The sequence below is a fragment of the Aotus nancymaae genome, unplaced genomic scaffold (genome assembly GCF_030222135.1).
Source record: "Aotus nancymaae isolate 86718 unplaced genomic scaffold, 86718_ANA_hifiasm-v0.15.2.pri h1tg000077l, whole genome shotgun sequence".
Lineage (NCBI taxonomy): Eukaryota > Metazoa > Chordata > Mammalia > Primates > Aotidae > Aotus > Aotus nancymaae.
Window position 1 is genome coordinate 4254400 of NW_026988492.1, and position 54643 is coordinate 4309042.

General features: G+C 47.0%; 1 long non-coding RNA gene across 1 annotated transcript; it reads left to right on the plus strand.

Moving 5' to 3' along the window:
* The first annotated feature begins 19354 nt into the window (after positions 1-19354).
* Positions 19355-35532, plus strand: LOC105712565 (uncharacterized). Its single transcript, XR_001106349.2, has 3 exons — positions 19355-19459; positions 24106-24294; positions 34883-35532. It is a non-coding gene; the product is annotated as an uncharacterized LOC105712565 (long non-coding RNA).
* The last annotated feature ends 19111 nt before the right edge of the window (positions 35533-54643 follow it).

A 54643-nucleotide genomic window follows, 5' to 3' on the forward strand; every position in this document is an offset into this window, starting at 1 on the left:
GCTAGGACTACAGGTGCATGCCACCACGCCTGGCTAACGGCCTCAGGCCAATGGCTTCATGTTGCCCAGATGCTATATGAGTCTGTTTCTATTTGTGACTCTCCCCTCCTGACATGAAAACCCAAACTCTGCCCTCTGGCATGTGAGGAGGACACGTCATGAAGTCTTGTGAGGTTCTTTTAGAGATCATTGCTTAAGTTGACTTAAACTGTCAGAATGTCTGCCCTGGGACAAAGCTGGAGGCTGGGAAATGTGCCTGGACTTTCTTTTCCCCTCTCTGGCAGCTGGTGCCCATCCAGTTTCCAGACAGCCTACAGCCCACCTGGGCTGCTCTCAGGGAGCTGAGGCCTGACTCAGCCTCTCCCTCATTGCTCCCCTAGCCGGACACACTCATCTCTGCTGGCGCATTCACGCCGAGGGCCAGATGTGTTCTCTCGCCCTTCTGGGATGATGTGTGTACCCTGACTTTGTCCATTTTGTGTTGCTTAGAGCAACACAATGCCTGAGACTGGGTAAGTTATGAAGAAAAATGGTGTATTTGGCCCACAGTGTAGATATCTGGAAAAGTTCAAGATTGGGCATCTGGTGAGGGCCTCGGGCTACTCCACTGTCTCGGAAAGTGAAGGGGAGCTGGTGCGTGCAGAGATTGCATAGTGGGAGAAACCAAGGAAGCCAGGCTCTTTTAAAAATCCACTCCCTAGGAACGTGGGTGAGAACTCACTCATCCCCAAGGGAGTGCGTTCATCTATTTGGAGATCCACCAGTCCCCACCTCCAACCCTGAGGATTTCATTTCAACCTGAGGTTTGGAGGGGACGAACATTAAAACCTTAGCAACCCCAAACCCACTTACCTCAAAGGGGTGCTAAGTTAAGCACAGGTGATGGTGGGCATGAAGTATTGTTAGACAAACATTTTGATTTGCCTCCTGTCGTTTATATGAATAAACGTCACGTGCGTGTGCATGTGTGTGTGCCCTACACTTTTTAGATAAAATAGTGTCTCCTACATATCCTGGTTTTGAACTTGACTTTTTCCATTTAATATGTTGTAAATGTTTGTCCATGTATTTATAAATAGTCTTCAATAACGTAATTTTAAATGACTCTAAAGTATTCCCTTGTGATCCTCAAAGTGAGGCACATGCCAGACAATCCATTGGGTGACAGAAGAAAATATTACAACGTCCCTTCATCTTTATTTTTATCTAAAAACAAGACAGGAAGACCTGGCCCGTCCTGATCAGCCTGCACATGTGGCGCCTGTGGGGGCCGGCAGGGGGCAGAGGGTTGACAATGGCACCTGCACATTTTTGTTTGCTTTCTGCAGATTGCAATTTACTGCAGCTTCTAAGTGTTTGGTTAAAGAGATATCCAGATTATATTCTTTTCACTATAAACCTTCACAAAATAGACAGGTGGCTTAAAAGTTTCCAGCTAAGAAAATGCAGATCGTAGACTGCAAAAGGTGGGAGGTTGGGAGTGGGGTGAGGGTAAAATGTTCATTATTCAAGTGATGGGTTCACTAAAAGCTGACTCTACCCCTACATAATACATGCATGTAAGAAATCTATACTTTCATTTTGGGAGGCATAGGCGGGTGGATCACTTGAGGTCAGGAGTTCCAGACCAGCCTGGCCAACATAGTGAAACCTTGTCTATACTAAAAAGACAAAAATTAGCCAGGTGTGGTGGTGCACGCCTGTAATCCCAGCTACTCGGGAGGCTGAGGCGGAAGAATCACTTTAACCTGTGAGGCAGAGGTTGCAGTGAGCTCAGATCGCAGCACTGCACTCCAGCCTGGGTGACAGCCTGGGTGACTCGAGCCTCTCCGTCTCGAATAACAAGAAAAAGAAATCTGCACTTGCATTGCCTAAATATATAAAAATAAAAAACTGCAGAGCACAAAAAGAGAATAAGAAAATGGCTGAGTGGATTCTTTTTCAGCCTCCATTGTGAGCTCATCATCATTCTTGTTAGATGGGAAAACAACACTATAATCAGATTTGAAAAAGAATCAGCCAGAAATATATTAACACTTGAGAAGATTATGACTCATAGATATACAGTCATTTCATTCATGATGGCCTTACCCTAAGTGTATATTGTACCTTGAGGTATAAGCTAATGAGAATATCATCATAGGAAAGACAGTTAAACAATTAACATTGAAAATATAAAGACAAATCTCAACATTCTTTCACTGATGTTGAAAGCCATGCAATCTTTCAGCCCTTAAACATTTTTACTAAACTACTGATAACAAGTATTTAGAAGCTTAAAGCTTCACATAACGTGGTAAAACTTGCCAAAATAACACGAGACAAATATGGAGAAGAATTTAAATATAGTCTTTCATTGGAAAATACTATTGAAAACCAAGTAAAGTGGCTTACACCTGTAATCCAAGCACTTTAGAAGGCTGACGCAGGAGGATCGCTTAACCCCAGGAGTTTGAGACCAGCCTGGGCAACATAGTGAGACATCGTCTCTACAAAAAATAAAAAAAAATTAGCTTTGTGTGGGGATGCATACCTGTAGTCCTAGGTACTCGGAAGGCTGAAATGGGAGGATCCTTTGAGCCTGGGAGGCCAAGGCTGCAGTGAACCATACTGTACCACTACACTCCAGCATGGGCAACAGAATGAAACCCTGTCTCAAAAAGGAAATGAGGCCGGGCATGATGGCTCATCATTTGGGAGGCTGAGGTGAGTGGATCACCTGAGGTCAAGAGTTCAAGACCAGCCTGGTCAACATGGTGAAACCCTGTCTCTACTAAAAATACAAAAAATTAGTCAGGCCTGGTGGCAGATGCCTGTAATAGCAGCTACTCAGAAGGCTATGGCAGAAGAATCGCTTCAACTCAGGAGGCAGAGGTTGCAGTGAGCTGAGACTGCACCATTGCACTCCAGCCTGGGCAACAAGAGCGAAACTCCATCTCCAAAAAAAAAAAAAAGAAATGAAATGAAATAAAATACTATTTCATTTGTAGTCTATTTCATAATGTAGTTTGGGAGTTTCGTCATGTGATTGGATGGAGGTACATACATTTCCAACATGAGTCAGTTATGACATTTGCTGAAATCTGTTTCAAAAACGAAATATGAATTATGTTTTCGTAAGTCACTACAGGAAGGATAGCTGAAGGACATATATTCTCAATAGTGAATGATGTCTTCACTAATTATTATTATTTTTTAAAAGATGTAGGTGTAAGTGCGGCTAAGAGCCACCTTTGACTGCATTAGAAGGTTCTTGAACATTGTGGTGGAGCTGACTATGTAGCACTGTGGATAACGTCACTGTCTCAGACCCTGGCTGTCATGGCTTAAGCTCCAGTGCTGCTTCTTGCTAGCTATGTGACCTTGGGCAATTCACCACCTTCCCTGTGCCTCAGTTTCCTCATCTGTGAAATGGGGTTATTTTTCCCATATGAGGGGTAGTCGTGAAATTTAAATGAATTATTTAAATGAATAATTTAAATGAATATGTAAAGCACTTAAACTCTGCCTGGAACATAGTAAGTGCTCAACAGATGTTAACTAGTAACATAAACCACACTTGAAATTTATTCACGGGCAAACTACCATAGCAGATTTTTTTTTTTTTTTTTGAGACGAAGTTTTGCACTTGTTGCCCAGGCTGGAGTGCAATGGCACAATCCCTGCTCACTACAACCTCTGCCTCCTGAGTTCAAGTGATTCTCCAGCCTCAGCCTCCTGAGAAGCTGGCATTACAGGCTTGCGCCACTGTGCTCGGCTAATTTTTGTACTTTTAGTAGAGATGGGGTTTCACCATTTTGGCCAGGCTGGTCTTGAACTCCTGACCTCAGGTGATCTGCCCACCTCGGTCTCCAGAGTGCTGGGATTACAGGTGTGAGCCATTATGCCTGGCCCGTAACAGAAAATTTGAAGCTGGAAGTACATAGTTCTACGCTATGGGTGATGTGGTTCAGTTTAGGAAACAAAACTTTCAATATTTGACAGAATATTTATAATATTTTTAAGGACATAAGGAATGAGCAAAAAACATATTTTATCTACACAAAGGTCGGATGTGTAATTTATAGCAAGTTATGTGAGTTCATAAAGAAAAGTTCAGAATTTGTATTACTTTCCATATTATGTTCAAAATATAAAAACAAATACATGGAATCTGTTCTTTCAAGGTACAGTGCTATTTAACAGTAAATGGTAAAATAATACCTTTTGAAAGAAATAGCTAAAGCATCTTGATTTCCAGTATTATGTGATTTTATTGCTGGAAAAAGTGCAGTAATATGTAAAAACTCTCATATTTGCCCACTTTAAAGTGTGGAAATACTTCAAAGACCTAAAAACAGAAATACCATTAGACCCAGCAGGACCATTACTGGGTATCTACCCAAAGGAATATAAATTCCTTCTATTATACAGTCACATGCACACGTATGTTCATTGCAGCACTATTCACAATAGCAATGACACGGAATCAACCTAAATGCTCATCAATGATAGACTGGATAAAGAAAATGTGGTAGATATACACCATGGAATATTACGCAGCCATAAGGAAGAAGAAGATAGTCCGGGCACAGTGGCTCACACCTGTAATCTCAGCACTTTGGGAGGCCAAGGCGGGAGGATCACTTGAGGTTGGAAGTTTGACAACAGCCTGGTCAACATGGCAAAACCCCACCTCTACTAAAAATACAAAATATTAGCCAGGCGTTGTGACGGGCACCTATAATCCCAGCTACTCAGGCTACTCAGGAGGTTGAGGCAGGAGAACTGCTTGAAGCTGGGAGGCAAATGTTGCAGTGAGCCGAGATCACACACCACACTCCACCCTGGGCGACAGAGTGACACTCCATCTCAAAAAAAAAAAAGATCATGTTCTTTGCAGGGACATAGATGGAGCTGAAGGGTATTATTATCTTTAGCAAACTCTCAGGAACAGAAAACCAAATACCGCATGTTCTCACTTATAAGTGGGAGCTAAATGATGAGACCACATGGACACATAGAGGGATCAACACACACTGGCACCTATCAGAGGGTGGGAGGTGGGAGGAGGGAGAGGATCAGGAGAAATAACTAATGGGTACTAGGCTTAATACCTGGGTGACGAAAGAATCCGTACAACAAACCCCCATGACACAAGTTTACCTAACAAACCTGCACATGTGCCCCTGAACTTAAAATAAACATTAAATTTTAAAAAAGGAAAAAAAAATGGAAACAATTTTCTGACTAAAGATCTTCCAATGAAAACTTTAATGTTTTGTATGCATTAAATATAAAAAATGTAATGTCTTCGTTGACATCCTAGAAGCAGAAAATTTACTTAGCTTAATGTGAATAAAAATCTCTGTATACTTAGTATATGAGAATGAAAAATTAATTTCTTGATTTATTAAGTGTGCCCAATTATCTTTCCTCTATTTACATCTGTGTCTTTATAAAAGATTGTTTTGAATGATAACTACTATAACCAAGAACAGAAATATATTGAACTTTCAGTTGTATCAGTGTTAAACTCAGACTTTTATGATTGATCAAATCCAAAATCAAATGGCTCTTTTTAAACCAAAATATTTCTGAAGTATTAATGAATAAAATAGAACAAATTTAAAATATTGCTTAAAATTTCCATATCATGTGTTTTCTAATGCATATAACACTGTTTGATAGTACCTATATATATAATTTATTAAAAGTAAATGAATATTTATTAGGGTGTATGCAAACATTATTATTATTATTATTATCATCTTGAGACAGAGTCTCACTCTATTGCCCAGGCTGGAGTGCAGTGGGCAACCTCGGCTCACAGCAACCTCCGCCCCCAGGTTCGAGCGATTCTCCTGCCTCAGCCCTCCTAGTAGCCGAGACTATAGGTGTGCGCCACTACACCTGGCTTTTCGTATTTTTAGTAGAGACGGGGTTTCACTGTGTTAGCCAGGATGGGCTCGATCTCCTGACCACGTGATCCAGCCGCCTTGGCCTCCCAAAGTGCTGGGATTACAGGCGTGAGCCACTGGGCCTGGCCCAATTTTTTGAATTTTTCAAATGATGTAGAAGTCATCTTATGTAGAAGTCATTTGCTACATTCCTGCTGATTTTCTTGGGATAGCTTTTTAGAAGTGGGAATATTTAATCCAAGAGTATGCTCATTGTAAGGGAATATTTTATTACTAGTTAGTTTACAAATTTCCTACAGAGGGACTATAATAATGGACATGCCCATCAGCAGCGAGGACAGTGTTTTCCCCCAGCCCTTGGGTTTCTTTTCATCTCATTTCAGCTGCTAGTTACAGGGGGAGGAGTGTGGTCTATCTGGGAGTCCAGGGATCTGGGATGACCACAGACAATGGATGTCCACCAACGGCCATCCGTGTATCAGGGCAGTCTATGCGTCAGGCCCTTCCTGGTGGTAAGGATGAGCTCCCTGGGGACTCAGGGCAAGACCCTCGGGTTGTTGAGGGGTCAGGTGCAGCGTGGTGTGGAAAGGTGGTCATCACGCTCTCAGGTGGGGGTGGGCAGGTCCCTGAGGGGCCTCTGTTTTGGGAAGGCTGTCTGTGGGATGCTGCCTGTTGCCACGTGGCAGTGTCTGAGGATCAAAAGCGAGTGGAAGGAGGCCTCCTTCTCTCGGCCCATGTGGAAAGCATTTGTCTCCGGCTGGAAATCTTGCGTGACAACAAAGGCCAGCCCTTGCGGAATGCTTGCAGGCCCTGCGGCCAGTTCTGTTCCTGGCTCTCCCGGCCTTTTGCTAAGATAGCAGAGTGGGGCTTCCCACCAGAATCAGCAGAAAAGCCAAAGTTTCCAAGCAGCGGGGACTCGCAGCGAAATGGTGGCACTTTGTTCTCATTTTCTCAGTCCCTGTGAGCAGCACATTGCTGCCTACCCCGGCCTTTTCTCTGAGTGGAGGCCCAGCCCCTCAGAGCCCTGCCAGGCATCGGCTGATCTGACCCAGGGGTTCAGGTGGAGACACCGAGAGGGGCTCGTGGTTGAAGATGCCAACCTCGCAGACGGCAGTCACAGGCTGTCCTCTCTCCAGGAGCAGATGGGAGGGGACAATGACTTGGACACACGGGCCTTCTGGGGCTGCCACTCCACCACCCTGGCACCCGGCAGCCCCACCTTTGTGCGGTGTGGGGTCTCGGGAGCCAGAGGTGAGAGCAACAGGCATTTCGCTTCCAACTTTGTCTCTGGCCCCACAGGGAACCTTCACCGAGCCTCTCAGCAGCTCCACACCCTGCCTCTTCCTGCCTGGGTCTTCCTACCCTACCCAAGGCTGTAGGAGCACTCGGGGTGTATAAAGCCTGCAGGCACAGAGAGGGATGAATGTGCTGTGGGGTCTGAAGACAGGGTGATTGGATCTGCCCTGCAGGAACAAAGGACTTGGGGAGACGGTGACCCCCCAGCCTCAGATCATTCAAGTAGGTGTTCAGGCAGCGAAAGAGCCTGGACGGCTGATGGAGAAAGTCTCCTAGGAGACGTAGGGGAGATGAGGAAGCAAGATTAACTTCTTTACTGGTGCCCTTGACTACCTTCGCCCTCTCCGTCTCCCCTGGGATATGTCTCCTCTCTCTCTCAATATATATGATGTTGTTTTAGTGTGTTTTGTGTTGCTGTAAAGGAATACCTGAGACTGGGTGATTCATAAAGAAAAGAGGTTTATTTGGCTCATGGTTCTGCAGCTGTATAAGCACAGCTCCAGCATCTGCTCTGCCTCTGGGGAGGCCTCAGGAAGTTTTTACTCAGGGTAGAAGGGGAAGGGGGGGCAGGCGTGTCACATGGTGTGAGATGGAGCAAGAGACACGGCCAGGAATGTTTTAAAAAATTCTTACTTTAAATTCTGGGATACATGTGCAGAATGTGCAGGTTTGTTACATAGATATACATGTGCCATGGCAGTTTGCTGCACCTATCAACCCGTCGTCTAGGTTTTAAGCCCTGCATGCATTAAGTATTTGTCCTAATGCTTTCCCTCTCCTTGCCCCACCCCCCCATGACAGGCCCCAATGTGTGATGTTTCCATGTGTTCTCAGGAGGTTACATGTATTCAACTGTGTGTGATGGTCCATGTGTTCAACTCCCACTTATGAGTGAGAACATGCAGTGTTTGGTTTTCTGTTCTGTTCTTTTTCATGGCTGCATAGTATTCCATGGTGAATCTGCATTTTCCTACTTCTGCAGGGTGGGAGGCACCCAAGGTCCTGCAGTTTTCTTGGTGGGGGCTCTGAGTCATCAAAACCTGGCTATTCATACTGACGTGACTTCATTTGTACTTGCAGATTAGGTGGGGTGTGGGAACATTTCAGGTGGGCTAGTCTTGAGTTGCCCTTAAATACAGTTGCCCTGCCCCAACATCACATTGGAAGATCTCCAAGGTAGACTATTTTTGGTAAACTTGGATAATTTTTAATTGTTTTGTAAAAGATAGGGTCTCACTATGTTGCCAAGGCTGCTCTTGAACTCCTGGCCTCCAGTGGTTCTCCCTCCTTAGCCTCCCAAAGTGCTGGGATTACAGGCATGAGGCACTGTGCCAGGCTGGTAAGTCTTTACAGATACCAAATCCAGTAGATTCTGTGCTGTGGAGTTAAGTCCTTTGGAAAGTAAGAGAATGTAGCCTCAGTCACCAAACTGTTGACCAGTGTTTCATCACTCTGCTCCTTAAGGCTTTGAAAGTTTGTGAAATCGGCTGTAAGTCCTTCAGAGCCAAAGCCTGCAGGTTGCAAAATCACTGGAATCCTTCAGAACTTTAGATTGTGGCCGCATTGTAACAGGAGGAGGAAGAAGAGAGAAGGAAGACAGAGCAAACTGGGATCCTTAAGGCAAGCAGGTGGCGCGAGCCATTCAGACTGGTGTAGCAGAGAGGGCACTGATTTCTACCTGGGCTCTTGACAGCTGAGTGGCCTTGCTCAAGTTCCCTGGCATCTCTGGGCCTGATTCATCTGTAAAGCCAGGGGGTTGGACTGGATTATTTATGGCCTGTGCCGGCTCTGATATCTGACAGTTCTATCAATCTTTACCCGGGAGCCGTCCCACATCCCCTTGGGTTAGATGGGAAATTCATCTCCCTTGTAGATTCAACACCTATTGATTTTTTTTTTTCCTCCAGCAAGAGGGAATGAGACAGCTATTTCTCCCTCTGCAGACAGAGGCAAAGGAAAAAGCAAAGTCAAATCAACCTCCCATTCAATGCTTAGCGATTCAGGCCTGAATGAACAGTGTTGGCTTGCAGGCGTCGCTCAGACACTGCAGCTCATAGAAATCTGGAGTTGGTAGGGTCCTGACGAGGAGCCCTCTCTTTAAATTGAGAAAACAGATACCCCTAGATGGGAAGTGGCATTGAATTAGGTAATGATGGAGTCTGAATTAGAGTCTAGATAGATATCCTGGATGAAGAACCCGCCGAGGGCCTGTTATTAGAGGCTCCTCGTGCTCTCGTGGTGCTCCCTTAAGTATACAGGATTAGGTAATCCTGTCCGAGTTTTCCTTTCTGATTGAGTTTATGTTAATCTCAATTAAGCCTTCAGCCCGGCTTCCCAGAGTGAGGCGTGGCTTCTGCCAGGTGGCGTCTCTCCACCCTTTGTAAGGAGACGCGGCCGGTGATTGGTAGGCTCGGGAAGCTCCGGCGGCCAATGGGCAGCGCGGGGGGCGGGGACACTGGGCGGGGATGGGCGGGGCCTCGCGGTCGCCGTGGTTACTGAGCCTGCCCGCCGCCAATCCGCAAACACTAATTAGACGTCCCACCCCGAAGCTCGGGCGGCGAGGCGGAGACAGGACCCTCTCAGCTCCACCCCAGAGCTTGGCATGATTTGCCATTTTACGGCTCTTTTGGAACCTGTGCTTCCTCCCGGGCGCAGGAGGTTCCCCGGCCGCGGCTGTCGGCCCCAGGCCCTGGATGGAGATCGCCCGACGAGACGCGGCTCTCCCGGTCACACGGCAGAGGCCTAGCGGGACTAGCCTTGCGGGGTCTGTCTGGACCCAGGGCAGCGCTCGGGCTAGTCCCCGGTGGAGCAGAAACTCTTCGTCGCCCACCTGGACGGCGGCGGAGACACCCGCGCCACCTGCTCCCCAAATCCACCCGGATGCGCATTCAGAGGGGTGCGGGGCAGGGGCTTCCTTCCTTGGGGGCCTCGCTTAGAGCTCCCGCCCCAGGATGTCCAGACCCTTTTTCCCCCGGCACGCCCATCCCCCAGCATGCCCACTCCCCCAGCAGGCCCACCCCCCAGTACGCCCACAACCCCCAGCACACAGCCCCGCAGCACGCCCAACCCCGCAGTACGCCCACACCCCCGGCACACCCATGCCCCCCAGCACATACCCCCCTCAAGCACACCCACCTCCCAGCATGCCCACCCCCCCAAGCACACCCCTTTCCCCCCAGCACGCCCACCCCCGCCTCCACCTGTCCTGTCGTGGGGAGGGGGTTACTCGGGCGACGCCCACGGGACTCACGTGGGCCTCCCGTGCTCCTGTGCGCACTCCACTGGAGATTACGGTCCAGCCCATCCAGAGGACCGGATCCAAGCCCGAAGCGCCCCCATCCCCTTCCCAGCGCGGCGTACTGCAGCGGCCTTGTCTGATTACCTGCCTTTCCATTTCTTCTGTATTTACAACCCTCCCGAGCCCCGGGGAGACTCGGGCGGCTTAGGCAGCCAATCAGAATGCAGTCGTCTCTAAAGGTCAGGGTGACGCACATTTCCCAAGATCATTCACGGACTTCGCCCTTCGATGCCTTGTTCTCGTGACAAAATCTGGTTGCCAGCACTTGATATGATTTACCCCCATCTCTGGCAACTTAGAGAATAAAAAGCTGAACATAAAAATTAACCCTTTTATTGTAGTGTAGCGGTCAGTCTTATGTGAATAAAATTCTTCTCACCTAGGACCTGTCTCTCATCTTAAAAAGGAACATGGCATGAAGTGAGTTGGTCTGCATCCTTTGTTTTCCAACCATTTTTTCCTTCATTATTTTATTTTTTATTTTTAAATCTATTTAGAGACAGGGTCTCCTGTGTTGGCCAGGCTGGTCTCTAACTCCTGGCCTCAAGCAGTCCTCCTGCCTCAGTCTCCAGAGTAGCTGGGATTACAGGTGTGAGCCACAGCACCTGGCTTTCCTCACAATTTTAAATAATTGCATTTTTCCTTTAGCTGTCGTCACACAGCTGTTTGGAATTCATTGATTTTTACAATCTTAAATTTCATGGAAGGTCAGAGGTGGGGCTCAGGGATAGGAAAGGGCAGGGAAGGACGGGAGTACACGCCTGAGTGGTCTCTTTCAGATAAGATTTGTGAGCCTTGACATACACTGAAACTCTTCCCATTTCCATCCTTAAAAAATTATGTACTTTCATCAGTATTTCTTTTTAAACATTTATTTTAAATGTTATGGGTTGGTAATAGGTGTATCTGTTTATGGGCTACATGAGATGTGATACAGGGACACAATGTGTAATAATCACATCAGGGTAAACAGGGTATTTATCACCTCAAGCATTTATCATTTCTTTGTGTTCTTTCATCATTATCTCAATGCTTGAAACACAAGATGATTCTCAGTTTCACACTGAAGTCCTAAAAACACAAACTCCCTGCCTCTGCAGTTGGAAGCATGGAGCGCAGCTCGAGGGAAACCTGTCTGTAGACGTGTCATGCCGTGTGGTTCCCACATCCATGCTTAGCCTGCCCAGAACGCCTTCCTTTCATCCCTTGAACTCTTCTCCACCCCGCAAATTCCCCATTCTCCATTCACATCTGGTGGGTTCCATAGTCCTGCCCTTAACTGCTTTTGCCTCATTAAGTCCTAGAATAAAGGACCTTTCAGATGGGAGGGTGAGTCCAGTCCTGGGGGAGAGGCCTCCAGTTCCCACAGGGCCTGACTGTCCAGCAAACCCAGCCCGGCTCTGGCCTTCATGTGGGTGCTGGTTTGTGGGGCAGCCTAGAGGGTCCAGGAAAAATGAATTCATCTGTAACCAGCAAACCAGAATGAAGGTGAAGTTAAAGTGGAGAGGAGCTAGTTCAGGTCTGCATTTGCAGCAGCGGAGGCCAGTTTGGGATTTGTCCCAAGCTCAATAATAACCCTAGACAAGATACCAAAATCATTTGGAGAGCTGTGTTTTTCCCTGTCAATTTATGACTGGCCGCGTCTGGCTGAGAAAAAGAAGGTGGAGGAAGCTCGCCAGGAATGACTTCCAGGCGCGCAAGGCTGAGTCTGAACTGAGGCCCACCAGAAATTGCAATTAGCGTGGAAATAAAGATCTTTTCAGAAAAGAAAATGGTCCCGGCACTTGTGTTTTATTGTTTCTCATCCCCTGGCACCCTCCCAGATAGCCCTGAGACAGCCTCTTGGCTCACAGACTTGTGAATACCCAGGCTGGCCAAGGGGGAGAGTCCCCGTCCTCACCTGCTTCTAGAAGGTGCGAGCTGCATGTGGTGAAGGGAAAGCCAGGCCCCCCCATGCCCCCAGGCCAGAGACTCTGCTCCCCTCAGAGGCTACATACATTTGCACAGTTTGCTCCAGACCCCCAGAGGCAAATCCTTAAGCCAAATTGTGGGGGCTTACAAAATGGTGTCCCTGGGACACCCTCCTTTTCATGAGAACATATTAATTACATACAAAGTCAGCGCTCTCTGCAAGAAGGCTGAGAACCCTGAGCAGTCAGAGGACACAAATATACGCACTTTTTTTTTTTTTTTTTTGGCAAAAAAGAGGATGGGGTGTTTTCCATTCTTATCCTGATTTTGTTTACAGAGTAGGGGTGGAAAGGCATGCTAATCTGCATTCTGCTCATTTTTATTTTTTTATTTTAAAAATTGTATAGCTACAATTCAAGATGAACATTCTGCTCATTTTAAAAATACGGCGGCATTTGATAATTCAGCATCGGAGCATTACCAGGGAGTGGACTGGAGGCTAAGTGCATTGTGTGTGCGGTTCTACTTTATCTCACAGCAGCCCCACACAGTGGGAATTAATATCACTCCAGTTCACAGAAGAGGAACGGGAGACTCAGAGAGGTTAAGTAACTTTCCAGAGGCTCATGAGTGGTAGCGTGGGAGTCGAACCAGGTGATTCTAAGCTGCAGCCCAGCAGTTCTTGGTGCGACCCCCTGTGAGGCCAGAGAAGCGTGAACGCAGGCAGGACAAGACCCAAGCCTCCAAGAGGGTCAGAAGGGGTAAAATAATTCCCCCAAGGTCATCTGCTGTTAAGCATCTGAGTCAGATTTGACTTCCTGGGACAGGACAGGGAAGGTTTGGGAATTGGGAAGGAGTAGAAAACTTTTGGGTAATTAAGGTCTGCCAGGAGGGTGGGAAGTGTGGGCAGCTGGGGGCCGATGCGTGCTTATGAGTGAGGAGGAGAGGCGGGGTGGGCTGGCGGTGGAACAAACAAGTTCCATTCTTCCCATCAGTCAACAGTCGATGTTGACACTACCCCCGAGATACGTCTTCAGCCACCTTTTATCACCTCCATGGCTGTAGCCAGTGACCACCAAACCTACCCAGGGTGACTGCAGTCTCCCGGTGGCTCTGCCCACTTCTACCCTTGCCCACCTTCCTTCTGGGCTGTTGGACCTTTGCATTCCCCTGCCAAACCTCCAAGATTCCCCCCACTCCGCTGCGTGGACTGCCTCCTGCTCGCTGCCACACCTGCCTGACCCCACTCCCTGACTCTGCTTTGTCGGCTCTTGCCCCAGGGCCCTTGCTGATCTCTCTGCCCACAACGCTTCCCCACAGATACCCTCACTTCTTGTCTTCACTCAGGCACAGCCTGGACCATGGCAGTGGGTTATCAGAACTTATTAACATTACTGTCACTAAAGTTGGTGTACAACCCCCCACTGCTAATTAGACTGGCTTTAAATTTTAAAAACAAAAATAACTTCAGTAAGGCATTCCCTGGCCTCTTTATTGGAAATTTCAACCACCCCTGACATCTCCTATCTCCCTTCTGTTTTCTTTCCCCCCGCCGCGGTGACCCCTAACTTACGCTTAATTACTTATCTCTTTCACCTTCTACCTCCCCAGCTAGAATGCCAGCTCCATGAGGGCAAGGGTTTCTGTCTGTGTGGTTTGGTTAGTTTCTTCCATCTCCCGCTATCCTCCCAGTGCCTAGGACAGTGCCTGGCACACATCATGAACTTAATAAATATTTGTTGAACAAATGAATGAATGCAGGAAGCCCCACAATTCAGTTCATGTCATAGGAAGGAGCTAGAGTCTTCTGATAGGACAGAAGGCGGGGAGCAGGAGGGTTGTGGAAGGTGAGATTGAGGAGGCTGCAGTGGTGATGAGGACAGTGACCCAGGAGCTAAACTGGATGTCCTGGAAGCTGGCGGGTGTGGGAGACCGCCTCTGCATCTCTCATCTCCGTTCCTCCACACACACTGGGGACGCTCACAGGATGCCTTCCTGTAGGTCCAGGAACAAAACGAGATACAGAGATGGCAGTGTTGGAAATGGACGGCTGGGATGAAATGGCCCAGTCTTAAGTAACAAGAGGCCGAGAGAAAGCCACGGCACCAAGGCAGGAGCTGTCCCCTCCTCTGCTAGGTCTGCCTGGGTCCCTGGCACCCAGCAGGAATATCATGTGAGAGCAGCCAGGAGAGACCCAATGGGCCATTGGCAGAGCCAGACCCTCTCCTGCTGGCCCAGCTCAGAGAAATGGTGAAGCCAGAAGGCTGTGGGGTGGGGCAGGAAGGACTCCTGACCAGGCCACAGAGCAAACGGCACAAATTCCCGGGATGCCAGCCCAGCAGGAGCGTCCCTGGTGCTCTTCCAGCTCTCCACAGCAGTTTGAAAAGCCAGGCTTCTCATTTCCAGATTAGAGGCTGCTGGGACTTGGAGTGAGACAGAGCCTGCGTGATTTCGAGCAGGTCTCTCTCCTATCGAATGTGAAACATGCGGTTGAATGTGACCGGGTGACTCTGAGGATTCAGTGAGATAATGCACAGTTTGGCTAGGCATGCCAGTGCACAGTCAGCCCTGCCACGCTCTTATTTTCTTTGCTATCAGGGTCGCATTTGGGAACGGGAATGGGGTTTTAATAGGGCTCTTGAGACAGCAAGAATGAAGCAGGAAATCTGGAAACCCAGGCCCCCGCTCCAGCGCTGGCTGAGTAAGGGTCTGGGCAAGGCTACCCCATGTCTCACCCCTGCGGTCTCTTTACAGAGGGGCTTGAATTCCCTGACCCCTAAAGTACCTTCCGGCTCCAATATTCTGTGATTCGTGAGTCTGAACAAACATCATTTTTTTATTGGGCTCCGTTAAATGGAGGAAGCAGGGCCAGGCACAGTGGGTCAAGTCTGTAATTCCAGCACTTTGGGAGGCCAAGGCAGGCGGCTCACTTAAGGTCAGGAGTTCGAGACCAGCCTGGCCAACATGGTGAAACCCCATCTCTACTAAAAATACAAAAATTAGCTGGGTGTGGTGGTAGGCATCCATAATCCCAGTTATTTGGGAGGTAAAGCAGGAGAATCTGGGAGGCAGAGTTTGCAGCGAGCCAAGATTGCACCACTGCACTCCAGCCTGGGCAACAGAGCGAGACTCTGTCTCAAAAAAAAAAAACAAAAAAAAAGAAAACAAAAAGAGGAACCAGGAGGCCAGGGCCTATCAGACTTCACAAAGGAGATTCTCAGAGGTTTTCTGCATAGACTGGATGGGTGTTTACGAGGTAACAGACTGTGCCCTCTGAGGAACGATGCTGATATCCTGATTATTGTCATGATTCACACATCAGACCTGACCTGCCTATGAAAGAACAACGTCCTCACACAGTGACAAGCTGGTTACTGATTCTGAAACCCAGCTGTGCCCCAAGTCCTCAGGGGCTCCAAGCACAGATTCTCAGACCACCTCATGCCTACTGGTTTAGAATCTCTAAGGGTGTGCTCAGGGGTCAGTACTTCTGTTGTTTTAGAGACAGTGCCTTTCTCTGTCACTCAGACTGGAGTGCAGTGGCACGATCATGGCTCACTGCAGCCTTAAACTTCTGGGATGAAGTGATCTTCCCACCTCTGCCTTCCAAGCAGCTAGGACTACAGACACTCGCTACCTTGCCCAGCTGATGCTTTTTTTTTCAGTTTTTGTAGAGATGAAATCTCACTATGTTTCTCAGGCTGGTCTGAAACTGGCCTCAAGTGATCCTGTCGCCTGGGCCTCCCAAAGCACTGGGACTGTAGGCGTGATCCTCTGTGCCTGACTAGGAGTCAGGATTTTTATCAGTTTCCCCAGGTGATTCCGTCAACTGTAAGGACGCACCTTGGGGACTCTCCAGTAGCACCTGTTCCACATGGCCAGGGGAGGATGCTCTGCTCTCCCGAGTGAATTAGCAGTGTGGTAGAAATCGCCCCTTGAAGGGGACATCTTTGAGTGAAAGCGTTTCCAGCTGCCATGCTCTGGAAAGTCGAGACCAGCCTGGTCAACATGGTGAAACCTCATCTCTACTAAAAATACAAAAATTAGCAGGCCTTTGTGGTGGGCATCTGCAATCCCACTATTTGGGAGGCTAAAGCAGGAAAGTAATGGTCCCACCTAATAGGTCACACCTGTCAGGAAAGAGAGCGCCATGATCAGGCACTGGGAATTTGCTTCTCAGGGTTTAGGGAAGAGGTACCTTGAAGGCCTGTAACACCTGGTTGGGTCAAAGGAGGAGCAGAAAGAATGGGAGGCCTGTGTTCATCTGCTAGGGCTGCAGAGCAAAGCGCCACAGACAGAAATGTGTGTCCTCACAGCTCCAGAGGCTGGAAGTCCAAGATCAAGGCAGGCAGGGTCAGTTTCTTCCAAGGCCTCTCTCCTTGGCTTGTAGATGGCTGCCTTCCTCAGATGTTTTCACATCGTCTTCCATCTGTGCGTGTCTGTCCTTTAATCTGTTCTTCTAAGGTTACCAGTCCCATTGGGTTAAGGCCACCCTGGTGACCTCATTTCACCTTCCTTACCTCTTTAATGGCTCTGTCTCCCAATGCAGCCACATCCCGAGATCCTAGAGGTTAGGACTTTAACACATGAATTTTGGGGGGACCCAGTGCATCCCCTAGCAGGGGAACAGGGGCAGCGTAGAGAAGGGAAAGGGACATGAGGCTGAAGGGAGAGGTGGGGCAATGTCACACCTGCTCCTTCTGCTCCAGACCTTTCCCAGGCCGGCCTGGCCTCTGCTCTCCAGCCTCTGCAGGCTCAGCATCACCACCACACTTGGGAGACAAAATGGGATCTTCGAAGCCCTTTCCTAGTTCTTACTTCACTTATTCTTTGCAACCATCCTATAAGGCAGGGCAGGGCAGGGATCTAGTGTGATTTTGTGGAAAAACAGGAGTGTAAAGAAGTGAGCGGGACGTCTGAGAACACCATGGTTGGCACCAGATTTCACGACGCCCAGAACAGTGTTCTTTCCATGCCACACGGAGCACCTGCTACGCATGAGACGTGCTTTTCCTTGGCTTCCAGGAACTGGGCGTGCAATGTCCCAGGAAAGCTGAGGTCCAAGTGAGGGCTGCTGAAGGGGTGACGAGAGGCGATGAAAAGAGATTCCATTGCTTTTTAATAAAAAAGCGTCTCTCACATTCTACCCGGAAACGGAACTCCTGGGAGAATAAAGCCTGTGTTGTGTATTTAGCTAAGTGTTTCTCCTTTTTCTCCCTATTAAAAGCATGGGGCTTGCCTAAGTCCTTAAAAATACATGTTCCATTTGCTTTGATGCAGAGGGTGAGAAGATGGAAGAGCCAAGGTGACCAGGCTAGTTCAGGTCAGGCTGCGCCCCTGGAGCCCCGGAGGCTGATGGCTGAGCTAGGAATTAGCAGAAGATCTGGAGGATGCCATTCACTCTACACACACTTAACAAGTGCTCACTGTCCCAGCCCGCAAACAAGATACAGCTCTGCTGCCATTTCATGGAACCTGAGCGGGAGACAGTCAAACAAATGGATGGCGACATGACGGTGTAGAAAGGCAAGAAATGGAGATATGTACATTGAGGTCCTCAATAATGGCCCAATAAAGGGGCCAGGAGACAGGGAGGAGAGGAGGGAGTCGCGGTCTAAGGAAGGAGTTGGGCTGGAGAGTAATGGTCACACCTAGCTTGGTCACACCTGTGTGTGTGTATGTGTGCACAAGCGTGCATGAGCACACATGAGCATGCACTAGCACACGCTAGCTCTTGGGATGCACAGCGCCTGTCCCAGTATGCATTCTCTGTGTTCCTCGGAGCCTGAGCCATGCAAGTGGATGCTCTGTGAGAGTCACAGCATTTGCAGCCAGCGCCGGCAGTTCTCAGGCGCCTGCATACTGCAAGTGGCTGGTGACCAGTGGGAGAAGTTGCGGGGAGAGAGGCTGCCGCCCTGAGGGGAGGCTCTACGCCCACCACCTAGAAGACAAGCTCAACTGCCTAGGAGTTCTGGTGAGTCTCAGATCTCAGGAAGGGTGGGAAGGAAGGTTAAAGCCAATCTGTAAGAAACCAGAAATGGGAAGCAAGTGGGCAGATGGTGGTTATAAACTGCAGAAGGACAGCCCGTGCTGCTGACGGTGCGGAGGATCTAAGTCAGGGCCAATGACCCTCTTATCACCCTGCGGTTGTACTCTGACCTGGGGACTTCCCAAAGGAGCATCCTTGGACTGCCTAGGCCAGCAGGACAGTACTTTCTTGTAGACGTGGGTCCACTAGTCACTGGTGATAAAGTCCCCTCCATTACTGGGCCTAGAGGTCACTTTTGGCACTGCCTGTGCCTGTCCCTCTGCCCGGCTTCCCCAAGAGCACTGCTTTCATATCCTGGACACAATCAGCAGCGTTCCTGGAGAAAAGAAAATCCCAGATTGCCTGAGAGTCATGGACGACATCAATGTTTGGACCTCCTCAGTCAGCTTATAAACCGTTCTTCCTCAAGGCCAAGGGCCAGAACTGCTAGTTCATGTTTAAATCCCTCTGCTAATCATGGGGTGATGACAGTTTCTTTTTTTCCTTTTTGTTTTAGAGACAAGGTGTTGCTCTGCCACCCAGGCTGGAGCACAGTGGTGCGATCATGGCTCACTGCAGCCTGGAACTCTTGGGCTCAAGGGATCCTTCCACCTCAGCCTCCCGAGTAGCTCGGACTACAGGTGTACCACCACATATGGCTAATTTTTGTTTGTTTGTTTTATTTTTTTTGGTAGAGACAGAGTCTCCCTACCTTACCCAGGCTGGTCTCTAGCTCCTGGCCTCAAGAGATCCTCCCACCTTAGTCTCCCAAAGCACTGGGATTACAGGCATAAGCTACTGCACCCACAGCTGGCCTGACAGTTTCTTTCTTCTAACCAGGCTCCCAGAAATAGAACTGGATGCCTGAGGCAGCCCATCACCCTAACACCAATTTCAGCAGCTCATAGGACTGAAGCTCCCCGCACCCAGGAGCGAAGGCCCAGAGAAGAGAAAAGCAGATGGGGCGGAGGGGCTGCTTCCACAGGAGCCGCAGGGGAGGCTCCAGGCTCATGAATTAGTGGGAAGGTGAGTCCCCTCGTTCATCAGTCCCTCCCTCCCTGAGGCGGGCACTGGGCCTACAGATCTTGAGCCCATCCATCCTCCCAGCATGGGATAGGGGCGTCACATGGGGCTGGAGAAGCAGGGAGGTGTCCTCCCCTGAGCTGGCCCGGGTCCAGTGGCTGCTCGGGGCTGGGGATCCACATGTCCGGGAAGGGCCTGTGGACTTGAGTGGGGTTCAGCGGGGAGCCTAGACCGGCTGCAGGGGCGGCAGCGCAGGCCTGGCCGGCGGCCAGCAGACAGCTTTGTTTTTCCGTAGCAGTTTGCTTGTGATACTTCTTTCCTGAGACGCCAGCTGACAGGGGGAGGGGAGAGGAGCCAGGCCTTGAAAGGGACAGGCTGTGGCCACCTCTGAGAGTGGGAGCCAGTGCTTGGCAGAGCTGCAGGGTAGGGGCTGTCCTGCCACCCCCACGCTGTCTCTTCTTGCATCCGCCCTTCAGATCTCGCGGCCAGGGCAGCAGATGTCTTGCTGGAGTCTCCATCGAGAACCCCCCTCCCCACACCGGCCTCCCCTCTCCCCTGAAGCCCAGCCGTGCTGAGAGGTGGCCTGCCAGCTGTTAGGCTCCCGCGGGCACTGGCCCGGCCCTGCTGTGTGTGTGCCAGGCGCCAGGTGCCAGGCAGGGGGTGCCGGCCCTGCAGCTTGCGGTGGAGGGGTTGGATGTGTGGGGCTGGGCGCCGGGGGTGTTGGGGAAACGGGGATGCTCAAGGGGTTGCAGGTTGTTGGGACAAAGAGCAGAGGCCGCTTCTAGATTCAGGTCTCGAGGGTCCAGGTCTCCTCCTGGCAACAGCTCAAAAATGGACAAAACACCAGGCTGACGGGATAGAGTCTTGCCCTGAACCTGGGATTCCACATAATTCAGTTTTCACGGGGAAAAATGGTCTCCCACTGTGGTCTCTTTTCCAGGCCTCAGCAACTTTCCCTGGGCAAGGGGACGTCAGCAGAGGAGCGTAAGTGCCGGGCGAAATTTCTCAGACTGCTCCAGCAAAACCTCTTCTGAGGCGAGCCCCGACTTCTGCCGGGATCCCCAGAAGAGGTGATGGGCTCGGCTAAATAACTGGCCAGGACCCTCCCCAGCTTCAGGCCTCACCTGGGGCTGCCCACCGCCCAGGGACCCACCTCGGAAGCCATTCAGACACCTTCACCTTAGCGGGGAGAGCAGCTGCTGGCTGTGAGGTCACCAGCTGGCTCTGAGGTCAACATGGTGACTGGTGACAGCCGGCAGCCCCAGTTCCAGCCCGCATCCTCAGGCCTGGCCTCGAAGGCCCCTGGGGAGCAGAGGGGCTGCAGGTCACAGCCTGCCCACCGGCTGCCTCGGGGCATCCTCTGCAAATCCGATCTCCCCCTGGCAGTACCAATTCAAAAGCAGGGCTCCAAGCCGAGGCAAATGCTGTCCAAGGGCCCCTCCAGGAGAGCTCTAAGGCATCACAGACTTAACTATTGTCGTTATAAATAAAATCGAACTAATTACTCATGAGATAATAAAAATTAGGACGTTAGAAAAAACCTAGCCTAGTCAAAATATCCTAATTCTCCTCTTGAGTGTCCCCAGACCTTGTGATTCATGCTTTAGCTAGTTTTCTGATGTCTTGCTGAAATCTGCTTGAAGATTATTTACTTCTATTTGTCTGAGGCGCAGGATGACGGATAACCTTGCTTCTCAAAAATCTTCAGCTATTTTAAGACCAATTAAGCCTTCTCTTCTTTAAGCTAAGAACCCCTAATTACTTTAGCTAGTGCTTTTTTTTGACGGAGTTTTGCTCTTTGTTGCCCAGTGCAGTGGCACGTCTTGGCTCACTGCAACCTCCGTCTCCCAGGTTCAAGCAATTCTCCTGCCTCAGCCTCCTGAGTAGCTGGGATTACAGGTGACCACCACCACACCCAGCTAATTTTGTATTTTTAGTAGAGATGGGGTTTTACCATGTTGGCCAGACTGGTCTCAAACTCTTGACCTCAGGTGATCTGCCTACCTTGGCCTCCCAAAGTGCTGAGATTACAGGCATGAGCCACCGCGCCCGGCCTAGCTAGTGCTTTTTTTTTTTTTTTAATGGCATTGATATATCTGCTCAATGCATTATCTTCAACCAACTTATCCCACTCTTCGAAGTCCATTTGCCAATAAAGAAAAGGGAAAAGAAACAAAGAATTCAAGGAAAGGGTAGGAAAGTCATATGACCATTTATCAGGATGAGAGGAGCAGCACCCAATTTTTTAAAAAAAGTGTTACTTTTTTTTTTTTTGAGAGCTATATTTTATTTCTTTAATCATCTCTATTGCCCCTCTCTGAATACCTTCTAGTTTTAAATGTTCTTCTAAAGGACGTGGCCGGGCACGGTGGTTCACTCCTGTAATCCCAGCACTTTGGGAGGCCGAGGCGGGTGGATCACCTGAGGTTGGGAGTTCGAGACCAGCCTTACCAACATGGAGAAACCCCGTCTCTACTAAAAATACAAAATTAGCCAGGCGTGGTGGCTCATGCCTTTAGTCCCAGCTACTTGGGAGGCTGAGGCAGCAGAATCGCTTGAACCTGGGAGACGGAGGTTGTGGTGAGCCGAGATCACGCCATTATACTCCAGCCTGGGCAACAAAAGTGAAACTCCTTCTCAAAAAAAAAAAAAAAAAAGGATGTTAATCAAAACTACTCATTATTCTAATCAGGGCTTGAGTTGCTACATTGTATCAGAGGAGAATTACTTTCCAATCTCTGTAAGTCACACAGGTATCCTTTGCTATAGTCCAGTCATCAGCTCACTTTGTTTCTTTGCTTCTAATGACACTAACTTGCTATTTCATATTGAGGCTGTGGGCGGCTAGGGCCTCTGGAGTTTTGTTTTTGCTTTCTGTTTTCTATGCCTGTGCCTGACTACCAAGTATCTGTTATTAGTATGCGCTCCCTGCCATTTCATTTAGAACTCTGTAATAAACACATATATGAGTATACATAAGTATACAACTTGACACATTTTCACAAGCAGAAAACGCTGGTGTAACCACCATTCAGATTAAGCAACAGGTGGGGCGACTGCACATTGTGCGTGCCGCCTGCAGGACCCTGGGTCATGCCTGCAGACCCCAGGCCCCCTGGCTGCCCTCCCAGGAGCATTAAGTGAGGCTCCTCCAGCTGCTCCAGGTCCTGCTCAGCTGCCCTGAAGGATGAGGGGATCATCTTGCATGGCATGCCTGCAACTCATTTGCCGCTTTCTAGTTTGCTCACCATTCAAAACTTTCTTCCTAAGGTGCTTTAGTGATCAAGACCATATGCTCTAGAACCTTCCAGGAAGCAAGCTCATGGGTGAGCCAGTTGAGAATAGGAGAGCCTTGTTGGATGACTTCCTGATTATCTAGTCAGAAAGCTGGTGGAGAGGTGTCTACATATGTGTAGGGCTGAAGACCTTTATACAGGATACGGAAAGGTGACTCATAGATCCAGGAAGTATGAATCAGGCCTGCTCAGAACCGGCGAGAACTGGCAGTAGTCTGAAGGAAGAGTTCTGTAAGGCCGGTCGCCTCCCCGGGAGTTCGGACACACCCGCTCCCTCTCCGGGAGCTCGGACACGCCCACCCCACTCCGCGCCTAGAAACCACAGCACCACTCCATGCCCGGCACCAAGCTCTGCACTCAGCACCTAGCTCTCAGTTAAAGAACCTCGCCAAAATTCAAAAGAAGCCCCGCCAGGACCTGCCCAAAAGCATTTTGTCCCATTCAGGCTCCACTCCCCCTGGGTGGACTGCTCACCGGAAATCCCGCCTACCTGCCAATGGCAGCTGGCCCCATCCACGTCCGGTTTCCCCACAGCCAATCGGAACGCCTCCACGCCCTATAAAAGCCCAGGTCTGAGCGGCGTCCGAGCGACTTCTCCGGCACCTCCTGACGGACTGCAGAACCTTGCCCAGGAGCCGGTTGAATTTCTTCATTCCAGTAACCGGCCTCCGTTGCCTCTCATTGAAACCTTACAAGTTCTATTCTAAATTCAGCTGGACCGTGCCAGGGTGTATCAGAGAGGTTTGTCATAGGCAATTCAAATGGAGCAACTGAGAAAAGTTTTTAAAATATTTAATTCCTTTTTTAGAGACAGGGTCTTGCTCTGTTGCCCAGGCTGGAGTGCAGTGGTGTGATCATTGCTCACTGCACCTTGAAACTCCTGGACTCAAGCAATCTTCCTGCCTCAGCCTCCCAAGTAGCTGGGACTCCAGGTGTGCACCACCATGCCCAGCTAATTTTTAATTAGCTGGGGTCTTGCTATGTTGCCCAGGCTGGTCTTGAACTCCTTGCCTCAAGTGATTTACCTAGCTCGGCCTCCCAAGGTGCTGGGATTATAGGTATGAGCCACCATGCCCAGCCCAGCATAATAAAAAAATTATTGACAAGAGTTTACAGAGTTAAAGGAAGTCAAAAATGGTTAAAGGAGCACTACAATAGGAGGGAGACATTACTCCCTCTAGGCTTAAAGAGAAGGAGCAAAGGGAGGGAACAGGTATCTGGACCTGGGGAATGAAACTCTGTGTAGTGAAAGCTGTCACCTTTGGTACAGTGTTGGGGCCACTGGCAATGTGCAATCCAGTGGGAAGGAGCAGGTGGAAACAATGCTAAAGCCCACTGTCCTCCTACCTCCAGTCTCCTGCTAGTGCCTGCCTCTGGCCAAACCCACGTAGCTGCTGAAGACCATGGAACCCACTGGCACAGTCTGCAAAGGCCCGCCTGTGGGACACAGAGTAGAGAGTGGAGAAGAGACCACCCCGCACCTTCACCTTCCACTGAATGACGGCAGGTCGCTAACATCATGCTGCATCTCAAACCTAAAGGGTAAGCCACGATGTTCTTCATGTGAGGTTTTGGGGTGAAAGTGAAGAAATAGCATCAAGTAATTAACATAGAAGCTGCTACAATGCCCACTTCTATACCTGCTTCTGAGGCCAAGTTAATAGTGGCTGCCTCCTCTTACTGCCTGCTACCTATTCCCTGTTCTCTGAAGGCACCTCAACCTATCAGGGTTCTTTATTCCTTCACGATCAGCATCCTTGGTGGTCCTGTTGTTATTAAGTTGCCTCGATTTCCACTGAACAGTGATTGAAGAGAATCCTAAGCACTGGCTTTTGAATTCCTAGATTCTGCATAAAGTCTTCCCTACCCTCATTGTATAGTGGCAGGCCAGTTTCTCCTTTCTAATCATATCAGATACCTTGGTCAGCAGTGTGAGCCCCATTTCTGCCCGTTGGATTAGTAGAAAGAGAGGCTGTAATGGTTAGAAGGCAGTCTCAGCGTCCCATTTAACAGAACCTTGGCAGTGTTCCCTTGTTCTTCCCTTGCGCACAAAGACCTGCAAACCCACTGAGCTCAAGGTTGCAAGGATGGGAAGCAAATACCTCTTAAGAGGATGCAACAGGCTGGGCGTGGTGGCTCATGCCTGTAATCCCAGCACTTTGGGAGGCCGAGGCAGGAGGCTAACTTGATGCCAGGAGTTTGAGACCAGCCTAGGCAATGTGGTGAGACCCCCATCTCTGCAAAACATAGAAAAAATTAGTCGGGGTGGTGTGTGTGCTTGTAGTTCCAGCTACCTGGGAAACTGAGGTGGGAAGATCACCTGAGCCTGGGAAGTCAAGGCTGCAGTGAGTTGTGTTCGTGCCACGGCACCACTGGCATTCCAGTTTGGGTGACAGAGTGAGATCCTGTCTCAAAAAATAAAAGGAAACCATGTACTGCACCTTTTTTTAAAATCTTAAGATGAGTTTTCTAAGCATAGGCAATACGATCTGTAGTGATGAATAAGGCACTCTATAAGGATAGTGTTGGTAGAGTGTTACAAACAGGGAAACCAAAAACATGTAGATTAGACATCTGTTCACATAAGGACCCATCACTGCCCCACCGTGTTCGAAGGGATTTAGTACTATTAATCTGCCTCCAGATTGATGGTGACTTCAGCTGAGGGAGTAATACGGACCATCCCTGACTTACGATAGTTCAACTTACACACTTTTATAATGGTGCGAAAGTGATACGCATTCAGTAGGATCTGTACTTCAGTTTTTGAATTTTGATATTTTCCTGGGCTAGCAATATGTGGTGCAATACTCTCTTGTGATGTTGGGCAGAGGCAGCAGCAGCAGCTCCTGGTCAGCCAAGTAATCACAAGGGTCAGCAACCAACACTCTACAGTGCACTGTGTGGCCAGATGGCTTTGCCCAACGCCTAGCCAGTGGAAGTGTCTGAGCAGGGCTAAGGTGGGCAGGCTACGCTGTGACGTCTGGTGGGTTAGGTGCATTAAACACATTTTCAACTTAGGATATTTTCAACTTGCAATGGGCTTATGCGGACATAACCAGGTCGTATGTCTAGGAGCATTGATGTCACATGGGGAACTCAGCAGAGACTTCTGCTATTGGCTACACATTGTTAAGACTATCAGTCTTCATCCCAGAGTAGAGGCGGAACAAGCCACCTCATACATGGTCTCAGTGATTAAGTCCAGCGATGCCCTCTGGTAGGCAGTCATGTAGGACACAAATGTCTTCACAATCTGTGCTTAGTGAAGTTTATCGGCATACCCTCCCCCAGACCTCCTTGTCACCAGTATTACAACCTTTTTCTTCAGTCCTTGACCAGTTGGCCAACCCACTAGTGTCTGCTCATGAATCTGTGTAGGTGTGTACTCCAGACCATTTCTCGTTCCATTGGAAGTGAATAATCTGATGTCTTTCCCAAAGTGCTGCCCACTGGGATGATTTTCCTTCACTACTCACTTTCACAGTCACCTCTGAATAGGGATACAATGACACTGGCCATCTGCTCCTGGCTGATGCTGTGTGACTTTAAACCAAGCCTGGGTTTTTCTCTTCATTAATTAGTCATAGGGGATTTCTACAAAGCCAAAAATGTAAGTTGTGGGAAAGGCAAGTAAGTAATAGGAACAGTTTCCAAGAGTCTGAGCTATCTGCTTCAATTAGGGTTTTCCAAGAAATGAAGCCAATAGAACATACATATATATAGAACGATCTGTTGTAAGGAATTGGCTTACTCAATTGTGAAGGCCTGGTGAGTCCAAAATCTGATGGCGGTAGCTCAGCGGACTCAGGAAAAGGTTGCAGTTTGAGTCCAAAGACAGTCTGCTCAGCACTTTGGGAGGCCGAGGCGGGTGGATCACGAGATCAAGAGATTTGAGACCATCCTGGTCAACATGGCGAAACCCCGTCTCTACTAAAAATACAAAAAATTAGCTGGGCATGGTGGCGCATGCCTGTAATCCCAGCTACTCAGGAGGCTGAGGCAGGAGAATTGCCTGAACCCAGGAGGCGGAGGTTGCGGTGAGCCGAGATCACGCCATTGCACTCCAGCCTGGGTAAAAAGAGCGAAACTCCGTCGCAAAAAAAAAAGACAGTCTGCTGGTGAATCCCCACCTGCTTGGGCAAGGTGAGCCTTTTGTTCTATTCCGGCCTTCAGCTGATTACATGAGGCCCACCCACATTATGGAGGGCAATCTGCTTTACTAAATCTATGGATTCAAAGTTTTCTCATCCCAAAACACCCTCATATAAACATATGGGAATAATATTTGACTAAATATCTAGGCACTGTGCACCAGTCAAGTTGACATATGAAATTTGTCAGCATACTGTTTATGCAATTTACTTGGGGCTGATTTTGTAGGTGAGATAATGCTCAGGTCATGATGGCTGGCCCTGGTCACATAGTTGCTTGCTATCCTGTGACCAGGGAGGAATTCACTGTCTGCCAGAGCCTAGTGGCAAGCAAGAAGCTGCTTTGCAAATATCAGCAAAAGAGGCCTTATACCCAAAGCCTTGGTATCTGCATGTAATTTTGTTGGAGTCCTCCAGGGATACTGATTACATTTTATATAAGTGTATTCATCTGTTCTCACACTGCTATAAAGACATACCTGAAACTGGGTAATTTATGAGGAAAAGAGGTTTTATTGACTCACAGGTCCACAGGCTGTACAAGAAGCATGGTTTGGGAAGCCTCAGGAAACATACAATCATGGCAAAGGATGAAGGGGAAGCAAGCACTTTCTTCACATGGTAGCAAGCAAGAGAAAGAGCCGAGGGGACAGTACTACACACTTTTAAACAACCAGATCTCATGAGAACTCACTCACCAAACAGCAAAGGGAAAATCCATCCCCACTATCCAATCACCTCCCAGAAGGTCCCTCCCGCAACAATTTGCCATGAGATTTGGGTGGGGACACAGCCAAACCATATCAATAGGCTACATTAAAATGCTTCCTCTGCTACCGGGTCTGCTTATTCATAGACACCAAGAGGCAGAGAACCTTGCATCATAACCAGAGAACATTTTGGTCTCACGTCCCTTATAACTGGCAGCTTAAATGCTCAGAGCAGCATAACCAAGAATGACTGAAACCCACAGGTCCACTAAATGTTGTATCCCTTGTTAGTGGTAGGAAGTATAAGATGTAGCAATTTGCCACTCAATCCTAACATTTGCCAGGCCCCAGAAGCCCAGAAACTTTACAATATGGAAACTCCTACACTTTCACGGGGTTTATCTCCCATCTCCTGCAGGCGTGTATCTTACTAGGCCATCTAAAATATGTGCTGCTTCCTGTTCACCAGGTCCAATTAACATTATGTCACCAGTGAAACAGTGGTGTTCTCTAAGAGATCAAGATGTCAAGTTCTTGTGGACTATATCACAACAGAGAGCAGATCACTGATACAGCCCTGGCGTATGGCCTCTGATGAATGGGTACTGTTGGCTCTGCCATATGAAGATAATCAGCTTCACTGGTGGAAATGGAAGAAAAAGCACTTTCTAGGACTATAGCTGTGTACCAGGTGCCAGGGGCATTTTTTAATTGCTACGGTAATACTCATTTGAAACTGCAATTACAATTGGCATCACCAATATGACTAAATTCTCTATAATCTGCATAATTCTCTATCATCCATCTGGCTTTTGTGCCAGCCACACATATGAGTTAAATATTAATGTGGTAAGATTCACCAGTCCTGCATCTTTTAAGCATGTGATGACTGCACTAATCCTGTAATTCCCCCATGGTTATATATCTTTGGATTCACCATCTTTGCAGTGTGGGAGAAGACAGTTCCATTTGGAAGTGAGCAGCTACTACTTGGTCCCTCCTGCCATTCCAGATAAAATTCTGCTTAATATATCTATTACTATCATACTTTCTGGGCCTGGAAAAGTAGCTGCAGGATACATCTTCAGTCCTACTGGACCCACTGTAAGATAGACTTGGGCCACTATTCCACTTATCACCTGGTCTCCGTGAGCTCATTCTGACTTGTGGACTACAATGGCAATTTGAGACTCTGGTGGTTAGCATGAGTTCAGAAATAGCATAAAATAGTCCCTGGAAGGTCTAGATATTTCCCCTTCTCATTCTGCTAAATGATCTCTGGTCTCTCTGGAGGATTGCAGCAAGATTCACAGTATATGCCTATGGCCACATTGCAGGGCACTTGTCGGAAGAGACTGTTCCTCCCTCTCCCAAAACCAGGGGATTCTGGGTCTCTGGGTTTTGGGGTCTGAACACTAGGTAAATTCCCAGTATGATTCTGCCCGCCAGCCTCAGAAGCTTTCTGCTAACATACGTCAAGCAGCACCCTAATCGTCTGCGTATCTATTGCAATCCTAGGCACTCCATGATTAGTTAGCCCGTGCCACAGATCCTTATAGGATAAAACGCTCCAATTACCATACCAGTCCTGCAGCTCATTAGGGTAATTGTGTCCCTTGTGCCTTTGAGACATCTGGCTTCTACTACTCTGGGATTCCATTTTTTTCCATTACAATCATGGAGCTTAATTCCATTGCAGCCTCTCCCAGTGTCATTTCCTGCTTACAGAAAACAGCCAAGAAGTGCTTTTTCAGGATGCCTGTGAACATTTCACTAATGGAATTCTTATGGCCTTTGAAGGGAGTGTCCTCTGGCCTTCCTGGGGAGTGTGGTTAAGGCGTGGTTAAGAATGTTGCACAGAATAGATCCTCTCCAACATTCCCAACTTCCTAAGCCTTCAGTTTCCTTTTCTTTAGAATGCTAGAAAAGTCCTCATTAACTGCCAGCCACTGTTGAATGAGACTTCTGCTAGCCAGCGTAGTTATGAAGACCACTCCCAGGTGCTCAAGCCAGCACAGTAAATCCTGAATCTTGACTGAATCCACCCATATCATTACATTCTCCTTGATCAAGTTTTGCATTTAATCCTTCTCCAACTAATACCCATAGGACTCCCTTCCTTACGTGCTCTGCACACTCCTGCCAATTTTCCTGCAACTCTTCTGATGTTCAGACCCAGCCTCCTGGAGGCCCAGGAGGAAAAAGTGGTTTCTTGGGCCAGGCTCAGGGTCTCTGTACTGTGTGCAGTCTAGGAACTTGGTGCCCTGTGTCCCAGCTGCTCCAGCTGTGGCTAAAAGGAGCCAATGTGGAGCTCTGGTCGTGGCTTCAGAGGGTGCAAGCCTCAAGCTTTGGCAGCTTCCATGTGGTGCCGAGCCTGAGAGTTCACAGAAATCAAGAACTGAGGTTTGGGAACCTCTGCCTACATTTCAGAGGACGTATGGAAATGCTTGGATGTCAGGCAAAGGTTTGCTGCAGGGGCAGGGCTCTCATGGAGAACCTCTACTAGGGAAGTGAGGAAGGGAAATGTGGGGTCAGAGCCCCCACACAGAGTCCCTACTGGGGCACTGCCTAGTGGAGCTGTGAGAAGAGGGCCACCATTCTCCAGAGCCCAGAATGACAGATCCACTGATAGCTTGCACTGTGTGGCTGGAAAAGGTGCAGACACTCAACGCCAGCCTGTGAAAGCAGCCAGGAGGGAGGCTGTACCCTGCAAAGCTACAGAGGTGGAGCTGCCCACATTTATTTTGCCAAGGCTAAGGACACAGCCTCAAGAGGTCCTGATGCCACGCGCCCAAGGTGGTCAGGGCACAGCTTGATTTTATACATTTCAGAGAGACACGAGACATCAATCAATACGTGTAAGATGCACATTGGTTCACATTGTCCTACCTTTCACATTGGAAAGGTAGGACAACTCAAAGCAGGATCTTCCAGGTCATAGGTGGATAAGAGACAAACGATTGCATTCTTTGGAGTCTTTGATCAGCCTTTCACTGAATATTTAATTTACGTGTGAGGGGAGGTAAAGGAATAGCCACTCATGCCTTAGTCTGGCTCAGTGAAGCTGCATTTTTACATAAACACTGGGGCAGAGGAAACAATCAGATATGCATTTGTGGGCAGAGGGATGACTTTGAGTTCTGTCCTTTGTCCTGCACCTGTGAAGATAAGCCATCAGTTTAGATTGCCACGGTGAAATTCAAGAGAACTGTTTTAGAGTAAAGATCTTGAAGCCCAGAAGGAATTTATTTGTGGGCAAATTTTGAGGGAGGTATGTAGCTTTTTTTTTTTTTTTTTAAACCTTTGTAGCTATCTTATTTAGGAATAAAATAGGAGGCAAGTTTGCCTGACACTGTTCCCACTTGACTTTTCCCTTTGGCTTAGTGATTCTGGGATTATGAGATCTATTTTCCATTCACAGTATACATTATCCTGCTCCAAATAGGTACATAAAAGTAAATCAACATTCTATACTTGGATTTCTGGGCACTTGGACCATTTTCTAGGGAGCCTGTGATTTTCAGTGCTGACGGTGAAGAATGAGTAGTGTCACATCATGTTGCCAGCAAAGAAGACACTACCCATGTGTGCCACGGAGAAAGGTGCCCCATGTCCTCCCAGAGCTCCTGCTACATGTTGGTGTTGACGGAAAATGTTTAGAGATAACTAGCTTCAAGTTTTGGGTTGATTTTTACATTTTTCTTCTTTGGGCTAATAACAATTTCTTTAGGCTCCAGAATTCCTGGGAAAGTTGGTCCCCATCTGAAGTTGCGCCTTGATACCTGTGGTTCTATCAGCACCTAGGGAGTGTGGCGGGCACACTGTTTCCTATGGGGAAAGAATGACCTGGAGCAGCAAGTTGGGAACTGAAGAGTATTCCAGGGCTTCTTCCAAGAACTGAGAAAGAAAGGGGGGATAGAGGAAGAGGGCTGGGGGATTGAAAGGGAGAGGTGAGAGCCATGAGCCTGGAGAGACACGGGGGAGTAACCGCGTTAAGGTTTTGGACTTCGTTCCGAGAGCAGTTGGGAGCATGCTGAAGCAACTTAAGAGGCATATGTGTGTGGGAATACAGGGAAAGACATGGTCAAATTTGCACTTTGGGAAGACCACTGTGATTTGCAGTGTGGAGACTGGATGGAAGGAGTCAGTGCTAGAGGCAGGGGGACCAGCTGGGAGACTGACGCCTTGATCCTAACCTGAGCATGGTTGAGGATGAGTATGGTCTGAACTAGGGCAGTGGCATTGGGAGTGGAGAAAACAGGGTGGAATGTAGAATTATTCAAGGAGTAAAATGGGCATGTCTGTCTGAGTGATCATTTGGATGTGAGGAAAAAGGAATGGGCAGTCAAGGACTGTTCCAAAGTTTGCAGCTTGAGCATTTGGTAGATGACATGACTCCCTAAAATAAATAGCTCTTGCTATAGTTTGAATGTTTGTTCCCCCAAAGCCTCATGTTGAAATGTGATCCCCAGTGTTGGAGTGGGGTCTGGTGGGAGGTGTTTGGGTCATGGGGGCAGATCCCTCATGAATGACTTAGTGCCCTCCCAGTAGTAATGAGTGAATTCTCACTCAGCTCCCAAAAGAGTAGGTTTGTCAAAGGAGCCTGGCATCTCCCTTCTCTCTTTTGCTCTCTCTCTCTCTCTCCATGTGATCTCTGCACATTCCAGTTCCCCTTCAGCTTTTGCCATGAGTAGAAGCAGCTTGAAGCCATCACCAGAAGCTGAGAAGATGCTGGTGTCATGCTTGTATAGCCTGCAGATCCATGAGCCAGATAAACCTCTTTTCTTTAAAATTACCCAGCCTCAGGTATTCCTTTACAGCAACACTAAATGGACTAAGACACTTGTGTAGGAACTGGCTTAATGGGTAATTTAGGTTAGACCTATTGACGTCTTGGTATCTGTAGGAGTCAAGTGGAGATGATCATTTAGCAGTCGTATATACACATCTGAAGCTTAAGAGAGAGTTGTATGTCGGAGATGGAGTTTTGAGAGTCATCAGCATATGGTTAGTGCCTGACATCCTGAGAGTAGATACATTTCTGAGAAACTGGAGTAAGAATAGATCAAAACCTGTCAATCCTTAACATACGCTCTCTATGCTCCAGTCACAGCTGATGACCGGTCATCACCCAATCTGTAATACAATTTCCCACCTCCGCACCTTGGCTCCTGGTGCTCCCACTGATAGGACGCAATATCCTCTTTTCCCTGCCTGTAAAATTCTAACCTCTTGAGGTTCTACTCCATTATCACCTCCTTGAAGACACCCTCTTGGAGCCTCCCCACTCCTCCTCTGAGTCCCCACAGCACAGAACACCCAGTCGCTGTTTATTAAACTTGGGATGCCTCTGCCTCCCCTTCCAGACTGTGTGTTCTAGGGTAGGAATGTGGTCTCATCCATGTCACACCCCCAGTTCCTTGTTCTGTGCTACCTCATACCTTCACGCATGCTGTTCCTTCTGCCTGGAGAATTCTGTCTCTTCTCCTTCCCATACTTCCCTCACTTACCTGAAAAATGAAGAATAGCCAAATAGAGGGACAGATTCTGGAACAGAAAAAGCAGTCTTGGCATGCCATGTGATGCAGTTTAGGCTTGACTCTGTAGGCAACGAAGAGCCATGGAAGGTTTTAGAGCACAAGCGTGGCATGTGAGATGATTGTGGCAGCTGTAAGGCTGCAGAACTCTTTCCTATGCTTGCTGCTTAATCAACAAGTATAGAAATAACTCTAGGAAAGGGTTCTACAGCCTCACAGTTGTATTCATGTGGTGGTTCTGAGCATATTTCAGCTATGTGTCTGGGGGTCACCTAGCCCCTATTAGTTATTGAGCTCTCGGCTTTCCAGGTCATCATAGTGACAGATGACTGCCTCATGGTGCGGCTGATCCTCACCACTAACAGCAAGAGAGACTTTCTGCTGGCCAGAGGGAAGCCGCAGGGTCATCTGGCCTGAGCTCCAGGGGAAAACCAATCTGTGCTCCATGTACTCATCAGGGTACAGAAAACCTGGGGGACTCCTACCACACATCACCCTGGAAATCCTCAAGATCTGTCTCAAGAAGTTACATCAAAACTGATAGAGCACACAGTACTGGTTTTTTTTAAACCACCTATGAAAGACATTTGGGGGGAAATTAGGCAAATTTGAATATGTACATATATGTTGTCCAAAAATTGTTGTTGGGTTTCCCTAAGTGTGATAATTTATTGTGGACGGTAGGAAAATGTCTTTATTTTATAGACACAGTTTTTAAAATGTCATGGTATCTGTAATATACTTTAAAATGGTCAGCCAAGAAGGAAAATATATAGAGATATACGGATGCAACAAATGTGACAAAAAGCTAGCAGTTCTAAAATCTAAGTGCTGAGGATGTGGGTGATTGTTGATGTAGTCTTTTCCTGTCTGTTTGGAAGTTTTTGAAATAAACAGTTAAAAACATGATAAGGGAGCTGTAGTTTCTCATTTCCTTAAAGAAGTGGAACCTCATGGGAGCATCCAACAGATCGGCAGCTGTTAGGCGGCATGATCTTCTCCAAGTGGGGTCACTAGACCAGCCCATGTCAAACTAGGAAGCTCAACAGAATGCAGCTTCCTGGGCACCACCAGGGCCCCCTCACATCAGATTTTCTTGCGGGTAAAGTATGAGCATTTACATATTTAACAGATTCTTTTGGTGAGAATCATAGGTGTAGTAAGCTATCCACACAGCTAAGGGTCAAGACTGAAACAAGTTGAATGTGTTTGCTGTGTGACCTTGGGCAATTTACTTAACTTCTGTGAGCCTCCATGGTGTTGTATGTAAAGTAATGATATTTCATAAAAGCAACCTTCTCTGCCTCACTGGTTGCTTTTATTTCATATTACATGTTTCTATTTATTTATTTAGAGACAGGGTCTCATTCTGTTGCCCAGGCTGCAATGCAGTGTTGCAGTCATAGCTCACTGCAGCCTTGAATGCCTGGACTCAAGGGAGCCTCCTGTCTCAGCCTTCTGAGTTGGGACTAAAGGTATGCACCACTACTGCCAGCTTGGTCTTTTTTTTTTTTTTTTTAATGTAGAAACAGGGTCTTGCTATGTTGCCCAGGCTGGTCTGCCCGTTTCCTAAGTGCTCTGTAAAGTGCTACCCAGGTATAAGGTGATGTGCTAAACAATGAGAGAGAATAGGTACCAATTAATTGAATAATGAGCATTGTGCATACAATATTGGGTTTGCTGCTTACAACAATGCTGTGAGATACACATGATTATCCTTTCTCTACAGATGAAGAAATGCACTTGTCCATGGTTGTTGCACTAGTTTCCTGTTCCTGCTGTAACAAATGACTACTGTTCTGAAATAATTGAAAGGATCAGAATCCAGTTTAAAGAGTATTCAAGCAAAAAGCTGGGAATGACCATCTGGGAGAAAAAGACTGCAGAGAGATGGAATCAGTGCTCCAGAGTTAAAAGTTAAGTTCTTGATTATACATGTAGAAAACAGAGACATTTAAGTAGGATTATAACACTTCCTGTATAAGGCTGGCTTATGAGCTACAACAATTTAATTAGTTACAATTTGTTTTCCGATGGCTTGTTTTCTTTTCTTTACAGCTGGTTTTCATTTTCTGTCCAATTTAAAAGAGTGTATTCAACCTTCCATCTTCAGACAATGTGATAGCTATGAGGTCTTTGTGTGAGAAAGCTAAGAGGGAAGTTAATTTGCAATTAAGATCAACAGGGAAGGGGGAAGGGATCTTTCCTGGTGTCCTTTGGTCATTTGCAACATTTTACAAAACAATGTAGGTAGGGAAGCAAGCTAGTCTCTAATCAGAAACAAAGCTTATAGCTGCCTATGTTACAGCTGTCTGTCACATGACTCAAGCCCCATAAGCACATTCCCTTAAGACTCAAAAAATAAAGGTGTTAACAGGGCTGTGTTCTTTTGGAGGCTCCATTTCCTTGACAAGTCTGGCTTCTAGAGACTCCTGGCATCTTGGGCTAGGACTCCTCTTCTGTCTTCAAAGCCAGCTTTTGCTTCTATGGTCACATCACCTCCTCTGACTATGATTATAATTGCCCAACAGGTTTTTCTTGCCCATTGCACAGATAAAACAATTCACTGAGACTGCAATATTGCATTAGAGAAAGAATTTAATTAATGCAGAGCTAGTCAAATGGAAGAAGAGGGGTTTATTACTCCAATCAGCCTCCCCAAGGACTTAGAGGCTGGTGTTTTGATGGATAATTTAGTGAGCAGAGGGCCATGGAATGCATGATGCTGATTAATTGAAGATGAAATCCTAGTGGTGTAGAAAACAGTCCTTGTGTGCTGAGTCAGTCTCTGTCTGGGTAGGGGCCACAGGACTGGTTGAGTTGTGAGTTTGGGTGGGCTTGGTCTATTGCCAGAATCCAAAGGTCTGAAACAAAGTCTCAAAAGACCAATCTTAGGTTCTATAATAGTGAGGTCATCTATAGAAGCAATTGGGGAAGTTACAAATCTGTGACTTCTGGTCACATAACTCATGCGCAATAAGGGTTTAGAAAAACCACAGTAACATTTTAGCAGAACTTAGGGTCCTTCTATAATCCTAATCTCACGGCCTTTTATTAGTTTTACAAAGGAGGCTTCCGTCCCTGAGCAAAAAGGGGCTTAGTTTTAGGGAGGGTCTCTTTTCTTCTTTCCTTCAAGGTTGAAACTACAAATTCCTCCCATGGTTAGATTGGCCTATGCCCAGGAATGAGCAGGGACAGCAGCCTGTGAGGCTAGAGGCAAGATGGAGTCAGCCACGCTAGGCTTCTGTCACTGTCATTATCTTTGCAAAGGCAGCTTCATGGCCCTTCTGCCTTTCTTTCAGAAGAACACTTGGGGCTGGGTGTGGTCACTTACGTCTGTGATCCCAGCACTTTGAGAGGTGAAGGCAGGAGGATCACTTGAGGTCAGGAGTTTGAGACCAGCCTGGCCAACATGGTGAAACTACATCTCTACTAAGAATACAAAAATTAGCTGGGCATGGTGGCGGGCACCTATAATCCCAGCTATTCCAGAGGCTGAGGCAGGAGAATTGCTTGAACCCGGGAGGTGGAGGCTGCAGTAAGTGGATTGTGCCACTGCACTCCAGCCTGGGTGACAGAGCGAGACTCCATCAAAGCAAACAAACAACAACAACCAAAAAAACAGAAGAACACCTGGGCTCACCTGAAGGCAGGCCTTCAGAAAAGCGACACTGAAGGATTCTAGCTGCCATGGGGAATCTGGCGGCCAGGGGGAATGTGGAGGCCAGGGAGAATCAGGAGGCCATGGGGAATCTGGAGGCCAGGGGGAATCTGGAGGCTAGGGGGAATCTGGAGGCCACGGGGAATCTGGAGGCCAGGGGGAATCTGGAGGCCAAGGGGAATCTGGAGGCCATGAGGAATCTGGAGGCTAGGGGGAATCTGGAGGCCAGGGGGAATCTGGAGGCCAGGGGGAATCTGGAGGCCACGGGGAATGTGGAATCCTCACCAGGATAATCTCCCCAGCTCAAGATTCTTAACTGATCATGCAAAGTCTGTTTTGCCATGTAAGGTAACATATTCACAGATTCTGGGATTAGGATGTGAACATCTCTGGGGGGCCTTTATACTACCTACCACAGTTATGAAACCAGTGAGTGCCCATCTGATTCCAAAGCCCATTCCCAGTGCTCTTCCTTCAAGGACAATGACCCAGGGAAATGCCAGATAACCTCTGAGCCGCTTCCTCTTCCATAACTGTAGTCTTCTACACTGTCTAATTTATCAAGAGAGGGGCTGGTCTGAATTTCATAAACCTTATTGAACGAATGTTGAGTGAGACACTGGTCTCAATTTAATGCAGAGAGAAGAACGAGGCTTGCGAGGGTTTTTACCCTGAACGGTGTGATGCTGTTCTTGTACACCATGGCTGGAAAGCACGCAGATGTCATGGCCTGTACATCCTGGCTTCCTGTGGTTATCACACTGAAGCTCTGTAGAAGGAGAAAGTGGTAGAGAACCTAAGCCTCATGGAATGACAGTTAGGACAGTCTCAGCAACCACGTGGGTGCGGCAGAGCCTTCGGATCAAAACATGCACGGGAAGGTAGCGTCTACACCATCCTCAAGATGGAAACTAGAGGTTTCCCACTGCCCCCCAACAACACCCCCAGATTATTTCTTTCCCAGATTATTTATTCATTTTTGCAAAGTGAAAATATAGATGAGCATAAGGGAGGAAATTCCTATAATTCATGCAGATTTTAACATGTTTTGCTTCAGCTTTTTTCCTTACATATTTTTATGTGATTTAGATCACACTGTATATGTAATTTTGTATCTTACTTTTTTTCTCTCTCAACGTTATATTGTAAGCGTTTTCCCAAGTCATTAAAAACTCTTTGTAAACATCATTTTTAATGGCTGTATAATGGTCCCTTGTAAGAATGTCCCATCATTTACTTAATCAAGACATTCTTTTTTGGACAACTAGGTTAGACTTTTTTTTTTAACTGTTAAATATACTGATTCAATTAATATCTTGGTACATAAATTTTTGTGTAGTGGAATTGCATCTTATACCGGGGCTGGGTTTTAAAATCAAAGCATAAAGCAAAAATTGAATATACTTAAAATAATTTTTTTGAGGCAGGGTCTTGTTCTATCACCCAGGCTAGAGTGCAGTGATGTACTCCTAGCCTAGGTTCAACAGTCCTCCTGCCTCAGTCTTTCAAGTAGCTAGGGCTACAGATGCATGTCACCACACATGGCTCAATTTTTTATTTTTTGTAGAGATGGCACCTTACTATGTTGCCCAGGCTGGTCTCGAACCCCTGTCCTCAAGTGATCTTCCTGCCTTGACCTCCCAAACTATTGAGATTAAAGACATGAACTACCATGTTTGGCCTAAAATTAATTTTGAAAAAAAAATTACCTAAAGCAGTTCCATCAAGCAGTCAATCCACCAAGCCTACTGGAGGCTGAAATGCTGAGAATTAACTACTTGTATTTCTCTTTGCATTTAGCTGTGACTTCTTTCCTTGGGGGCAGTGAAGAAACTGTACTTGGCTAAGAAAGATTAATTGAGTAAACAAAGACATTTTTCTTTCCTTCCCATTCCCTCCCTTTTCCTGCTCCATCTCTTTCTTTCTCGCTCTTTCTTAGGTGTAGTTAAGCACACATACCATTCCATAGTTGGATCATTCCCTGGATGGATGCTCTGAAGCGTGATTCTGGAGATAGGCTCCGTGCTGCCGTGGTGCATCCTCGGCACCTCTTCAGTCCCCTTGGCCCTGCTTCTTCTTCCACCATTGCTTTGTCAGCTAAGTGCAGGTGCTTATGGGCCTCCAGATTCCCCCTGGCCTCCAGATTTCCCCTAGCCTCCAGATTCCTCATGGCCTCCTGATTCCCCCTGGCCTCCACATTCCCCCTGGCCTCCACATTCCCCGTGGCCTCCAGATTCCCCCTAGCCTCCAGATTCCCCCTGGCCTCCAGATTCCCCCTAGCCTCCAGATTCCTCATGGCCTCCTGATTCCCCCTGGCTTCCACATTCCCCCTGGCCTCCAGATTCCCCTTGGCCTCCAGATTCCCCCTGGCCTCCAGATTCCCCTTGGCCTCCAGATTCCCCCTGGCCTCCAGATTCCCCGTGGCCTCCAGATTCCCCCTAGCCTCCAGATTCCCCCTGGCCTCCAGATTCCCCATGGCCTCCTGATTCTCCCTGGCCTCCACATTCCCCCTGGCCGCCAGATTCCCCATGGCAGCTAGAATCCTTCAGTGTCGCTTTTCTGAAGGCCTGCCATGAGTCAGTTGCGAGAAGCTGCTCCCAGTCTGAAAGTGTGGGAGCATTAATGCCTGCAGACCAATTTTGCCCTGCAGGCCATGAGGAGCCAGTGGATGAATGCTTCCCCTTCCTTCCCTGGGTGGGAACTTCCAAGATGAATTTCATGGGCCTTTCAAGTCATTACTTCAATGGTGCCCTCCAACTCAACGACACAGGCTTCTTGAGCTTGCTCAGACAGGACTTGGGCACCAGTCTTGGGCCCTAACTGTATGGAACATACATCAAGCTTTCTGTAAGTCCCATCAAAGCCCCTCCCACTAGGCCCAAGGCAAAGGGCATAGATCTTCCCTCCCCACCACAGCTACCTTTGGGATGAAGGTGGGACCCACAGCTCCCAATAACTCTCAAAAATCCTCATTACAAAATTGGCTTTTTATCTTTACTCTCTCTCGACTCTTATTTCCTTGATGTGAATGAGGGATTCAAGGTTGTGTCACTGATTTTCAGCTATCTGCTTTGAAATTCTGCAAATGATCTAAGATCTCCCTTATATACTGTGACATTTATTGCAGCGTGGCGAAACTTCCAATTTAACATTCTGTTACAATAATAGTCCTAACAACGTGCTATGCTAGGTGTTTGAGATACCTTAGTCTTCACAGCCATCCTGCGAGCCTAAGTGTTACAGATGAAGAAACTGAGGCTTTGAGAGATTTCATGACTTGCTCCTGGCTCCACAAATGAAAGAACCAGAGCCAGAGCCAGAGTTTGAAGCCAAGTTCCTCCTGCTGCGTGCGTTTCTTCCTGTATCTCACCCCATGCCCCTCTCCACGACAAGGGGTTGGGAGGAGGGCCATTTTCCCACCCCCTCTCTCCAATGGATGCGGAAATGCGCTTGTCTCAGTTGAGCTCAATTATCCATGTAATCATCTGTTTCACGTTTGTTTTCCCTGCCCAAATATAAGCTTCATGGGCTTAAACACCCGGTCTCCCTTGACTCTCCAGCCAGGTCCAGCACCTGGCACACAGGAGTGTTTGTTGCATGTCAGACAGGTTCTTGGGATGGGGATGGACAAAGACAGGTCTATGTTGGACATTAAGGAATTAGAGGAAAAGGAGGGAGAGAAAAGAAGGGAGGCATTATTAAGAAAATGAGAAAGATCAGGGTTGTGGAAGTAAGGGGGAAGGAAGTTTGGTTTTCTTGGACTGGAGGATATGTCCCTGGGAGGCCCCAGCTGGAAAGAAAGGCTGGAATCAGAGTGGAAGCCTCCATTTCAAGGCCAAAGTCTTCCAAGGAACCAAGGTTCAGAAGAGTCCATCCTAGCGTTGGAGGGGGTGTTTCCTGAGACTAAACCATAAGGGATGTTTCTCTGGGGTTCTACGATGATTAAGATGAGAAGCCTACAGTGAAAGCAACAGAGGACAGCCAGGGCATCCCACCATTCACAGACATTGTTATCTCTTAGAGATCCCTGAATAGAATCTGCCCTGAATCAGGCTTTTGTTTGTTTGTTAGTTTGTTTTTACCAAAAATCTGCTTATGGCCAGCACCACAGTTCTTCTCAGGAAAGGGATTTTTTTTCTTGTTGTTTGGGAAAATGTCTTGAAAAACCTCTTTGGGATACAAGATGAGACTATGAAAGGCATAGTTTTGGCAGAAACCCAAGCAAACAGAAACAGCTGTTGCAACTGCCCTGCATGAGAATTTCAGGAGGATTTTTATCTCCGCTTGAGAGGAACAGAGAGAGAAGACGGGAGCCTGTGTGTCATCAAATTTGTGAGATATTTCACAAGAAGTGAAATCTCTTTCTAAAAATGGTGGAACCAACAGGAAATTAAAGTGTCTCATTTATAAGGAGTCCCAGGTAGGCACCCAGGCTTTTTCTATGTCTCTGCCTGCTGTCCTCAGCTCGTTTAGTCTCCTCCTGGTTGAGCAAAGTCTACGTAACTCTGGATGACATATCCTCATGCAGCTGCACCAAAGCTAGGGCTGAAAGCAGAAGAGGAGAGAGGTTTTCATTCTTTTTTTGGAGACAAGATCTCACTCCATTGCTCAGGCTGGAGTTCAGTGGCAAAAATATGACTCACTGCAGGCTTGAACTCCTGGGCTCAAGCAATCCTCTTGAAATCCTGGCCTCAAGTGGTCCTCCCACCTTGACCTCACAAAGTATTGGGATTATAGGGAAGAGCCACCATGCCCAGCCGAGAGAAACTTTTCCTTTGTATCTTTTTATTTTTACCAAGAAGGAAAATCTTTTCCAGAAGCTTCTAGGAGACTTTCCTTCAGACTACTGGCTGGATCTGATTTCTCTGATGTCTGTGCCTATCTCTTATCTCCTCCCTGGCAAAAGGGCAACAGAATTATCAGCGTCGCTTGGGTCCCTCATGGTTCATCCTCTGGTATCTGTGGGAAGGCTCATCTCTGTAGAGCATGAACTCTGTGCTTGGATAAAAATGAGATTTCAATAGCAAAGAAAAGCAGGGGGTGGCCGTTAGGTACTCATGGTGTCTGGCATGAATGAAGACCAAGTGAGGAGGAGCCTTTGATGGCAGCACAGCCAAAATACTTTCAGAGTAAGAATGTCCAATGATAGTATAATAATATGTATGGCACACAAAGGACCTCTCCTCACGGCCTTCAGCAATTTGTCGAGTGGATCCTCCTCACTGATACAATGTGTACATGTGTCTGTGTGGGTTTGTGTGCAGAGCTCCTATCAATCTGGTGTCCTGGGGTGGGCTCACCCCCACTGTGTGTCTGTTCTGACCATCAGTGTCTGTACCAAGATAGGCGAGCATTTTTTTGTCTTTTTCTCTCTCTCTCTTTTTTTTTTTTTTTTGTTGTTGTTGTTGAGACAGAGCCTCACTCTGTTGCTCAAGCTGGAGTGCAGTGGCACGATCTTGGTTCACTCTAACCTGTGCCTGCTGGGTCCAAACAATACTTTCACCTCAGCACCCCTAGGAGCTGGGATTACAGGCGCATGCCACCACACCCAGCTAATTTTTTGTTTGTTTGTTTTTTGTTTTGTATTTTTGGTGGAGATGAGTTTTGCCATGTTGGACAGGTTGGTCTTGAACTCCTGACCTCAAGTGATCAGGCTCGGTCTCCCAAAGAGTTGGGATTACAGGTGTGAGCCACCGTGCCTGGCCAAGGACTGGTGAGCATTTCTAATATCACCCTGGGAGTGTGCAGATCAAGGATGGTGTGACTTTCATGTCTCAATCAGCATAATAGGAATCTAAGCTATCATGGGTAGAGGCAGGGATGCCCACAACACCTTAACACTTCAAATGAAAATGGACAACCTCCAGGAATGCTTTGGATCCACAAAGGTCATGGAAAAGAAGTCTGGGCCGATCTTACCTAGATTTTGAGTGACCAGAAGATTTAGCTGACATAGAGGTTATAACTACACTGTGCTGCCTACTTAACGTTAATACTGGGTCAGGGGAATTCCCAGAGAAGACTCTGAGGCTCTCCAAGGTATATGGTAAAATTGGCCTGGCTTCTCCCCATCTCTCTTCACCTTCCCTGGATTCTTCTTGCCTCTGCTCCCAGGAGCCCACCAAGGTTTAGGTGAGGTCTGTGTGGCGGCAGGGTCCTCCTCAAACCAGCCAGCCACAGTGTGGGGACAAGGCTGCAGTGCTGTTCTCCTTTCCCAGCCCTGGAAAGAACAGCAGGAGGTTCTGCCTAGAGGGATCTTGGAGAGAGGGTGGAGACCAGCAGTTAGGGCTGGGCGGATGCACTCCTGAGCATGTCAGATGGGGGTCCCTACACTGGCATATTGCTTATGTACAGGGCTCCTTGTCGGAATGGAATTTTAGGGCACATCTGGACTATACTGGCAATTCCCACAGGGAACCCTGGGGTCTGCTGTGTTTATTTTCTTGCGTGTAGGGCCAAATGAATCATTTGCTAGCAACTATGAGAAGCTCTGAGTAAGACCTACAAAGACAGTTATTAAACTTATCTAGGATAAAGGCAAGAACGAGTGTTAATTCTACCTGGCTTAACACCAACCTAATTTCTCTGGCATCTTTCTACGTAGTTGAAAGCGGGTGGGAGCTTCAGTTGACACAAAGCAGAATGGCATTTGGTTATGCAGAGCAGATGACAGTGGACGTTGCTACCTTAGAGGAGTCAGTGTCTCATCCCAGCCTTTGCTGGAAGAAACCTTAGCAAAGAGAAGCCCGAATACCTCCGGGCTGCTAAGATCTCCCTCCCACTGATGCCAGTGCTAGTGCTAGGCCTTCACTTTCCAGACTCTTCTCCTCTTGGGTGCCTCAGATTTGCAGTCTTTGGAGGAGCTGTGCTTGATTTAAGTTTAATCACCTCCTTGGGCCCCCTTGCTCTATTGTGTTGGGCTCTTATTTCCCAAGTTTACCTCATGGTACAAGATGGCTGCTTCAGCTTCAGCCATCATGTCTGCATTCCAGCCAGCAGGAAGGACAAAAGGGGAAAAAGGGACAGTCTCTTTTTAAAATGACATCTGGAAATTGCATACTGTATAAGCATTCCATTTATTCCTTCCCATGTTTTGTAATCTTGTTTTATGCTATAGAGCGTACAACATATAGTCATTATTTTTGGTTTAAATGGTCAATAATATTTTTAAAAACTATTTTAAGGGTATCACTTTATTTGTTTATTTATTTATTTTGAGGTGGAGCCTCACTCTGTTGCCCGGGCTGGAGTGCAGTGGTGCAATCTTGCCTTTCTGCAACCTCTGCCTCCTGGGTTCAAGTGATTCTCATGCCTCAGCTTCTGGAGAAGTAGAGATGGGGTTTCACCATGTTGGCCAGGCTGGTCTTGAACTCCCAACCTCAAGTGATCCACCTGGCTCAGCCTCTCAAAGTGCTGGGATTCTGGTGTGAGCCACTGTGATCAGCCTAAAATATTACTTTAAACAGCCAATAGTCTTTTATAAAATTGTATATAGGAACATACACACACACACACACACACACACACACACACACTACTACTCCTCCTCCTGCAAAGATGAGAGCTTTTGTAATAACTATTGCCCTTATGTTTAGCTTCTCTGTTCTTCATTCCTTCCTGCAAATCTAGGGGTCTATCTATCCTATCTGGTGTGCTATCTCCCCTAAGAAAGATACAACACTTTCACCCTGAAAAATCTTCTTTTGGTATTTCTTACAATGCAAGTATTCTAGAAATAAATTATTAAAGTTTTTGTGTGTTTGAAAGATCTTCATTTTTGAAGCAAATTTGTGTTGGATATAGAATTCCAGATTAACATTTTCTTCTTTTAGCACTTTAAAAAAGGTATCATTCCATTGTCTTTTGCCTCTGCTGTTTCCAATATGAAATAATATGTACCTTTTCTCTGGTTGCTCTTTTTTTTTTTTTTTTTTGAGACAGGATCTCATTTCATCACCCAGACTGGAGTGCAGTGGTGCCATCATGGCTCACTACAGCCTCAACCTCCAGGGCTCAGGTGATCCTCCCACCTTACCCCTGCTAGTAGCTGGGACTACAAACGTATGCCACCACGCCTGGCTAATTTTTGTATTTTTTGTAGAGATGGGTTTTTGCCATGTTGCCCAGGCTGATCTCCAACTCCTGGGCTCAAGTGATTCACTCGCCTTGGCCTCCCAGAGGGCTGCAATTCCAGGTGGTTGCTATGAAGATTTGCTCTTTATGTTGATTCTCAGTAGTTGGCCATGATGTACCTTGGTGTGGTTTTCTTCTCATTCATCTTGCTCAGGATTTTCTGAGTTCCTTGAATTGATTTGGAGAAAACATTGACCATTATCTCTTCAAATATGTTTCTTTCCTCTTCTTTCTGCCCTCTTCTGGGACTCCAGTCACATGTACACGGAACTGCATAATATTTGATATTGTCTCACAGATCCCGAGTTCTTTATTCTGTTGTTTTCACTTGTTTTTTCTCTTTGTTTCAAACTAACAAAATTCTGTTGACCTGTCTGTAAGTTCACTGATTTCTTCCTTTGCAAGTCCAGTCTCTTATTAAGTCTATCAGTTGAATTCATTTCTAGCAGTTCCATTTTATTATATTATAGTTGCCATTTTTTCTATAAATTCCCTGTCTCTTCATGTATGTTTTCCATGTTCCTACTTGATTCCTTAGCATTCCTACCATAGTCGTTTAAAAATCTTTAGCGATTCCAAAATCTGGATCAGAGACAATCTGTCTACTTTTATTGACAATTTCTACTCTTGATCCTAAATTACATTTTCATCACTCTTTATGTTTCTTGTTATTTTTGATTAATGCCAGCTATTTTGTATAAAAGAACAATAAAGAGTGAAGTAAATAATAATTACCTCCAGAAAGGGTTACTAGAGTGGGGGACTGAGTTAAAATTTGTGTGGTTGGGTCTGGATTTTATTACAGCTTTATTTTGATTTGGTTCACCAACAGATGCCAATATTTTAAGAGGATAATCAGAACTTTCTCTGGGCCTTGGCAGTCTGAGTACTGGTAAGGTTCTGGAGAATTCTGTAGCTGAGGTTCCAGCTTTTTGACCTTTACAGCTTGACCACTTTACTACCAGCATTTTGAATTGTAGGCATTCTCTTTGCTTTCTGGTCTTGTCCCAGGCTTTTTGTACCTGGGAAGATCTCTGTCTGCCTGAAATTTTTGGAGCAATTTCTCTCAGCTGTCCTTCTCTGCCTTCTTTTCTTGGTAGCCAAAAGTCCACAGTGCCTCATGTTGATATTTCTTGACTTTCCTACTCCACTCCCCTACCTTCATAGGTTGGCTGTCTTGATGGAGAACTCACACATCTCAGGCAGTATCTCTCTCACTTCCCCTGCCTTGCCTTTCAGCCTTTGGCACACTGCTGCCAATAACCTGTTGAAATTTGTGGAAAGCATTACCGGAGGGGAACAGCCCAATTCTCTGTCTGGAACTCTAACCTATAGAATGCCAGTCCATACACAGTTGTTAAAAGTTTTTTAGAGATTCAGTTGCTTTCTCCTTATCCTCAGTTATCAAAGAGTCTTCCTCCTCCTGACACTTTAGCAGTGCAGGGTTAGAAATCTTGTCTCCTACAAATAGCTTGTTATTTTTGGGAGATGAATTCATTTAGGTTACTTTGCATGCTCAGTTCTCTTTAGGGCTCAGAAAAACTATTGTTTAGCTTATCCAGGTTGTTTTGGTTGCTAAGGTGAGAGCGAGGATTTCTTGGAATTTTGTATATCCTAACCAGAAGCAAAACTCAACATAATATAATTCATTATCAATACCACCCAAATATTTTATCTTTGAATGTACTTTATCTGCTGTGGATACATCACAGATCCATTAAAGCATCTCATGGCAATTGTTTTTTTTGTTTGTTTGTTGTTGTTCAATAATTTATGTCTTTCTAGATTTCATATTTTATGTATATTGTTATATTTGGTGAATATTTCAGATTATTTTGCTCACAAAACAATAGATTGAATACATAAATCCCCAAATGGCTTTTTTGCACACCCCTAAACAAACAAACAAAAACCTACAAAATAAATAATTATATGGCAAATCCTGTTGATTTGACCTTTGAGAATATAAAAATGTTGTTTTGATTTTTTGATTTAATGATTTGCTTTAAATTCTACTTCTGCTATATTAATATTGCCAATTTTCTTTTCTCTTTGCTCATGTTTCTTCTTATTTTTGGCTACCACAATCCTTTTATATTGAGTATGTTTGGGCCATTTTGTTTTAAATATAATTTTTTTTTTTAACGGAGTCTTGCTCTATTGCCCAGGCTGGAATACAGTGGCATGATCTCGGCTCACTGTAACCTCCACCCCCTAGGTTCAACCAATTCTGATTATCCTGCCTCAGCCTCCCAAGTAGCTGGGATTATAAGCATGTGCCACCATGCCCAGCTATTTTTGTATTTTTAATAGAGGTGGGGTTTCACCATGTTGGCCAGGCTGGTCTTGAACTCCTGACCTCAAGTGATCTGCCTGCCTCAGCCTCCCAAAGTGCTGGGATTACAGATGTGAGCCACTGCACCTGACCTGTTTTAGATATAACTCTTGTATGCAGAAAATTATTGAAGTTTACTTTTTCAGTTCAATCTGAGACTTTGGAGAAATATAAGCCATTTATATTTATTGCTATAATTTGATGCTTAGTATAACTTTTTATTTACATACTTACCAAATATTTATTGCATACTTTCTAAAAGCAAAAATATGAACAAAGTAAAAGTCTTTGTCTTTTGGGAGATCACAGTCTAGTAAATTATGAGTCTACTAACAATAGCCTCATTCAGGAAAAAGGAAAGAGTGATAATGAGGGAACTGACTCTGACAAAAACTGATTTTAAGCTCTAATCTATTATTCAGTTGAATTTATATGAGAATGCAAAATATATGTTTCTTATTTTTATGGTTATATAAAGGATTTTTTTTTCTTTTTCAAGTGATATGTTGTGATATATATGATATCTAAAGGAGTTTTCTTGAATTCTCTATCCATAGTACCATGTTTCTGGAAGAATAATTTTATCTTTGTAGTCACTTTGGATCATTTCAATTTGATTTCAATATAATTTTTGCTTACAGATTGAGTATAAAGATAAGACGTGTTATAGAATACCATTTTGTAGGCCAGTTGAGTGTTTCTACTCTAGAAGGGGATAATCTTTTTTAAGTGAATAAAAAAAATTTCCATCTAAAAGTTAAAAACTTTTTTTATTCTTTGGGGTCTGAGGGGAGAATATTTAAAATAGACTACTTTAGATTTTTTTTCACCTCTGGAAATAGAGGAAGTTGTCTTTTATAAACCTCTGGCTGGCTGGGTTAAATGGGTAGGGCCTCGAAGAAGATGGCTTCTGCTATAGCCTTGCTCAGGGTGGGGAAAGGATTTTGAGCAGTGGGTCTGTCACTGTCTGTAAGAAGGAATGAAGGATAATATCATCTGCTTGGACCTTTTGACAGAAAACCAAGGATACGTAAATGTTGCAGACCTGAGGTCTTATCTTCTGATGGACTTAGAGAATAGAGAAGCTAATGGGGACAGTAGGCCTGGAATTCCAACCTCAGGACCCAGAACTCTGCTGTGTTTTGCAGCTGGAGTGGGAGTTGGCAGAACTAAATTTTTTTGCTGAGAGCAAGTAGCAACTCAGACAAGAAAAAGAACCTGGATTTCCTCGTCTATAGCAGAGTCAGCTTTTTCTGGATTAAATTGATCCCCTTTCTCCCCATTCCCTACTTCCACATGGCCTTCAGACAGGCATGGTTGCTGACCTTCCTTAACCTCCTCACCCCCCTCTACCCTGTGGCCCTAGGGTCACTTGGATATTATATTATCAATAAACCTAATGGACGGCCAGCATTGGAATCTGCACCAATTTAGAGCTCACAGTCATAGCATGACCATATGTCCCAGTTTGCCTGGGACAGTCACCGTCTACACCTGTCGTTCTGGCATCGTTATTAATAGCTCTCTTTTTCACTCTCAACAGTGTCCATATTTAGACAATAAATTATACAGTTACTCTAACTTTTCATCTGCGACAAGGCACATTCTTTGGTTTATACTGACACCTGTAGGCATACAAAATTGCTTGGGAGAAATGGAAAAGCGGAAGGCACTCGCCTTCCTCAGTCTCTGGGATTGACTCGGGACTCTACTGAGAACCCCAGTTGTTTGGTGTGATTTTGGAAAGGGGCAATGGCAGGGCAAGATTTCTCCTTGAGGCTGCTACGCACTCTGCTACCATAAATGTCGAGGGTTCTACAAACACTTAATACTCCAAAGAGGATGTTTTGACCACTCCTATTGGTGGACGGGAGTCACTATCCGTTTCAGGTCAAACTGTAACCGGGTTTTTCTTGGATGCCGGTGATCGTTGTGGGTTCTCGGCCTCCAACCTCTTAAAGAATAAGCGGAGGGGCCGCTTTAGCTCCACCGTATGCTAGCAAAGTGAGTATCAGACCCAAAAAAGTGTTGTAGAAAGGTGATATTATTTAGGTAGAGAGAAGAGAAGGAAAGGAGAAGAGAAAGGCTTCCATGAAGAGTGTGGAAGGGGATTCCAAAGGGGAACAATCCCACAGGGAGCTCCCACCATGTAGGAGCTGATTCCAGAAAGCTGGAAAATCCGGCGCAGGTGAGGGAGCACGAACTTTTATCCTGGGAGAAACTCCCACCTTCTCCAAGACCCTGGGCCAATGAAAGGCGCTCCTTAGAACTTCCGCTGGAGTGACTGACTTTTAGTTTCTTCCGGTTCCGGTGAAATTCAAACATAAACCGTTGAATCTCCCGGATGGAGAAAGATGGGAGGCGGGCATGGCGCCCGGGAAATTCTTGCCTTTAAAGCTACGCCCTCCTCATGGACCCGGAAAGAGAACACATTCCCTCAAAACTGTGAGCCCCCATGGCTGCGTGTAGTCGGTCCGTGGATGGCGGATACAGCCACGCGCGGCCCGCCCTTGGGGATCAGCAGTTGTCTGCCAAGTGCAGGAGCAGCATCGTGTGGACGACACAGGAGCACGTAGGATGGGTGTTCACAGCTGGTGAGGCTTGCGAGGAGACTCCAGCAGGTCAGTTTCAAGGTTCCCGGGCCTGCGTGTTGGAAATTAGGTCGCCCTTAGTCTGCTTTGACAAAGGAAGACTCAGGACATTGGAGGGCGATGTGAGATGCGGTACACGAGGGCCTCACCCTCTCATCTCCCCCGGGTTCCATCACGACACCTGGCCTCCAATCTGAACATCAGAAACAATACAAAGCACTTTTAAAAAATTAAATTCAGAGGTCGGGACAGCTTGGGCAGGACTAATTTGTGTTCTTGGCTGTCACAGTGATGGATTTGAGACAGATTAACCCTTGGGCTCCTGGGCCCTGCAGCCCGGGGGAGGCGGAGGCGGGGTGCATTTTCCCTGCATGAAATTACGTTTGTGTAGGGCCCTCTGTCCCGGCAGATGCTGCTCCCGTCTGTTCCCTCACACCCCTGGGCCAACTGTTGTAAACCCCAGAAGAGTGCAAAGAGGCGACTGCCAGGATAAGAAAGGAGGCTTGCAACTGTGTTTGTCCTACTCAAGTCATTTGGGAAGGAAAGGGAAACACAGGATGTTGTCTGACTTCCAGGTATTCTTGTAGGTTTTACGGGGGCTTTTGTTTTTGTCTTTTCTTATTCTTACTTTTTTTTTTTTTCTTGACAGCCGTGTGTGGTGAAGTCTTTAGTAAGATAGAGACCTAGGGCTTCACCAGTTCCCTCTGAAAGGAGTTTGAACAGGATTCTCTCAAGACTCCCTGTGAGAAAATCCCAGCCATGCCCCCTGACCCATGTCTCGGGGCTGTGGGGGCGGGGCTGGCTGCCTTCTGGCTGACACTCTCTGAGCAAGCAGACCATAATGAGTCAATTCTCTGCTGTCTGCTATTTAAAACAACGGGTTCCTTCCTGTTTCCTACACACTGACTGAAGCGTCTTCTGTGTTAGGAAAAAAAAAAAAAGAAACTCAGGAATAAAGTGCCTCCTCTCACAATGAATGGGCTACACATTTCGGGCCGCGGTGACACAAAAGCTCCTAACTGTTTCATCTGTACAGATGGCTCTCATTTGGTGTTGGTGGCATGACTCTGTGAGGTAATTTCCAAGATACTTGGTCCATTTAACTGGAGGGCGGGTAAAAACCTCCTCTAAGCCAAGCTAGAATCCTCCAAGAAATAGAATTTCTCTTAGCCCTGAGTGTGAAATTTTTGCAGAAGTCCCTGAACTGCAAATGTTCCCTCCAAGAGGGAAGGAGGGAGAGTGTGCAGTCCCCCTGGTCTGGAGTGAGAACGGCCTATGCTTGGATTTTGTCCCCCTCCCCAGGGAAGTCCAGTTACCCACTGGGAGTGAACCACTCCTTAACCCTGCTTGAGCCTGTTCCCCGGGAGGGGTGGCCTGGGGAGTGCCAGGCATGACCTCGATGGTGGGCCAGGGGCTTCCTCAGGTGAGTCTTGCCTTAACTTTGGCTCCATCTCCATTTCTCAAACTAAGCGTGGGGGGTGTTCAGGGGGAAGCCAGGTTTCTTTGGTTATGTAACACTTGAGTTGCGAATTTCAGTAGCAATGATAGCAGGCAAAGCAGCTCTGGCTTTCTTAGCGACACCATCCAACTGCTGGGGCCAGACAGACACCAAGATGATTATCTCTCCGTGTGCACAGCTCGGTGACACTGGGGGACAGTGGCTTCCTGGGGGAGAGACCAGCCTTAAGAGTGACCAGGAACTGCTGGGACGTTGGTTCATTCACTCATGCAGCAAATGTACCTGTCCCCTGCACCAGGTGCAGATGCAGGGGATGAGAGCGGCATGGCTCCCTCCTGCACAAGCTGTCAGTTTTTGCATGGTGGGAATGTAAGAGCCACATCAGGGAAGCAGGTTTCATGGAAGAGGCGCTGTTGGGCCAGGTCCTGAAGAGAAGGGATAGCACTATGTTAGGCTGAAAATGAGGACAACGTTCCCAACAGAGGGAATAATAGGAGGAAAAGCACAGAAAACATATACTTGTGGTATGTTTAAGAAATGTAACAATCATCAGTGTCATGTCCTAAGTGCAAATATCGGCAGTCTGTCAGGGGCTGCATGTGTGAATAACTAGACGGGCATGGCCAGAGTATGGTGTGTATGTATGTGCGTGTGTGTACGTGTGTGTATGTGTGTAGTGGGAGGCCTGTGGAGAGGTATAGGACCTGAGGCTTGAAAAGACAGGCTGGAATCCGACTGAGAAAAGTCTGCTAGCAAAGGGAAGCCTAAAAAGAAGCTTTAAAAATCTCAAGAGTTGGTTGGTTAGAATGAGATAATCAGGCCTGTATCTTCAAATGCTCATCCTGAATACCATCTGGGGAAGGGCTTGGGAGTGCGAGGTGGGCAGAAGGCATGAGAATCTAGGACTAAGTAGGAGTGGTAGAGACGGGGACACCCCCTTTGTGCTTGGGGGTGGTGTGGGGAAGGGAAGGAGGCTCCCGCTGGAGTGACAGGAAGGATGTTGGAGCACTTACCGAGGTGTTGAACTTGGGAGCAGCTCATCCAGGAAAAGAAAGCGAGTTCATTGTTGTGAATTTGGGCTTCCAGAGGAACAGCAAGACCAAGCCCATCCTGCAGGGCTGTCAGGCTTTGCAAACCCACGGATGGGCAAGTAGAACCCCTGAGACAGGGAAACGTCCTCCACAAACGAGAGGAAGCCCAGGAAGGAAGCAGAGATGGAAGAGATGAGTGACTAGGGCTCAGCAGGAAAACGAGTGGCCAACCAGAGAGCTGAAATGGGGAGCAGAGGGACAGGAGAGGCCTCAGGAAACTTACAATCATGGGGGGAAGGTGAAGGGGAAGCAAGCACAGGACACTAGAGAGGCAGGACAGACCTCACGACTATTGCCACATATCCCTTCTGCCTCTTGGCTTGGGTTTGGCGAGACAAGACTCAGGAGCTGGTGGGGTTTGGCAGTGTGGAAGGCAGAGGCTTGGGGACCAAATTGGGGTGAGGAGAGGGACATGGGTTCCTTGACATCCTCCCCCACACTCAAACTCCACAGCCCATTCCTGAGCTTCAGCTCCTGAATTCAGGAGGAATTAATGTTCTCAATGCCGATATAAAGTGCCCGCAGGTACCAGTGGAGGCCATTCTAGGGCAGCTTTGTCAGAGATGCCTGCATTTTTTTGGTACCATTCCCATAAAATGTTGGGTACTTCCTGCTGGGACCTTCTCAAAGCATAAGGCTTTCCTTTTCTCAGTGGGTTTTGACTTAAAGCCAAGGAAATCCTCATCGAAAGGCCCTCTTGACCACTGACGGGCCATGGGACCTTGAGCAATTCGATAACCTTCTGTTAGTCTGTTGGAGTCGCTGTGAGAATTGAGTGAGCTAACATCCATGGCAGTCCACACTGCCCCAGTGCACATGACCCCATGAGAGCAGGCATTGTCCTTGGTTTCATTCTGTCATGTGACCAGTGGTCACCACAGTGTCTGATGCATAGGAAATGCTTCGAAATATATCTGATGAACAAATGAATGAATGGAGCCTCCTTTCATGAATGAAATTACCTTTGTGTGGGGCCCTCTGTCCTGGGAGATGCCTAGCATTCTTCTGGCCCCCAGGAAAGGTGGAATAAATGTGCATTGCCTTTCTTCCTCATTTTTTTCAGCCCCATTTCCTTCCCTTTACCCCATTCCTTTCTGTTATCTTGGCCTCATTTTTACTGCCTTCCTCCTTACCCTTCACCCCTCACCTCCATCGTCTTTCACTCTCGCTTTTATAAAAAGAGGAACAAATAGCAGCTTGGTCACACTCTTAGTATTCTCTCCCAAACACACTTTTTATTCTTTAATGACCAGTCTGAGAGTTTTCCAAATATTTCTGTTCTGCTTCCCTTTAAATGATAAACTTCATCTTTACATCATTTATCTTCCCTTGAATTTTACTCTATGCAGTTCAAAGAAGCCACACAGCACCATGAATGCTTTGCTGCTTAGGTATGTCTTCCACCAGATATCATAGTTCATTGCCTTTAAGTTCTGCTTTTGTATTAGTCTGTCCTCAGACTGCTATAAAAAAATACCTGAGACTGGGTAATTCGCAAAGAAAATAGGTTTAAATGGCTCACAGTTCTGCAGGGTGTACAGGAAGCATGGCTGGGGAGGCCTCAGGAAACCTAGGATCACGGGGAAAGGTGAAGTGGAAGCAAGCACCTTCTTCACATGGCAGAGCGGGAGACAGAGAGCAAAAGGGAAGTGCCACACACTTTCAAACAACCAGATCTCGTGAGAGCTCACTCCCTATTCTCACAAGAACAGCAAGGGGAAATCTGCCTCTGTAATCCAGTCACCACCCACTAGGTCCCTCCTCCAACGCTGGGAATTATAATTTGACAAGAGATTTGTGTAGGGACAGAGCCAAACAATATCACTCCACCCTTGGCCCCTCCCAAATCTCATGTTCTTTTTACATTTCAAAACACAGTAATGCCTTTCCAGTAGTCCCCCAAAGTCTTTACTCATTCCAGCATTAACTCAAAAGTTGATGTTCAAAGTCTCATCTGAGACAAGGCAAGTTCTTTCTGCCTATGAGCCTGTAAAATCAAAACCAAGTTATTTACTTCCAAGATACAATGGAAGAACAGGCACTGGGTAAATGCCCCCAACCCAAAAGGAAGAAGTTGGCCAAAACAAAGGGACTACAGGCCCCTTGCAAGTCCAAAACCCAACAGGGCCGTCATTACATCTTAAAGCTCCAAAATAATCTCCTTTAACTCCATGTCTCACATCCAGGTCACACTGATGAAAGGGGTGGGATCCCAAGGTC